This window comes from Convolutriloba macropyga, chromosome 12 (assembly GCF_964194025.1).
Source record: "Convolutriloba macropyga chromosome 12, txConMacr16.3, whole genome shotgun sequence".
Lineage (NCBI taxonomy): Eukaryota > Metazoa > Xenacoelomorpha > Acoela > Convolutidae > Convolutriloba > Convolutriloba macropyga.
Genome location: NC_134479.1, coordinates 52,251,824 through 52,323,912, shown reverse-complemented (window position 1 = coordinate 52,323,912; position 72,089 = coordinate 52,251,824). Strand labels below are relative to the sequence as shown.

Here is a 72,089-nt window from a genome sequence, read left to right as displayed (position 1 = left end):
CTAGGGTTCACAACACAAGTGGTGGCTCTTATGACTTGACCATTGAAGTGAATTTTGAGTTCTGAAGGTTTTTATTTTCGTTTGCTGTCTTTCCCTTCAATCCTCTTGGTTATTGTCTTCGTAAGTTAAAAATGAGTAAAATATGAACTCAAAAATTTTCTTGAATTGATACGTAATATAAAATAAAACAAAAATTAACTGACGCTAGTTTGCTTTGTAAAAATTCCGAAAGTTTCGTCTAAATTTGGTTTTTGTATTCGTTTTTTTTTTCAATTTTTGTTGTTTACAATTGAGCCTATCAGTTATACTAATTGATTACGTGACCAAAAGTCTGGGAGGCATCATCTGAAAATTTCCAATGTGTTCATTTAACAGCATTTCGTATCGAATTTCCTTAAAATGCTTTGCAAAAAAATTAAAGATTACGTAAGAAATAATGTTGTCCCACAATATTGTTATGTCAATTTTTGAGTTATTCCCATAAACAAGAAGTTTTTGTTTCATATTCTACCGTGTGTGCTATTTCTTAAAGCATATTTAGCTTCTGAAATTTACTTGGAGTTTGTTTCTTGTTCTCAAACATTAACGCAAATTTTGAGAGACTGGAATTTTTATCAGGATTTTTTCTGTTTTTGCAATTGTGGGTCTTTGTGATTAGATAAATAGTTTCTGAGAAAAGTAAATGATAAATGTCAAGGTCAAACCTGAATTTCTTCACTCAAATACTCCAACACACTTACATTTTTCAAATACTTCAAAACACGCATTTAAATTGAGCTAGAAAATTGTTCGAGCAATTATCAAAAGGTCAAGCAATCTGAATAAAGATGAACTTGTTAACAGAGATATTTTTCTCTTTGAACTTTAGTTTGAAAACCAGATAGATGTTGATTTCTCTACCTCATCTTTTAATGTTTGTTTAAATCAACTGTTTGTCTGATTAAATTGATTTTTTAAAACCAATTGCGTGGTTGTATATACTTTAGTTTTTTTCTGTTGTTCTATCTGTTCTAGGGTTCATTCCTGTAAAATGAAAAAAACTGATGTAACTGTGATTAACCCACTTCTTGTATACACATTTGTCACTTTTTTTCGAAATTTAACAAAATTTTAATTACAAATTTTGAGCAACTGAGTCCAGCAAACGCTACGGTCGTGTGTTATTGTTACCTATCTGTTCTCATCTAATGTGGTCTGTTGACTTTGACATTACATGTTTTAATTGAAAATTGAAAAAATTTGCATTTAAATGCCCTCTTCAATTCGTGGCTTGTCATTGAATAATGATATTTTCTGGAACATATAATTTAATTTATAGCTTTGGGGGTTTATATTGTTAGTTTTGTTTTCTAGCCTGTCGATCTTTTTTCTTTAAAATTACAAAAATGACAAATGACCATAATTGATTCTAAATATCCCCTTCAATTTGGATATTTGGAGAAATTTTCAGTTTTTTTAGTTTTGGAGAAATTTTCAGTTTTTTTTAATTTTGAGAAATTTTCAGTTTTCTTTAAACGGAGAAATTTTCAGTTTTTTTAAATTTGGTTTTCAAATTTTCTTCTTTGAAAAAAGTTTGGTTTCCCATAACTGGACTTATCGATTATTTTGGTTGCTGACCAGCGATATTGGTTTTCCTAAGAGACATATTTGAAAATTCCTAATGTGTTCATTCAACAACAAATGATTTTAAAAATTATTATAAAAATAAGAAGCTTTGGAAAAAGTTTTGCCTTTCATTAATTGTTTTGTCGACTCATAAATTCATCTTCTTGAAAAGATGTTCTAGCTTTTTCGTACACAATCTTATCTGCACATTCTTCGTGGTTCTAGTAAATTGGAATTTAATCTGAGTTTTCTCAATTAGTTCCACGATTTTTCAATGAAGTTTCATTCAGGATCTTTTCTGTTTTTTGTTTCCACATGTTTGTTTATATGAAATTACAACCAATTTTCTAGACCAACCTTTTATTTAGTTCAAAGGGCAAACATGATTCACTTCAATCTTGACTTTCTTTGTGATCCTATGGCTTGGGTACCTTCCAATTGAATTTCATTTGATTTTGGATTCCCAATTTACATTTCTGATGGAGTCCAGAGGCCAGTTTTTATTATTTCAGGGCTCATTAAAGGCCACGTTTTTTAATTGGTAAAATTCTTCAGTTGATTTAATTGCTTTTTTCTTGTGAATTTGCATTAGAGTTGTCTTCATGACTGTCACTTTGTTTGTTCGTGCGTTTCGGCTAGTGAGACATAAAAAAATTGCTCTCACCTCTGTATAGGCGTCTGTCATTTATTAAGAGTCAATCAAAATGAAAATAACAAAATAAGAACCGATTTTTTTATAAAAAAATCTATCTCTACTCCAAGTGGTTGACATATAAGGCACAATTGTGGATGACGAAGGTCATAGCATGATGTGTCATCGTACATTAGCGAGTCTTCTTGTTCATTATATATCTATAGTGTGCAGAGTTTTTTGAGAGCCCTAGCTGTGAAAATTGAATGATCAGTTTAACCAGTGTTTCCATTGTTTTAAATTTGTTGCCGTTTGTTTGTTTGGCTGTTCTGTCGAGTTCTTGGGCATAATTTGGATAGATTTTTAATATTTTACATCAATATGAGCATTTCCGTCATTGGATTTATCGGCATTAGTATAACTTCGATCGTATTTATGACACTAAAGGACTAACAGAAAGTACTTCAAAGGTTTCCACATTTTTTTTGTCAATTTAGTCTACCGACGTTTCCTTCTTCCCGTCAATTTTTGCGGAATTTCTGTTCAGATTCGTTGCGCATACGATGATTTTGAGCTATGTGTTTCTCTTTTTTCGTTTTTATTTTATCTATTCTCAGTATCCACACTGTATGGAGCTTGTGACTGCGTTTAGCGATATCCGGGAGCAAGTTATTTTCATGGTATTTTTCGTGTACTGGCCTAATTTTCTAAATTAGCTTTCCTTTATTTCATAAATATCAGAAGGGCATTTTGCTACCTTTACAATTATAATTTTATTATCGACGTTCTTCAAAAAAAAACTTTTGAAATGACAGATCAATTGTCATCCCGAAAAAAGTCTAAAGTCACAAATTAAGAACTTGACGAAACCGAATAGATCCAAATTGTTAAGAATTAATGAGTAGTAATTTTATTGTTAGTTCAATTCTCATTTATACAGGAAGAAAAATTTTAATTTAATATTTTTAGCGGATCCAATTAATATATTTTTCATCATTTTTTCACTTCTTTGTTTTCCTAGTTTTTGTTCACACTCGTTGTTTAAAATGTTTTTCCCTGCTGCCATAGTGTCTAAGCTGCACGCCAAACTATTATGTATTGCTTTTTACAGCATCGGTTACTGAATTTTCACCCAAATTTTTTATTTGTAGGTTAAATAGTAGTTGATGGAATCAGAGTTTTTTTGCAGGGATAACGTTGATACAGTTCAAAGCAATCTATGACAGTATTATCCTGCAAAAAGAGGACTTTCTCAGTCCCATTTTTTTAGGATTGAGTGGACTGAGAGGGGCATGTGTTTCTTAACCGGAAACGAAAAATTATTTTTGTCTCCTAATTCCTATAGATTCTCTAATAAGATTTTGATCTAGGTGAACCACGCGCACCCAACTAATCTCTGCTTTGCAATACCATTTAACAAGCTGGTGGATGAACGACTCTATATAATCTGATGTGATTATTTGTCTTCACAATTGTTTGAACTTTTTAAAATCACTTGTATATTTTCATCGTACGGTTGGAATCCCGGTATTATTGGCTTTGAATTGCGATTCAAAACAAAAGTTTTTAGTATCAACTGCTAACAACGGTTCCTTTTGTCCCAGATGTTGTTTGTGCCAGATAAATTAAAGTCCTCCAATTGCAGCCCATTGCAGCTCACTCTTACATCGCATTTTTGTTGGGGGTGGGGGGAGGCGGTAATTCCTCAAAAGTCCTACCATTACAGCCCATCGCAGCCCAATCTTACATCAAATTACTAGTCGGAGTTAAACATTTCAAATCTCCTCCCAATGCACCATTTTGCAAGCCACTCTTACACTTAGCTTTTTGTAACAATAAAGGTAAGGTGAAATTGAGCTAATATCAGTTTCAATTTTTTTGTTAGCTCATTTGGCATTCATTTTTTAACTGAAGATTGTTTTGGATCCAGCTATCCATATGTCATCAATTTTTCAACTGTATGAGCCGCACGCCAAATTAACATATTTTCTATGTTTTGAATTTTACAACATCGGTCACCAAATTTGCTAGTAAAACTTGTTATTGGAGTCCAAAGAATAGTTGATGGAATGTGTTATACTCAATCAATGTGAGTTGGGTCAATTGCGTCACGATTGGTATTATCCAAATAGAAAGTGGCACTTGCGTCGCGAATGGCAAATGTGCTATCTACTTTTTGTCGATTACTTGGCGATTAGGCAATCGCGTCGCGAATGGTTGATTTCTATCTAGTTAGTTCAATTGAGAAGCGTTTGACAAAGATTTAATTCAACTAAACGATAGCGCTGAAAATGAGAAGAGTGACAACTAGAATTAAATAAAATGAAGAAAAGGATTTGTTCAACATTTGATCAAACATCCGGGAAGTAAAATTAGATTTGTTTACAGTATGAAATCACTAGACAGCATGAACAGACATTACTTGCAAAGTGGGAGGAAGTTAATAAGAAGTTAGCAACAAAATGAACTAAATAAGCATTCACCCTTCAAATGGAGTAATCAGACACATATAGACTAAAGTACGAGTGTAGATACAAGAAAGGTATCTATCACCGTACGACATTTCTCCCCCCTTGGAAAGAAAATAAATTATTAATTAAAATCAGAAAATTAATAAATATTCACCGGTTAGTAAGTAGTAAAATATTAAATAATAAGTAAAATATAAGTTTGAGAGAAAAAGTTTGTTTTAACAATGTTTTTATTCGCTGTCACTTTGTCCAGCCATTTCCGCTTGTAATACGGTCATTTCTCTCGGTTGTTCTTGTCGGTCGTCAATGCTCTGGTACGAGTCTTCTACAGTTTCGATATCTTGATCGTCGACATATCCTTCAGTATTGCGAACCTTTTCAACTATTGTCTGAGATTTCTTTTTCTTTAAAGTTCGTTTACTTCTTCTGACAGAGGAAGTATCCGAATCCGATGTGTCACTTATGGTTAAATTACGTTTTGAAGTTTTCTTCAAAATTGGTGTTGGGTGTGTAGGTGTCGGTGATGTTGTTTGTGTTGCAGATGGTCCTGCTACAGTTGAATCATCCATTTGCGGCGCAATTGGACTTATGTTGAGTACTTGTACTAAATCAGGTCTGTTTTGAAAGGCTGTGTCATATTTTGGATTCCTTTTCGGAATACGCATCTTTAGTGATCGTGCGATGTTGCTTGTTGTTGAAATACAAGAACGTCCAGAAGAAACTATACTTCCGTCGTCGGCTTGTCGTTTATTCCTCTTGATTTTCTTGTCCCCGGTGTTTTTCCGAATTAAGTCCTTTTTGTGAAGATGAATTTTCTGTTCTAATGTTTTTTCTGTTATTTTCTGTGGGCGGCGATCTATGTATTCTAGTAATTTTGTTTCGCGTTCGGCTCGCGTTCCGAATTTCGCGATGTCAGAATTTCGGACTCTAACTTCCGGTTTATATGGCTCCTTTATAACGCTCGTTGTCGGGCTTATCTTGCAGACGGTACTCCCTGGCGCTAATACTTCATAGAGACCGTCTAAATTTTTTTTCTGTCGTTGGCTTTCGTGTCGCTTTCTGGCCAATTTAACTTGGATACTTCTTTCGGAGCATGGTATCTCGCGGCAAATAGCTTCGGGTTTGAGGAATCTTGTCTCTCCGTCCTTGCGTTTTTCTTGTTCCAATCGTGCGCGGGAACTTGCGGCGCAAATGACCTTTTCTATTTCGGTGTCGGAGCATAATGCAGTGTCGGCCCATTGTTCTTCCGTTAGGTACGAACGACCTGGGATTGTGTCCTCGTCTAAATAATAATTAATTATGGCATTATAGTTCAATTTTTTATTATTAGGATTAGTAGTGATATTTGATATAGGTGTATTACATTTTCTGCCAAAGTGTGCCTCAAATGGTGTAATACTTAATGTTTTTTGTTTTGATATTCTTAAGCGTTGTATTATTGCTTTCAATGAATTTTCTAAATGAAATTTTTTATTTAATTGTGATTTCATGCAAGATAATTGTCGTTTAATTGTTTGAATAATACGTTCTACTAATCCGACTGCTCTATGGTCATTTGCTGGTGCATATATAGGTGTAATATTATTTTCAGCACAAAATGTCTCAAAATTTTTTCCTGTAAAACATTTAGCTTGATCTAATCTAATAGTTCTGGGTACTCCGTGTTGGTATATATAATTATTTAAGAATTTAACTACGTTTGGGCCTGATGCATTGTTTACTATTTCTGCGGTAGGATATTTAGAGTATCTGTCTATACTTGTAATAAAATATTGTTCTATTCCTTTCTCATTTAAAATTGGTCCACCAAAATCTAGTTGTATTTCCTCATTCGGTTCACTACACTTAGGTAAAGGTGTCCATTTGCGGTGCGAAATCACTGGTTTAAGATTCTTACCTATCTCAGTGCATGCCTTGCATTCACTGGCTTTTGCCAATATATCCATGTGGATATAAGGCCACCAAATATTCTGAGCCAACGATAACATTGCAAAACTGCCCGGATGAGTTGAGTGTATGTCCTCGAGTACAGCATCCTTTATAGCTTTGGGGATTGCTATTCTTTCGTCTAGACAGACGCACCCGTTTTTTACACTCAAGTCTCTCCAATATGAATGGAGATACGGACTAATTTCCTGCAGTCTTTCAGCGTCGTCTCGTAATACACAATCTCGTACCTCTTTTAAGATTGCATCTTTCCCCGTTAATATAGCGAGGAATTTTTTGCTGAACACTTTTTGAAGTGTTTCGTTGAACATCAGGTCATCTGTTTCATCGATCATGCTACCTGTTGGAGTTTCGGTACGGCTTGTATTGTTTGATTCTGGGGTCGATGGGGTTGTATCCGAAAAGGTGACTCGTGCTTTTGCTGGTGTTGATTTTGAACGGACTGCTTTTGATTTTGACATAATTCTGAGGCTGTTTATTGTATTTTTTGATTTTAAAGGTTTATTCTCTTTATTTACGAAGTAATTGTTTGAACGCTGAATTTGGGCAAAAAGCGATTTGTTTTTTGGTGTGTGGTATTTATACTCGGATTTGGGTATTTTCGCGCTTAATTTGGTGTTATTTGGTGGATTATTTGCTTTATTGCCATTAATGGGTTGAGTTGGGACTAATTGTTCAGATTGTTCACATTCTTTACTGTCTGACATTTGCACCTCTTTTGCAATGAATTTGCTAATGGAATGTGAATTATTGACTTTATGCTGATTTGGTACGAATTGTAATTTGCTGGTTTTAAGTGGCATTTGCGGCGCAAATGGATGATCAAAATGATTATTAACATTTGAATTTCTAAGTGTTAATTGCGATGCGAATGGAGGTTTCAACTGTGAAGTTGTTAATTGCGGTGCAAATGGTAATTGAAATTTTGTCGAATTAATATTTAACTGTGTGGTTAATCGCGGTGCGAATGGAGGTTTTATTTGTTGTGGTGGCATATTTGACTTTAGTATAGTCTGAAATTTTTTAGTTGTTGTTTCTTTATTCGTTATAAGATGTTTCATTGAATCACGAATTTTAGAAATTGTTGCTACAACAAAATGTTCATCATAAGTAGATATCTTTTTAGCTCTAGCGAAGGGGTTTCTAGAAATGTAATCAACAAGTCCCATTTTTGCACCTGGCATATGTTCGATTGTGAAATTGTATGGTAACAGTCTATCTATCCAGCGAGACAAACGGCTGTTATATGATTTATTAGATCGATGTTCTTTGAGTATTGATAATAAAGCTCTGTGGTCTGTTACTACCGTGAAATTTTTTCCGTATAGATAATATTTAAAATAGTCAATTGACCACACTATCCCCAATAATTCCAATTCGTTAACACTGTAGCGTTCTTCTGTTGAGTTGAGAAATCGTGACGCGAATGCAATTGGCTTCCAACCCTCTGGTGTATTTTGTTCTAAAGCTGCCCCTAATCCTGAGCGTGAAGCGTCACATTTTACTCGAACATCTAATTTGGGATTGTAGTGACTATTTTCAGTACTATTTGCTATTTTTTCTTTAATTAGATTAAAGTGTTTTGTGTGTTCATCTGTCCAGACGAATTTTACTGATTTCTTTAGTAGTGGTCTGAGAGGGTGGCATAATTGTGCTAGGTGTGGTATAAATTTACCGATATAGTGGACTGATCCTAGAAATGATCTAAGACGTTTTAATGTTGTTGGTGGTGGTATTGTGAGAATTGCAGCCGTTTTGCTTTCTAATGGTGATATACCTGTTTGTGTAAATTTGTAACCGAGCCATTCTATTTCTGGTTTTGCAAAGTGGCATTTTTGTAAATTAATTCTCAAATTATCGTCATCTAGCTTTTGAAGACATTTGAAAACTAAAGCTAAATGGTCTGCTTCAGTGCCTGTACTAACGATTATTATATCATCCAGGAAACAGTATGTGTTCTGCAAACCTACTGGAGTATAGTCCATGGCTTTTTGAAATTCCGCTGGCATGTCTGTGAGACCATAGAAACCTGTTTTGAATCTATATGTACCAGTAGATTCACCACATATTATATTAAAATTACAATGTTTTGCTGTTTCGTGATGTAATTTTAATTGACTATATGCGTATTTAAGGTCTAATGTGGTGAAATAAGCTTGTTGACTGTTGTGTGTACTTGTTAGGTGTTGTGAGATAGTATCAATTAACATTTCAATATTTGGCATTTGATATTTGTTTTTGTGTATTGCTTTATTTAGAACTTTTGAATCTAGTGCTAGCTTTATTGACTGGTCTTTCTTTACGGTTATTACGATTGGGGATATGAAGTTTTCATCCGAACAACTAGATAATTTTTCAATATGGCCTTCTGTCTGTAGTCTTTCTAATTCATCTGTAACTCGTGGTTGTAGATTTATCGGGACACGTCGGCCTTTTTGATGCTTTGCTGTAAACTTTTGATGAAACTTTGATTTTGCTACATGTGTTTTAGATAGACCAATTCTTGATACCAAATGTGGAAATCGCGTCGCAACTGTCTCTTTAATTTTACATGCAGAATTAGTGATGTTATTAACACATTTACCAGTTTCTGGTTGTTGTTGGACAACTGCAATCCTCAGTGGGCCAAACAGATCTCTTCCAATTATGTTTTTGTGGCCGTCATCTACCACTGTCAACATTGCTGATACATCTTTCCAATGGTTGTAGGTCACTGTAGTTTCCAAATGTCCGATGACTTTGATTGGTTCGTTGGAGAACGTTTTTAGGTTCCTTTTTTCTGACAAATCTGTCCATCTTGCAGATTTAGTTGATTGTAGGATTCTATTTGCTAGACTTTTCGTTATAATACTCACAGCACTACCAGAGTCGATCATTGCCGAAGTTTGTATTTCTCCAATCTGTACTGCTACATTCAATGGTTCCAGTTGATGAACTGAATCTGAGGATATAGCTGCCACGTAGTCGTCTGAGTCACTTTCGTAGTTTGAATCGTATACTTGTTGGTACAATTGTTGGTAGCTTGTTATATAGTTTACTGATTCCTCGTCATCACTTTTTTCTGGTGATTGTTCAATTTGATTTACGTTTGCTTTTTGATTTTTCTGTGTTGAATTCTGCTGCTTCTTTGGTTTTCGGCATTTCCGAGCAAAATGACCCAAAATACCGCAATTGTGGCATTTTTTTCCATTCGCAGGGCAAATCTGTTTGTGGTTGTGACTCCAGCGAAGACCGCAATCAGTACAAATACTTGTATACTGATAGTTTGCAGGGATAGTTGGATAGCGTGTGAAGTCACGTTTTGCTGGAGGTGCATTCGCGTTGCGATTGCGAATATAGCTATTGTTGATGTAATTTACAGATGTATTACTTGTCATTAAGTTTTGGTTAATTTTCTGTTGATTTTGTGCTCCCATTTCCATTTGTATGGCAATTTCTAGTGCTTTCGGTGGTTCCACAGTTTCCTTCAACAACTCCTTTTGAGTTTCGTGATCAAGCATATTGAGTATGAAAGCATCCCGAATTAGTGTTGTTTCTTCACTTCCGAGGTTGCAATTTTCTGCCAGTTCTATGAGGCGACCATAGAAACTCTCTACTGACTCTCCCTTTTGTTGTTTGCACGAATAAAATACGAAACGATAGTAGGTTATGTTACGAACCTTTGTAAATGACTCCTCCATTGCCTGCCACAAATCTTTTAGAGGTTGTTTCTCTACTTGAAAGTGTGGGTATTTGCTCTTGAAGATACGACGCCCCTCTGTGCCAATGCTTAGATACAGCAGCGATATCGTCTTCTGCTCACAGAGTGTCCATGGTTTGTCTCCACAGAGAATTCCAATTTCATCAGCCTTCTTGCATCTGTTTTGCCAGTTCACTTTCAACTGCTGGTTCCGAACCTTACGATCTCTTTCTGTGGCCTGCGTATGATTTTCTACTGGTTCTTCATATGTAGGTTCGGGTGGATAGTTTACTGATACAGGAGGATCATCTAAGAGAGTGTCAAGTTGTATTCCTTCTTTGGCGAGAAGAGCAAGTTTCCAATTTTGTGTCCATTTGTCCCACGTTAGAGTGGGTGTTGCTGTGGGTTTCTCCCAGAAGGCTTCTATGTGCAGTGGAGTTTTCTTTGAGTCCGCTGCTGACTGCGCCATGTTATACTCAATCAATGTGAGTTGGGTCAATTGCGTCACGATTGGTATTATCCAAATAGAAAGTGGCACTTGCGTCGCGAATGGCAAATGTGCTATCTACTTTTTGTCGATTACTTGGCGATTAGGCAATCGCGTCGCGAATGGTTGATTTCTATCTAGTTAGTTCAATTGAGAAGCGTTTGACAAAGATTTAATTCAACTAAACGATAGCGCTGAAAATGAGAAGAGTGACAACTAGAATTAAATAAAATGAAGAAAAGGATTTGTTCAACATTTGATCAAACATCCGGGAAGTAAAATTAGATTTGTTTACAGTATGAAATCACTAGACAGCATGAACAGACATTACTTGCAAAGTGGGAGGAAGTTAATAAGAAGTTAGCAACAAAATGAACTAAATAAGCATTCGCCCTTCAAATGGAGTAATCAGACACATATAGACTAAAGTACGAGTGTAGATACAAGAAAGGTATCTATCACCGTACGACAGAATGAAAGCTTTATTCCAGACAAAACATTGATACAGTTCAAAACAATCGGTGCCAGTGAGGAATTCAACAAACTGAGGAACTGTTTTAAGCCCGAAATAGGTTTATTTTTGTGATTAAGTACACTGAGAGGGGTATGTGTTTCTAAGCCGGTAACGAATTGAAACAAAAAACCGCCTTAAATTGGCTTCATTTTCCTTTTGAATCAAAACAACGGTCTGTAATTTTATTCAAGTAGTTTTCTCATACAAAATATAAACAACACCTTTTTTGTGTTTATTATGTAAACAAAACAAACAAAAATTTCAATATATGACGCAAAGTCTAAATCTGTTGTTTTGTTGCTAGTATTTTTGGCAGAGTTCCACTCGTCGTTATTTTGTCGGATTATTCAACTTCTGTAAAAAAAATTTTTGTAGCTGAACCATGCGGTCCCAGCTAATAGTTGCTTAGTACAATCGTTTAGCAAGAGTTTGGATGATAAACTCCGGATAATCAGCTGGGAAAATTGTTTCGCTACTTTTTTGACAATTTTTTATTCAGTTTTATATGCGCACACAAATAAAATTGCAGTTTTATTTGTTTTGAATGGAGATTCAAAGCAAAATTTTTAGTATCAACTGCTAACAACGGTTCCCTTTGTTCCTGATATCGTTTGTGCTAGTTACATTAAAGTCATTCTATTGCAGACGTTCGCAGGCCATTCCTACATTTAGCTTTTCTGTTACATGAAAAAAGATGAAATTGAGCTCATTTTAATCAGTTTCAGCTTTAGCATTAGTTCCTTTCTTACTTAGCCCAGAGGATAAAAATTAATTAGATATTTTTATTGAATCCAGCTATACATATTTCGTCATTTTCCCCCTTTTTCTTGTTTTTTCCTAGTTTATTTTCAGTCTCGTAAACTAAAATGGTTTCCATGCTGCCACAGTCTCTAATGTGCACGCCATTATTAATGTATTTTTTATGTTAAAACATCGGTCACTGCCTTTTCTCTCAAAAAATGTTTGGTGATAAAACAGTAGTTGATGGAAACGAAGAAATATACTCCAGGCAAAACGCTGATACAGTTTAAGGCAATCTGTGGCAGAGGTATCCAGCAAAATGAGGAATTTTCTCAAGCCAGAAAATTGTGTTTTTTTTTGGGACTAAGTGGACTCAGAGGGGTATGTGTTCCTTAACCGGTAACGAAATGAAACAAAAGGTTGCCTGAAATTGGCTTCATTTTCCTTTTGCTTCAAAACAACGATCTGTAATTTAATGCAAGTAGTTTTCTCATATAAAATATAAACAACTTTTTTTGCGTTTATTATGTAAAAAACAAACGAAAATTTTAAATTATCATTTCAACCTTTATTCTATTGTTTTTGTTGTTAGCATTTTAGGCAATTTTCTACTTTCTTTGTTATTTTTTGGGGTCTTCAAAATCTGCAAAAAATTTTTGTATGTGAACTATGGGGTCCCAACTAGTGGCTGCTTTGCAATCTTGTTTACCAATATTTTGTATGATGGATTCTAGATAATCTGATATGAAGCTATTTTTTGAAACCATTTTTCTTCAAGAAACCATTTGGCTATGAATCAAGATTCAACACGCCATTGCCCCCGCATTTACATCGAAATTTTGGCCGGGGGGAATTTCTCAAAGGTCTTCCTATTGCAGCCCAATGTTGCATCTCAATTTTGGTCTGGTGGTAATTTCTCAAAAGGCCTCCCCATTGCAACCCATTGCAGCTTACTCTTACATCGCAACTTTGGTGGGGTCAATTCGTCAACAGTATTCCTATTGGGGTGTGGGGGGGGGGGGTTAAATTCACAAATTTCCTCCCATTTTAGCCCTCTCTTGCATCGCAAATTTATTAGGGTTGGGGGGGGGGGTTAAATCCTCAAAAGTCATTCCATTGCAACCCATTCCAGCCCAAACTTGCATCGCAACTTTGGACCGGGGGGGGGGCGGTAGTTCCTCAAAGGTACTCTCATTGCAGCCCCAACCTTACATCATCCCCCCTCGCCCAGACAAAATTACCACCCTCATGCTTACATCAATTTACCCCCTTCTACAAATTAACCAGCACCATTAGTAAAAAAAATGAAAGTAATTTAGGAAGGACATTCATCCCGGGTAATAAGTGGCTCTATTGGATCATTTATTTGTATAATACTGCACTATTTGTGATGAAAAAATTTTTTTCCTTGAGTGTGAAGAAATTGTCTTTATTTTTTCTTGGTCAGGATTGTCAGTGGATTTGTCTGATCATCTTTGCTGTTTTAACTGTTTCATTTTTTGGTTCAAGCCAAACCAAATAACATAAGAATACAATGAACTGAAGTCCAACAATCAAACCTGTCATTTACGTATTAGGTCAGATACGGAATAAAGATGGAGTAAGAAAAAAATAACTTGAGATTATCGTTTTAAAATATATCGAATAAGAAGTATTTTTGGCTGGACCAAATTTAGTTATATAAACGGCTATTTATCAGTTCTCTAACGTATATGCTCAGAGCAGAAGCGAATTAACAAAATTATTTTTTAAAATGATAATTTAGTAAAAGATGTAAAAAAGCAAACCTTTCCATTAGCCAGAGCGACCACGATTGCTTGTTTTTGTTGTTTGTTTTGATCACAAATCCAATATTCCACAGACCCCTCGTGCTTTCATCCCAGTTTTGGAAGGAAGTGTAGGGGTGGGCCCTCTGGAACATGGGCTGACAAGGGTGCTGAGACTGGAACCGATGCAGCAGCCAGTAGTTATCCCCGCAACCCTGGCCTCGATATGGAATGCTGGGAACCCGTCCATACAACACGAAGCAAGACTCGGAAATTTGCTCAATTTTGTGAACTTTGAATCTGTTCACGCGGTATAAGAACATGGAAAATAACCGGTCGATGCAATAAAGGAAAATAAAAGGCAGGTTGAATCTGTAACATAAGGGATGTGAATTTTTTCGGACCATATCGTACATAAAAGCAAAACCCGCAAAAGAGTGTATTGCCATGGCAACCGAATAGCTTTTGTACAACATCCAATCAGCCCGGCTTAGCGGCATTAATATACAAAAACACAAAACTGATAAACACAAACGAAATATTTCGTCATATGTGAAATAAACAACTGTTTCGTTTATGTAAGATTTAAAAGTCCGAACGCACGGATCCCAAAATTCGTTGAAATCGAACCCGTCTGTCATAAGCTTCAAAGGGGTCCCGTCGACTAAACTGGGCAAAAATATCAGGGCGCAGTGAACAACAACAACAAAACCGTTCAACCAAATTCCCGAAAATTTGTGGATTTGTAAGTTTGCATGGCGAACATCGCCGCTTACAAATCGGGGCAGCGCTTCCTCGATAAAGTTGGGAATCATCCACATTACGGTCACGAAACTCATATTCAAGGAGACAATCAAAGTCCGAGCCGTCAAAATCCAGAACCAGTTTGTTAGCCAGTCCCCCCATTTATCGTCTAGATCGGGAATGTAATTTCTGGACCCCCGTTTTAGCAACAGGTCACCGTCCGTTTCTGTAGTCCACAGTCTGTCCCCGACTGTGACAAAGAGGGAAAAAATGGAAAGAGCCCAAAATAGCCCATAATAGGAAAAACGTCTGGGAACCCAATTTCCTCTGTTCGAAAACATCCAGGTGCATGTTCTAAATGGGCTATATTTTTTGACCAACAAGTTTTTAACACCAGCCATTATTTTAAAAGTTTTAAAACTTCTTTATTTTTCTTGACGTAAGCGAAGCTAAAGTTTGAGACAAATTTTTGTATGATATACAACAATTTCTGCGGTTTGGTGGTTAAATGACCAAATTAATCAAAACTTTTGTGATGTAAAATTGCTGAAGAACAAAAAAATACTGAACCAATTCGAAAGCGGGTTGGTCTTACAGTTCGTTTTACAATATTGAGTGAAAAATAGCGGTCGAGAGAAAAATTACTGTAGCATAATGTGAGATAAAAAGCATCACAGTCTGTATATAAATACATTTTTCAAACAAAAAAGAAGTTTCTAAAGTAGTTAAATATCATATTTATCAATTTGAAGCTGTATATGCAAATAACTACTATCGACAAAACGCTATTTTTATTGACGAAAATTTAACTACGCGGTTTCAACTTTGATTAAAGCGATAGTTTTCTGTTCTGTAATTACAACGGACTGGAACGGCGCCTGGCTTTTTTCTATACAGTTTTTATTAGTCTCAGTATAATTAACAGTACTAATTAATTTTGATTACAAGCTTTAAGAATGCTGCATTGTGACGATATTTTGTTCTTTAATTAGTCATGACTTGATCACCTCAAAAATTATGCTTGAAAAACTTCAAAAAATTGTGCTTGAAAAAATTATGCTTGAAATCGCGACCCACAAATCCATGAACCATTTATGGATCCATGTAAAGAATAAGAATTGTTCCAGCACAATAATAAGAAAACAATTCCGCGCAACTTTAAAGGGTATAATATAAATTCGAAAACCCAAAAAATACATGGATTAGAATTTTACAAGAAATTACAACCAATGTCAGAAAACATAACTCACCAAACATCCTATCGTGAAAATAAAGATGTTTTTCAATAATGTGTGAAAAAAAAACTTTGAATATTTTATGGTGATATCTCAGCAGTTCAAACGATTTAAATAACATAAAATAATCAGCTGGCATTCACTAAGCTCTATCCCAGAACTTTAGTCATCTGATGTTGAAGGAAAGAGTATTTTTCGAATTTAAAAAAAAATTGATCATGTTTCTACTTCTGCTTGTTTTTTATATGTCTTACCAGCTATCTGAAGTCCTGTAAGTTAAGTATGCTGCAAATATTTGATTGACGCATTTGGTTCTGAAAACACAAGTAAGAAAGCTAGTAGAAGAATTTGAACTGGGTTTTCAATTTTTTTCAGTTCTTCCGAATGTAATTGTCATTTTAAAGCGTTTGAGTTCATAGTGCCAATAAACATTTGATTTTAGTGCTCTGTTTATGTGTTAGTTTTAACATATAAATGTTCCGACTCGGAGGAATTTGACAGTAAGAATAAGCTTTCATTTCTCGTTTTTTTTTTTTAAAAAAGTAACTTGTGGGATTGTTTTTTGATGAAATCTAGCTCTATTTTTCTCTTCTTCAAGATTTTTTGCTACGTTTATATGTTTTCACTCTCACTTCAAATCAAATTTGTTCTTTCTTCCATTCAATTTTTTCACTGAGTTAGTTTCCTTTTTTATGGGAGAATTCAGTTGCATAGATTTTGATCACAATTTTGCTGAGAATTTGAAGCGAACTGAAGATATTGTAGCCTAACTGAATTTTTGTTGAGGGTATTTTTAGAGTACATAAATCTTAATCAATACAACAAATTTACAATAACTAAATTTCCAATATGTTTTAGAGTACATATTAATTACAGAGATCAAAACATTTTTTTAAAAAAGTTTCTTTTTCAAACTGTTTTTGGTTTCTTTCTTGTTTAAATTTATGTTAGGGCACAAAAGATCTATGAAGTTATTGCCGCTTTTTTCTGGTAATGCGATACCTAAATTAAAAATTTGGATCTTTTCCGTTTGTGCCCCCCCCCCCCCAGCTTAGTGGGTGCATTTTATTTACAACCCCCCCCCCCCCCCGACGCACGTGCCATATTTTCACATAATGATTTACCATGTAATGACAAGTGCTCTGTACATGGGGGGAGTAAAACGTACTGGGGGGGGGGGGGGCACAAACGGAAAAGATCCAAAAATTTATATGCAAAGGGCGTCAATTCGTCTTGTTTATCAGATAGAGGAAGAAAAACAAAAAAAAGACGCTTGATACTCTTCTTAAAAGATTATGGTGTGATCAGCATTGAATATGAGAAATTTTTGAATCACATATTAGATGACTATATGTTGAAGTTTGGAAGTTGTTTGTGCTAAGGAGAATGTGATTAAGGCGCGGAAACTAGCCCCAGTTGTACTCCATTAGTTTTTTGTTAAGTTCGACCTCTCGATTTGGGCGTCTGACTAGACTGCCGGGTAATTGCCTTCGCGGGAACCGGGAACGGCCTATTTTTCAGGTCTCAGTTGCGGCGATTAAGTCTTGATTGTCTGTTTTTGATCAACTCTGGTCTTTCAAATAACAGTTTGACATTTTCATTACCTTCATATATCGATGGAATTTTTATATTTTTTATATTTCCCACTATTTCAGGCAGTAAATATTGCACGCATTATTTGATTCCGAAAAATCACGTGATTGTTAACAGTTGCGCATGAACAATTGTTGTTGATTATCATTGATTATCACTGTTGTTTTCTACCACATTACCGCCCTAGACGAACTCCGACGCTTACCTTGCAAGAATCTTGCAAGAGTTCGACGCTTATCTTGCAAGATTCTTACATATCCGACGGCTATCTTGCAAGATCTTGCAAGAATCTAGCAAGATCTTGCAAGATGGTGCGTAATCTTACATGACTCTTGCAAGATTCTTGCAAGATTCTTGCAACAAGATAGCCGTCGGTAATAGACTAGGGGGGGGGGGGGGGGTAGCACAACGAAAATTGGCAAGGTTTGCGGTGATTTCAGAGATTGTTTGCAAGGGTATAGTGTCCATACCTTTATGACTTATTCTAGAACACCAATAATTTCAAAACGCAGTCATTTCATAATTCAGAAAAAGACTTCTCATAACTAATGATGCTCGCGCACTGTCTTTCCGCACCACGGATTTTTCAGGAGATTATCAAGCGTCCACTTTCGTTTTTTCTCTAAATCTATCTGATGAACAAGAAAAATTGACGCTTTTACATAAAAATATAACATGGCTGTCATATGACCAGGAACGAGCTGCAATAACTGCACAGACCTCCTGTGTCGAAATACAAACGAAAAGAAGAAACCAAAAAAACCATTTTGAAAAATAAAACATTTATGCAAGCTGTTGTGACGTTTGTAAATGACATAGACTATGTACTCTGAAATTTCCCTGAGTAAAATTCACTTTAAGATATATTCAATTGACCTCAATTGCTCCGCTTAAAATTAGTAAAAATCAGTTGGAGAGAACGGAAAGGTCATTTTGAGAGTGATGTAAACAAATTGTGATCAAAAATTATTAACGCAAAATCTCCGAAAAGAAAAAAAAAGACGTCACACAGTCAACTCAGGGACAAATTTGAATTAATGGAAGAACAAAGTTGATTTGAAGTGAGCGTGAAGATTGTAACAAAAATCTTCAAAAAGAAAAAGAATCAGAGCTGGATTTTAGCTGAAACAAACCAACCGATTGAATGGAACATTAAATGACGCTGAATCTGTCATGTAGAACAACAAAACATTACGAACCAACCAGACAAACATATTTTCACAAATCAAGAGCAAAAACACAAAAAGAAGTTGATCGGCGTGTTAAATATGCCACTTCTGGCATCCGCATGTTAACTACCAAGTTTTTTTAAACCAAAAGTAATTATGCACAAACAAAAAACTTGGTATATAAAAAACCTGCTTAACACATAGCAGCCAAGCAAAAGCGGGCAAGACAACAAAAACATTGAAACACGAGAAATTAGAGATGAAGGCTGAGTATTTGCTAAATCTTCTTGATATAAAAATCCTCTGAACCCGAGTCGAGGTCTCAGATTATGTCCAGACAACAGCTCTGGTCACAGGACTGCTAGGTCTGATCATGAGACTGGAATTCGTCTGGACAAAAGTATGGCAAATCTGGCCATAGTTCATCAACTTGTCTGCGAATAAGTATGATAAGTCTGATCATGAGTCCGGAGACTGTCTGGATATCAGTCTAAAAAGTCTGGTCATAGTTCTGCAATTTGTCTGCGAATAAGTCTGATAAGTCTGATCATGAGTCCCGAGACTTATACATGAGTTCTGAACATTAGTCTAGAATCTGTCTGGACTATCTGTGCCCTAGATAAAAACTGTTTTGAAGCGGAAAAATTTATTACTTTAGTAAAGTTTTTACGGAACACAAATTTTAGTTTAAAAGATACGAAAAATGAACAGCATTTAAACCAAGCAATTTAGAAACAGTCGTAAATAGAGCAATCCTAGATTTTAACAGCAATTGAAGATCACAAATCAATCATGCTCAAAATCTTTTTGGAAGTGTTATCAAATGCATTTTCTCAACGAAAATTAGACAAAACAATTTGTTCACAACAGAATCGATTTGAAAACTCATAGATTGCTATTTGGGAGGCACAAAAATAGCGCCTAAAAAGCGGTTTGGTTGCTGAAAACACAACTCAGTCATTAAAATTTGAGAAAAGATAAGATTTTCAGCATTCAGTCTTGAATAACTTTCCCACAAATATTTTCAGAACTTAAACTAACAATTTCATAGAAGACCGGCTTGCGTGAGAAAGAATGCGCTATTAGTCACTAATTTTATTTCCCAATTGAAAGAAAAAAAATGAAAAACTGCAAAACATTCAGATCCTGTTTGAATAATTGAAGAATTTGCCTAAACATACCTTACCACTGTTTTAAAACAACCGTTCATCATGGTCTTGGTACGATGATATTGTGACTCATATTAACCGGTTATCAACACAAACAATCTGATTAAACAAAATTTATAGATCAAGCAGTGAGCATGGTGTCATTTTCGGAGGTTTAGGGTCGAAAATCGTTAATAACTTCTAAAATAATGAACCAATCAAAACGAAACATAGCTCAATAGATCGCACATAAAACGCGCATAAAACTATATAAACCATGACTGGTTTCCTTTAAGTACTTAGGAAATCAAAGCCGATGATCATTCAGCCAATATGCTCTTTTTTCAATTGGTACCAAACGCTCGTTCGGTTATAGTTTCCCGAAGGGTGCATCAAAAGCATTCACCACAGTCTTAAAATTTTGGTGTAATAATTTCGCAAATCATATTAACCGCTATCAACATAAACACTCTGATTAAAGAAAAATTAAAGATCAAGCGTGAGCGTGTGGTCATTTTCAGAGGTTTGGGGTTGAAAATTGTTAATAACTTCTCAAATACTAAACCAATTAAGACAAAAAATAGCTCATTAGATTGAACGTAAAACGGGCATTAAAATCGTATACACCATGACCTGATTTTGTTAAGTACTTAGGAAATCAAAGCCACCATGGCCACCGAGCATTAAGTCACCATGGCCTCTTTTCAATAGTTACGAAGCGCTCTTTCGGTTACAATTTCCCGAAGAGCACACCAAAAACTGTAACTTGTTGACTGAGCTGACAAGATTGTCTGGGTTGTCTGGACAAAACGACTTGTTGAATGAATTGGCTGGATTGTCTGTGTTGTCTGCGTTGTAATGACATTTTGAGCTGAAAAAAACATGAAAGTGACAATAAAATCGGAAGACCTGAAAAATATTTCAAATTTAAAACACTAAGCGGACAAATATACCGCAGTTTATTCATCAGCTAGTGTAACGAAGGTCTATCCGTGGTCGGACCGTATTTTACCGCATCTGGCCATATGCCTCGCGGGCCATGGCCATGCCTCAGCGGTGTACCGAAGTGTGCTACACTCAGTAACACTATTTGATAATCTTAGTGCTATTTTGAGAATTTACGTTATAGTGCGTGAAGCACAAACTTGATTTGGACAAAGTCCATTTTAACGTGTGAACAAATTATTAAGTAGTTTTGAATAAGCTACTATTTTAAGACCACTAACTCAAACTAAAACTACCATGACGTGATATTGTCACGCCACGTATAAAACCCAACTTAACCTTGGTAGCTCTGTCGACACTGTTATCTCTATCCAATAGGATACTAGATAACCACGTGTCCGCAAGTATAAAAGAAGCTCGCACGCTCAACCACTACGCACACTCTCTCTTCACTTCAACACTCTTTGGCCCCTGTTAACTTCTGATTTAAACCAAACTCCCGTATTGCTCCCTTGCTAAATCTCAGCTTACTTGAGATATTTTTCTAACTTAGAATAATTTGTGACTTGTTCTTAACTAAGAACTTTCTATGTTAGAAAATATTAACTTAGCACGATTTTGGATATCAGGTAAGTTTAACTTAACTTCTCTAAGTTATAATTTAACATCTCTTAAACTCTATCTAATTTACAAGTTAACTTAGAATAATTCAACCTGTGCTATCTAGTGCTATCTCAACCTTAATAACTTTAACTATTCTGTCCCTTAATGCTCGGTTCATCTTTGATGCTGTTTAACATAACTTATTAATTCATATTTGCATTTAACTTTCTCTAGTACTTAACTATATACCAAGAGTAGAACTAGGGGTTGAACTCTCAAGTTATACATGTGGTCCCGCAATTAACCCCGTCGTTTTAGTATCTAATGTACGGACCAACAGTATAAATGGTGGTACCAGAGAGGCTACTTCAATTTAACATGTTTATTTAAACTATCAGAGAAGTCTGCCGAAATTTAACTTGTTCACTTATTATAGAGAAGCCATTAAATTAACTTGTGTAATTTATCTATTCAAAGGGCTTCTAACTTAAATTCTTATTTGGATTAGAATTAAACTATTCCTCTGTCATAAGTAGTTTTAATACAATAACTTCAGTCCTTTAAACAATGACCAGTCCTGGTGGTAGTACTCCTCCACCTGCCGTTACTCCCCCACCTGAAACTCCCATAACATATCCAAATTTTTCACTTGTATCTTTTTCAGGCAATGATCCTAATCAGGATGCCACTTCTTTTTGGAACTCTGTAGAAAACAAAATACTCTTTTCACTAGGAACTAGGCCTACAGCACCCGCTGCACAAACTAGCTATGATAAAAGGCAACAATCCTTATTCGGCTAACTTTTAACTGATACAGCACTAGAATGGTTGGAAAGTGAAGTCACAGATGCTACAGATTGGAATACTTTAAAAGATGAACTTATAAAAAGATTCACAGACTGTAGAGACCAATTTAGATTTAGACTTGAGGTTGAGAACACATTCAGGCAGGAAGGAGAATTAATAAAAAACTATCTACATAGAATAAAGAGTGGAGCTGATAAAGGTTGGCCAGAAAAGATACCAACAAGTATTGAAGGTGATGACAATATAAGAAGGGAGAAAGAAATCCAACAAAGACAACGAAGTCAGAAATACATAGATTTTGATATAAGAGGACTAAGACCACAAGGTTTAAAACGCAAAGCGCACGAGAAACTCATTGAGAATCCTTCAATAACTTGGACACAGTTTGTTGATCACTTAGTCGTAAAAGACTTAACATTTTCTGTAACAACAGAGTCTAGTGGAACTACAGGAATAGATAAACTTGAAACACTCGAGAGCAAAATTAATGATTTAACCAGTCTTTTCAAAAGCAACGAAGTGAATGCTATAGATACTTCTAGGCCTAGAGACCCAAACATAAAAGGCAGACCTAACAGTACTAGATTCTGTGATTATTGCAGAAGCAATGGTCATTCCATCTCTAGATGCACAAATAAACAGATAGATGATAGCATAACAAATTGAGAAAGAACTTGTTGAACCAAGAAGGCCAAATATAACATTCTCTAATGATTATAGAAAAAATAACCGAGACAATACAAGATTCAATGGTCCCAGAAACCAAGGCTAACAACCAAGAGGTGGCTAATCAAACTATAATCCGGTTCAACAAGCCTAACTATCAACAACAAAATACATCTTTTAACAGTTATGGCTGAATCACTAAACCATACGAACAAACCTTCCCTCAGCAAAACACATATAGAGATAATGAACCAACTCTTGAACAACAATCACCATCACCACAACAACAGCAACAGCCACAACATATTGCTAGCTTCTATACACCAAGTAGAAATAACAATCTACAACAAAGACAATCAAGACCTAACAATATTCAGCAACAACCAAATCGTATAAGTTTCGTTGAAGGTGACGATGACTACGTAAATGCTATAGCAGACTTCTTTCCTGTAAACTTTTGAAGTCTCCGAACGCTACTAAAGAAAGTAGTACTAAGTCAAGATTTTGTCTCAACTTATATCACTTTGCCACCGGAGATTAAAAATAATAGTGGTTTAGAAGTAGAGTTCATGATTGACCCAGGATCAACTTGCACTATCATCAATCATCCTACATACCTTGCTCTAGTAAACCTTGGACAAAATTTGCATTTACAAAATACAAATTGTGATTCAAAAACATATAGTGGTTCATCAATCAGAATGCTTGGCTACACAACTATTCAATCTAGCTTTGAAACTGACAGAAAATATACAGTCCCCCATAAAGTGTCCGTTACTAAAAAGCAGAGACAGAACATAATAGGTATTGATTTCTGTCATTTGTTTTTAAAAGCACTTCACTTCGATATCCCCGCAGTAGAATTAAAAACTGAAAGGAATTTAATTTGCTACGGCTCACTCAACAATGAGAAAGATTATCCATACATAACTAAAATGACTGCTTTAAACATAGCTCAACCGATCTTTCTGCAACAGAAAAGTACACAACTGTACAAGCAAAAGCACCCCAGTCAAGCCTTATTTCCACCAGGAACATATTTCATGCCTCATATTATCATATTAATGTTGCAAAATCTGACCTAGTCTTTGTGAACACACTTTGTCCACAACCTGAAGAATTTCTACCCATATTCATGGAGAATCAAAAAAATCACCCAATACAGATAAATAGAGGAATAATAGGTTATGCTATGTGTGATATAACCGACAAACCTATACAAAGATACAATATCAAAAACTGTGCCGAATTTACAAGTACAATACTAAACGAAAGTGAGGACTATAACAGTTGCATCATACTGAACACAGTAGTAAACAATTTACAAGAAGGACTGGAAATTCAAACTAATTCTTGCATTAGATATGTAGATTTTCGTACTCAATCTATATTTGACTCTAATATGCCTATAGCGCACACGATATCCTCAGATGCAGAAAAGAGAAAAGGTTTTGCTAACACAATCTCCAAAAGAAAACCCCTATTAAAGGACTACTGTAAAAGTAGAAACTGTGATATAGGTGACATAATAACTTTCAGAGCAGATCATAACTTAGTATATAATCTCATCACTAAGGCTAATCATTATGAGAAGCCAACAATTGATACAATCAAAACAACGCTACTTGCTATGAGAGATCATGCACTAGGACTAAATTTACGCTGTATATCGATGCCAAAAATAGCTTGTGGTTTAGACGGAATGGGTTGGAGAGAGATATCTTCTCTAATTGAACAAACATTTAATAATTCAGGAATAACTATCAATGTGTATACAAGCAAAGATGATATTGATAAACTACAAAAGTAGAAACTAATACACTTGAACAGGAAGAGGTGCTCGAGATTATTGAAATCGAGTTAATAAAAAAATGCAAAGAAGATGAAAAAGAATTAGCTACAGACTTCTCTACCGAAGCCAAAGAATTATGTAGACCTAGAGTCAATGACCAGTTTCCTAAGTTTAAAGATAAACTACAAAGCAGCCGAATCATAAATAAAGCAGTTAGTGATTTTGTAATTAAGCAAAATAGAAATACAGGTCAAGACAGAGAGTATCTAGAAAAGTTCTTAGATAATTTTGATTTCACGCAAAGTGATTTGACTGATGATGGATTGTTTGAGTTGATAGAAATACAAGTTCAGGATAATGATGTCTATTCACATCATAAGTATGATATTGGCAGAACTAAGCATAAGTTCCATTTACCCCTAAAGAAAGACGCAACCTTTAAAAGCAACGACCAAGCAAAATACCCATTCATCTCAGAGATAAATTAGAAAAACTAATGGATGAATTAATTCAAGCAGGGATAATCAGAGAGCTCAATTAGAACGATGATATGAATAGTTGGTTTGTCAATCCCGTTATCATATTACCTAAGAAGGATTATGTAAAACTAGCCATTGATGCTAGATACCTAAAATCTATTACTGATACAAGTAATTCTAATTGGCCACTCGAACCACTAAACGTTCTAATGACAAGAATAACCGGAACTATATTTAGAAGTAGTGATTTATCATCGGCTTATAATCAAGTACCACTAACTGAAGATACACAAAATGTAGCAAGTTTTATTGTAGGAGGCAGACAGTACACCTATCAAGTAGGATTTTATGGTCTTAAGACATTACCCAGTTTCTTTAGCAAACTAATGCGTTATGCATTTGGACCTCTTATAAAACGTAAACAAGCCATAACATATATAAACGATACTTTATTACAAGCTAAAGATAAACAAGAAATGTTCACTATAGTAAAAGAGTATCACTTTTTGCTTCGAAAGGCAAACCTTAAAGCAGCCCCCGATAAAACAATGTTTTTCTTACGAAAAGTGAGATTTCTAGGACATGTTATATCTAAAGACGGACTATCGCCTATTGCTTCGCGCATAGATGAACATTCACATAGATGCAAAACCTCTATATGACTTAACTAAAGATACAACGTTATTCAATTGGTTACCAGAACACGAAAAGGTATTCATTAGACCTTAAACAAAGATTCTGTCACGACATTTTTAACGCACTTCCTTCTAATGACTATCCCTTTCATATACATGCTGATTCATCTAATTGAAGAACAGGTTGTGTTCTTATACAAGATTTTCCTGATAGAAAACGTATGATTTCAGCAAACTTGAGAGTATTTGATAAAGCTGAACAAAAGATGTCCCCTCAACATAGAGAACTATGCGGAATAATATCTGCATTACAAACATATGAACTTTATGTTATTGGATCCCCTTTTCCAATTTACCTATATTGTGATCACAGACCAATTCTATTTCTTTGGTCACGACAAGGACAAATGTCACATCGTTTCATTAAGTATCAAGTTGTAATACTTAAGTTCAAAAACTTGCAAATTATATACACTGAAGGCAAAAACTTAGCGTTCCCCGACATTCTTAGCCGAAGCGTTTCTTTAGCAGATGCTAAACTTTATCAACTAGAACACAAAGTAATACCTAAGGATATAAAGTTTCATATTAACGGAAAAGAAGTTAACTATTCTGTATTGCATCAAGACGATAAGGACGCAACAGCTAACGACTGTTATCCAATTATTGCTCAAGTCAAAGCCGAAAGAAAGAAACTTATTAATATAAATGATGAAGGTGACTTTAGCGTAGATGATGCACCAGACTACATAAATGAACACTGTAATGCTATACACAGTTTCTCTGATTGTTTTCACTACGGCACACAAATAAATCAAATAAAGAAATTAACTTCAGAACTATCTAGCGAGTATGATAATCACTACTATTCCGAGATAGAAGAAATAGCTGAAATAAGTGATGACCGAGAAGGTTATGATGACCAAGATTGGTTAGATCTAGTAGAAGGAAATATTGAAAATTCACTTATTGAACAATTAGAATCTGCTAAAGCCGACTACATCAGACGGACAAAAATTAAGAAACTTATTGAACCAAAAGCTTTTCAAAACATCTCAGAAAAGGATGTCCACACAGATACATTAGATTTTATAGCTGAGTTTACAGATTTTGCAAAAAACGCTAATCTTGACACTGATAAAATTCTTGAAGAACAAGTAAACGACTCCGTGATAGACAAAGTTAGAGATTGGTTAAAAGTAGGCAAAGCTCCAAAAAAGGACTACATTATTAAACAATCTAAAGCACTACAAACCTACAGAAATAATTTCAACTTGTTGTTTTTAGAGATTCAATATGATTTACTCTGTTAATCCGAACCTTGTGAAGACGGCTCTTTTGACATTAGGATATGTGCACCACTTTCACTATTTACAAAAATATTCGAATTCGCACATACGCATGAACTTAGTGGTCATAGAGCAGAAAGCACAACTTACAATAGAGTTAAGCGATATTTCTATTGGCCCGGTATGTTTAAATGGATTGAAATGTTAATGTTAGATTGCTTAAGTTGCCAAACTAATAAGTTAGCACGCAAAGATTTGAACGAAGCACCCTTAGAACCATGGGGACAATTGGAAGCTATACCCCTACATACACTTCATATTGATCATAAAGGTCAACTACGACCACTTAGTAAAGGAAATAGATTTTGTCATGTAATAGTCGACGCTTTCTCTAGATTCATACAAGTATACCCTAGCAAGAATGCCGAAGCTTTTGAAACGGTAAATCAACTAGAGAAATTTATAACTACATTTGGTATACCGCAACAAATAGTACATGATAACGGCAATGCTTTTATTAGTTATGATTTCGTTCACTACACAAGCGAAATGAGAATTACACTGTGCCCTCCCCCCGAACCGCATATTCACAGTGGACTAACAGCAGAGTAGAAGTACAAAATAAACATTAGACTAATTACCTAAGACATTTTATTAGTAAAAGTGGATCTAATTGGTCCGAGTACACTTGTAAATTTGCATTTTGACACAATACTGCAGTAAACTACAGTACGGGATATACCCATTATGAAATACTATTCAGAACAAAACCGCAAATACCCTTATCACTAAAGTTAGGACTACAACGAGATAATCAAAAGAAATGCACATCAGAGTATTGTAGTAATCTACCAGCACACTCGCATAGTGAAGAAACCTGTAATAACAAAAAGATAGAGAAATTGTTACAAAACAGATTATCTAACGAAATGTTAAAACGAGAAAATTTATTTAAAACTATATAATCGAATACCTACACTAAATGTAGACAAACTACGAATAAAGCACACAAGTATAGAAATAGATTTAAAATCGGAAAGCCTATACCTGAAGGTAGAAAAGTACTACTATAAAATCACTCTAAAGGACTACTAAAGTCCAAAAAGCTACAAGAGCTACGCTCAGGCCCTTACACTGTGCAACGAATGCTAACTAAAACTACATATGAAATACAACATGATAAAACAAATGGGACGAAAACCGTGCATTGAAATCATATAGTACCTTATTACCCGAAAGAAGAAAAAATACAAGAGTTAGTTGAGAACTATGTAGTTCCAGACGACACGGATGATTACTATACTCAATATAATGAGCATAATATATCCAAATCTAATGCTTATAGAGGCGCACAACATATTGCTATTTCGCAGTGGCCTTTAGTAGAAACACAATATACTATTAATCCTAGTACAACGCTACAACCAACATTTAACGTTGAGGCTACCCCAACAAAAGATTCAGGCTTTTCTAATTTTCTACCCCCACGCATTTCAACCCCCTACTCTATGCAAAATATGTATTCAACTAACAGCCCACAGCAAGAATATATTTCTACCCCATCTGATAATACTAAAAAATTTAAAGCTACACGCAAATTATTACCCCAAGCATCGCATAATAGCTCCACATCATCACCTCATAATTCTACAACTACAGCTTCACCTAATGTTTCTAATCTACCAGACGCAAATGAAGTATTGAGCAGACCTCAGCGTAATAGAAAAGCACCTACATTCTTTGGTGAACCTATTCCTTCTAACCTGATACATAAACTCAAAAAGAAATAAGACATAAAATCTCCTTTATATGAATAATTTTAGAAGAAAAGCGTACCGTTTAACGCACAAAATACAAACAAAAATAGTATATACAAAACAAAAAGTTACAAAAAAATTATAACTCTCACAAGTCTAAGCACTCACTACTCTTGCTCTGGCATATGTGCCGCGATTAGACTCTTTACCGCCTTTGCCATGAGGGTCTGCGTTTTAAAACACACACACTCCTTGAAATTCCAACTCATCAGACTTAGATAGCTTTCTTGCAATTTGGGTCCAGTGCTGGGGGACCACCATGCAAGACCCAGCGCGAAGAGTTGATTCTCCAGCTCGTTTTATTCCTCCCAATACTGATCCAGATCACCACGCGGCCTCTTATATTGTCTTTGATAGAACAAAAATAGCAAAAGTGCATTCTTTTTTGGATTATTCAATTTTTATTTCTATCTTCCATCTCCCTTCATTTTCTTAAACCTTCTTGCTCCTTTTGCACTACACAAACCCTTATTTAACACATATATTTTGTTCCCAAATTGCCCCGATGGAGGCTTGTACAAGCAGTTAGATAAAAGTCAAAACACTGAAACAAACTTTACTTACATCATTCCCCAAGAAGAATTCGATGATGGCACTTGTAGTTCTTTTTAGCTCCCACGGATAATAACTTCCCCGAGCTCCCAGAAATCCTTGCACATCATCATCAGTTAACACAAGACTATCCGCCTTATAACTGGTGGAGAAAAAGAAAAAAAACTCTTCCGCACCTAACCCAGAAGTGTCTAGGTATATAAAACCTAGATACTGCTGCCTCCTCTTTCTCTCTAAGGCACCAGTAACTGGCTCCCGATTGAAGCCATTAACATTCAGTTTCCACTTAGCAGCGTCTAACTGATCTCGGACTTCTTCAGTCTCCCGCAGATAATTCACCGTGTACCAGTTCATGATAAATAATAAGATTGAATGAAGTAGAAAGAAAAAGGAAATTTAGAAAATTAAAAATATAAACAGAAATGGAATCAAAGAAAAATCAAAAAGATTAAAGAAAGAAAGTTAGAGATGAAGAATCAGAAGGTTAGAGAAATCAGAGAAGATTTAAAGATTTGAGTAAGAGACCAACTGTATAGTATGAACGTTTAAGGCAAAAAGCAAATAGCCCACTCAACACAAATCCTACATAAAGTACGCATTTAATCACTATTGCAAGCTGTTACATACACATAACCTCTATACATGCTCAACACTCATACACTTTCAACCTTTACGCATACCTTTTATTGCAAACTAACGCTGAAAACACATGTTACCCAAAGCAAAGCTAAGTAGAAGTTATTCTCCCATGAGCAAATACCTTATCTAAGTTAATTACCTTGAGTACAGGAATTCGACCCTTGCAAACCATTTAGTCCACGCTAAATCGCATTTAGTCAGGAACACACACTTTAAGCAACCTACATAGTCAACAAATAGATCTAACTTTACTAGCTTAAGGACCCAAAGAATGTTTAAAATAAACATTAGAGCACTTATGAACAAATAACTAACCGCAAATTTAAATCCCCCACGTAAGAATTATGTCACCTAAGCGCAAACCTTACTCAACTGTTAGAAAGAGCTATAGCTTGATGAATTTTCCCGCTCGACATCCCATGCACAACTAGTTCAAACCTTTCTTTAAGTTTAAACTGAAACACCAGAGTAACCCAATTTTCGCATCCGTAAAAAAAAAGAAAATTACAAAACCCCAAGCGAACCGCGATTCGCAGTGCAGTAATTTTGGCACCATTCGAACCGCGACTATTTGTTTTGTGTTTTAAACTGCTTTCCGGGCCAATCGTGACAGCTCCAGTCAAGGCTAGTGATCATCCAATCAGATTTTGAGCAAACAAATCAGAGCACACAAAATTTGGTAACTTAACCCTAAGAAACACTATATAAGAACCTCACCCAAAGTCAAATTCACTTTTCTCAGTTACTTCTTTCGCTCTCGAACTCAACTAAAAACTTAACCCTCTCTCTCCCTCTCTCTCTCCTTCACTCTCTGTCCCAATTTCTATCTTTCTCATTTTGCCCCTTTCAACTAATAAACTTAGAAAACTTAGCAAAGTTTTCAAGCCTTCCAAATTGTGACTACCAGCAAATACTTGTCACAACACATCTCCACAACACATATATCAGGTATCTCACTTCAACATTAATTCTCAAATTCAATTCTCAGTCAGTAACTAGAAAAGGAGTTCATAACCCTTCAGATTGAACATAGTACAGGACTGACAAGTCAGGAAGTTTCTAGATTCTAGCAAATACTACTCATATTGAACACCTTCATCACCAGTTAACCCCCTTAAAGCTAATCAATCCTAATTTATGACCGAAGTCTCATTCGACAAAAACGATACACTTGTGAAAGTTTCTATTAAGGCAAATCAAAAGTTGAAATTCAATAGTGAACTTAACACCTTAACTAGTCGTCAAATTTCTAACGAAGTAAGAACTATAGTGTTCTTTGCTACTAAATCTAACGAAGACCCTATTGCTGTCTTCTGGGGAAAAAATAACCCTCAACAACTTAACAGTTTATTAATCCAAATTCATTCTTCAAGTTTAGTTGATTTAGATATTTCAAATGTCCCTTGTTTGGTTTTAGAACCACCAACTGATCAATGAATACTCCGCTGAACGATTATTGGATTATAGCTTCAAGAACAACCTTCTCAACTTCTTACAGTCCTTATAATATCCCGCAAAAAATCCTAAAATATAACAATAAGTTAGCCACAAATGATCGATCGTATATTTCATATAAAGAAAACATTGTTATTTTCTTCGTTAAAGACCAGTTTGTAAACTTAGAAGTAATTGTTTGTTGGACCCCTAACAAACCAGAACATATTGAAAGCTTTCATTTCCAATTAAACAACAGAGACGATATAGACCTTGATATCATCGAAGCTCCCTTTACTGTAGACCCTTAATCTATGTTACCACTTTCCCTTGAGGCACAAGTTCTTACTGCTCTTGCATACGACCCGCTATCGTATATTAGAATATTCCTCCCATAGAAAATATTGAAATTCGGAAATAAAACTGTAACACTTGACAAGTGTTTTGTTTCTAATCAACAGAGAATAGTTGCATTCTTCGTAACATCAGAGAATAACGCAAAATTTGTCATATTTTGGGTACCATATAATCCCGCTCACGTTCACGACCTAAAATATCAGATGACCTTCACGGATAATATTAACTTGAGTTTGTTAGATGCACTTTATACTGTCTTCGTTTATTAAATGGAAGACGGAGAAATAAAAAAGTCTCCAGCATTAGACGAAGTAATACACCTAAGTTACAAAATGTTTCTTTTCATATTACTTTGCTTAACTCTATTCCTACCTGTAGCAACTGATATTGAGTCTGAAATTGTTCAACTTATTGCAAATTTGGAAATACTCTTCGAATATAACGATTCTCACCCACACTTCATAAAATGTGTCGTAAATAGAAATAATTGTCTACCTGAAGAAATTCCGCTAGAGCCTCCTGAAAAGGTATTAATTTGGTCAAAACGCAACGTCCATATGCCACTATCACTGAATAAAGACCAGTTCTTTAAAGAAAAACTTACTGATAAGAAAGCGCTTTTTTCAAAAGTAGAACATTTTATAACTTACATAAGAAAACCAAATTCGTTCTGTTCAGTTTCTTAAACTTATTGCTATAATACCTCTTGCACTTCTCTGTGTTATAACTGCTTGCTATGCAAAATATATGATCTTTATTATATTTCTTGCTTTATTACTCTTAACGTCTTTCACTGACGACAGACCAATTGAAAAGATGAGTATCTATGAAAACACAGCTCCTAACCTTCATGTTAACCACTTTGACTGCTCAAAAATGATCTCAAACCAGATGTATTCTCTCAACAAAGTAGCACCCTGCGAAATTCGCCCTGATAAAATTAGCACTAATCAAGCACGAGTCACTCTCTACCAAAGAAATTATTTTAAGCTAGAAGCAACTATGTGTAAAGCAACCCAACAGCAATTACGTTGGTTTTGCGATTCTTTTGACTCTAGCGGCATAGATGCCAGACATAATACTATTACTACTTCAGTTACGCTTGATACTCAGAAATGCAAACTTGCAAAGGAAAGAAAAAAGATAAAGTTTCCCCTTCTTCTAATTCAGTAGAATTCGATTTTGACAAATCTTTGTTCTCAAACTTAAACTCAGGCGATGTTGGAACTGGAAACAAAGAATGTAACTCCCGAGGTTGGATTACACATTACACTTATGAAACATATATGCAAAATGTTAGCTTGAATGTAAACCTTAGAGATGGCACAGTTAATAACTGGCAAATTATACTTCTACCTTGTCCTTTATCAGCAGGAGACTGCGATTCTACATCTACTGATCCATTTGCATACACTTGGGACGAACCCAATAATTGTCTTTTCACTATGATTCGCACTTTTGACGCTCAAATGATTGAAGCTAATGACAAATACTACATAGTAAAGGATCCTAAACTTACTTCAGCTCAGTCAGATTTCGACTTACAAAGCTTTATGTTCCAAGTTTTTAATAACCCACAGTCTTTATGTAGTCATCCAAAAATAGTATATCCTACGCCATATGATTCTCTATATATTAGTCTTCGTGACGGTTTCGATATGAATACTGGAGAACCCATTCACAGATACAACTCTGATACCGGTGCTATCACGCTTAAAAACAAATATTATTCCAGTGACAACAAAACAGTTGATACAAAGCATTTTCAAATCTATGAGAATATTGATTTCGAAGCCCATCTTGGAACAAAAATTGACTATTTGCACTTTAATAATCTTTGGCAACTTCAAACTTCTACTCTAGAGTTATTAAGAAATGACTGTGAATTAGAGCGCTCAACTATTCTCAATACTTTAATGATTTCTCATGAAAATCCGCGTTTAGCTGGATATACCTCAACAAGAAACAGATATGTTTATCAAAACAAACGGCAATGTCGCCTGGCTATATAATCGTCCTGAGTTTCATTCAACCTTACAAATTCTTAGTAAGTGCTATAACCGAATACCAATTCTCTATGAAGATGAAATACATTTCGTTGATCCGATTTCTAGACAAACTTTCACCAAAGCCGGAGAACAATTGTGCTCTGATAAATCTTCAAACTTATTTCAACTAGATGTTGACGATGACAATTCATGGGTTGAACTAACCCCACAAATAACAAAAGTAAGAGGACCTGCACTCTTTAAACCACACAGAGTCATTCAGCAAATTGCAAATATAATTACTGCAAGCATTCAGGCTTCTATCTACACATATAAAGAAATGATGGCTTTCTGGAATTCAATAAATTTCAACTCCAATATGAAAGGAGTTCTCAAACACTTTACTAAGTCATTGTTAAATAGCAGAGAATCATTTTCAAATATTTCAGGCACGAATTATTATAACTCTAGAACTATTTATCTAGTTTCATTCTTTTCACTGGACTTCTTTAATAATCAATTTGTTGACACCTTTGGTAAAATACAATATATAATCGAGTGATGCGGAATATTTTTTGCCGCTTTCTGATTCATTAAGCTACTCATCGACATAGTCTTATGCTTAATTCGAGCAATGCAAATTAACAAAATTACAGATGCATCTATTCATTTTGGTAAAGCACTCTTTGCCGCTACATTTGATCTAATGTCAGTTCCAATTCTGACTTCTATCTATCAAGCAATTAATTCAGAGAATGATAACACTGATGAAAATAGAGAACCAACAATGCAAGTTCCAAAATCTGATAATGCTATTACTAGAGAACGAATTATCCAAATTCCATCTTATACAGAGAATACAGGCTTACAAGCTATAGGATTTGAGAATAAAAGTGTTTATCCAAACCTAAATGATGAGAATAATCGAGACGAAATTAGAAACGATGATAACGTTCCTACGTCTCCGGTATAGGATTAGTTCCTCTATCACTCTAATATCATCAAACTATATGATGATCATACAATACAGACTGACTTCATATTTACTACTGATTTACTTTAAAAGAGAACACAAAAAAATAGGAAAAAGAGAAAACTTGCAAAATAACTTCAAAAAATATACTCTTAGAATAGAATAGGAGTAGAGAATACTTGATATTTCAGGAACTTTCTTCAATTCCTAACGAATTGATACCAGTCTTTCAGAAGGAACTTTCAAGTGGTTGGCCCGAATACAATACACAATCATTCTTCTGAACCTCAATCTGGAGTTAAACAACTTGACCGCCTAGTACAACCTACAACTCACGTTACCCCATCTACAACTTTTCTCTCAGCTATCAAGATTTCAGCACTTCAAACTCATGCAACTAATGCAAATACATCAACCACGGTTACATCATCCAAAAAGAGAACTAAAACTGCAGATACCATTGCAACGAAACAACCACGTAAACAATTCATTAGAGAGACATTCAGCCCAGCGACATCGCTAGAAGTAAATATACCCAAGACAAACAGTACGGTACCCAACGTCTTAGCAAACACTACAACTACTTCATCGTCACGACCAAACTTTCTTAATCTTCATCATTACACAACTACCCCCTGCAAGACCGCCTACAAAAACAACACCAAGCTGAGATACAAGCTAAAACCCCCGTTTTTAGTGGACACCCGAACTACGATACGAATTTAATCTACCAGTTGCAACCCAACAACAATAGATTCAATCTCATTGGTTATTTGTCAAATAAAAATTCTTATCTACTAACTAATCACAACCTACATGGACAAACAATACAAGTCCCGTTTGATAATATTACAGCAAATCTCACTCCTCAGCTTGGTACCTTTACTTATCAGGTACAGCAAAACTTTCTGACACAAAGACAACGCTCTCAACGGCTCGAACAACGGATTACTGAGCTCCAACTGGAGATCGCAAATCTGAAGCATCACCTCCACATCCTCCGCTCATCACGTTGAGCACTCACGGAATGGAATAGTTAAATTCGTGGTTGTTGATGTTCAGTCCTTCCTTCATTACTTCTTCTTCTTTCTCCGGCGGTGAGGAAAATTATTCGTTTAATAAATTAGTTTAAACGCCTAATTATTAGTCATTTTGATTACCTTACTCTCTTTGATTCCATTACTTACATCAAGTAAAGTAATCCGCATTTCTTCTATCTTCATTGAAACTATCTTCAATGATTACACTCAGCGCAATTTATGGTGAACAAGGAGTCCGTTTTTATCTTTAGATTACAGATTTGATTTGTTCTCGCTTCTCTAATAAAATCTATTCTTTAATCTTTACCAATTTACCGCGCCTATAACTTAGTTAATAGAGAAGCATATTATCAACATTCAATTGTTCCATCGAATTCAATAATTTATTTAATGTCTTACAAACTTTCAGTAGACGTTAAATATTTCAAAACATATTGTGATCTCGCTGAATTTATTCAATCGCAAGTTATTGAAACTTCGAAAACATTCTTAGTTGGAAATAAATTCTATACCCCATTGTCAGTTCATTGGACATTTTAGTTACAAGAGATTATCTTATTCTTGCAAGATAACAATTCCAATGAAATTGTAGTTTATTTTCATCAAATTCCTGAGTACGACTTATTTGAAACTCTAAAGCTTTTTCATACCGAAGAAATCCTTAACATCAATAATCTAAACTTTCGACCGCTCACTTATTTCAGTTAATATGTTAGTCTTCAATTTTTTGGTAACCACGGATCTAGAACTCTTTACATATAATGTTACAACATTTCGCTAAAAGATTATTCTGATTTCCATCCGCCACCTATAGTTTCAGTACTATTTGAATTTCTCCTTAAATTCCTTTCAAAGATTAATTGGTCCTCCATTCTCCCCATTGATATTGACACAAAAATTGAAATACTACATTATTCAAAATGAACACATATTTTGAAGGAGGTGTTGATATCGAATGGTTTAAAGATTATTGTCAATTCTCTGATCATGTTGAACACGCTTGGGTTAACTTTTCTAACCAGATTAATTTTAACGATAAAGTTTTCAGAATCTCTGACCTATATTATTCTGAATTCCATATGAAGTTATTTTATTCCTTGAAGACAAAAAGAAATTGTTATTTATTTTGAACTAATGACAGAAAGCAAAAAAAATTATTTCATGAAGCTAATTCATAATGATCAACTAAGTCTAAATATTAATTCCTTAAACTATGGCTACAAAGCTTACTTCGATTGATTTAGTCTTCAACAATAATCAAATAAAGATGAATTACGAAACGGAACTCTTTATTTGGGGAGTCATTTCAGCAACACTGGCCTTTATGGTGTTGTGCTCAGTCATTTCAATCTCTTTATTTATTTACTTTGCTTGTCATTATAGACCATTAAATTAACCAGTATATTCTTTGACTTGTATTATCTTATTATTCCACTTCGGATGTATTAACAGCACAACAGTACAACTTTTGTAGAAAACTACAATAGGTCTACCACAACGGCCACCCAAAAAAATTGGAAATTTTATTTTGTACAGCCTTGTATCTTAGGACATCGTCAACTCTCTTTAGGAGAGAACTCAGAAACAAGAAGCTACGATGAAATTTAGAATTTTAACCAAGTAATCTACCTCATAAACTTTAATTGCTTAATTATTATAAAATTAAGCTAAATAAATTATTCGATTATGTAAAATTTGATGTTTTGATTTAATACCTATGGACCGGGATGGGATGTACCGAAGTGTACTACACTCAGTAACACTATTTGATAATCTTAGTGCTATTTTGAGAATTTACGTTATAGTGCGTGAAGCACAAACTTGATTTGGACAAAGTCCATTTTACGTGTGAACAAATTATTAATTAATTTTGAATAAGCTACTATTTTAAGCTCACTAACTCAAACTAAAACTACCATGACGTGATATTGTCACGCCACGTAGAAAACCCAACTTAACCTTGGTAGCTCTGTCGACACTGTTATCTCTATCCAATAGGATACTAGATAACCACGTGTCCGCAAGTATAAATGGAGCTCGCACGCTCAACCACTACGCACACTCTCTCTTCACTTCAACACTCTTTGGCCCCTGTTAACTTCTGATTTAAACCAAACTCCCGTATTGCTCCCTTGCTCAATCTCAGCTTACTTGAGTTATTTTTCTAACTTAGAATATTTTGTGACTTGTTCTTAACTAAGAACTTTCTATGTTAGAAAATATTAACTTAGCACGATTTTGGAAATCAGGTAAGTTTAACTTAACTTCTCTAAGTTATAATTTAACATCTCTTAAACTCTATCTAAGTTACAAGTTAACTTAGAATAATTCAACCTGTGCTATCTAGTGCTATCTCAACCTTAATAACTTTAACTTTTCTGTCCCTTATTGCTCGGTTCATATTTGATGCTGTTTAACATAACTTATTAATTCATATTTGCATTTAACTTTCTTTAGTACTTAACTATATACCAAGAGTAGAACTAGGGGTTGAACTCTCAAGTTATACATGTGGTCACGCGATTAGCCGCGTAGTTTAAGTATCTAATGTACGGACCAGCAGTATAGCGGCCCGTGGGTCTTGATATGAATCCATCACATCCGAACTACTGAGACTTTTATGGATCAATTTATGGACCAATGAGACTTTTATGACCAATAATGACAAATCCGTCGGCTAAATTTCTCATTTCTTCCTTGTCGGCTAAACGCCATTTTGGCCAATTTTCCTAGCACCAACAGAAACACAGTCGGACAAGTCATGAAAAACAAACCAAAGATTTTAAATTTAAGAGTTCCTAAAGCAGACAAGCAGACAAATTGAACATTTTGACCCAAACAAAGAAACATTGTTTCATAAAACTAGAGAAAAATGAAAAACAAAAGCAGTTTAAATTGATGATACTTATGAGTTCCGCGTTGCGAATCAAAAGGTCTTCATTCAAACACAAGTGTTCAAACAGAAAACTTGGCATCTTCGAGAAAATTCACATGTCATATAAGAACTGAGCAGAGGCCGCAAAATCAATAAATAATTTTAAAAAAGAAATTAGATTTAGATTGGCCTGAGCTATTTGGTTTTAATGTCTTCCGAACCAGGTTTCAAAGTCTTCCGAATATACATTTGAATACAGAATCAAACGCGAAAAGTTTTATCGATGAATTTGACTTGGAGAACAGAAAAGACAGAAAAAAAATATTTTTGAAATTGCAGAAGACGTTGCAGATCTTTCCAATCTTTTATCTTTGTGACCTCAAAACCATTGTCTCAAATCTCTACAGAGTAGCTATTATCAGCATGCAGTATAGCAAAAATGTAGCATGGACATATAAGAGACAAACAGAGGTGAAAAGGTATAAAACTTTTCAATTTCCGAAAAAAAAGTCAACTTAGTAAAAAAAAATTTAAAGTGAACGTTACGAAGTTTATGTCCTCAAATCAAACTTTGACTAAAATAAAAACAAATTGAATCGAATTACGAAAAGTCTACAGTTTAACTCCAGCACTTAAAACAGTTCATTGGCCCTGTCTTACATGAACAACGATAATTATTTTAGTGCAGTAAAATTAATATGATGTAGTACTTTAGTTCAAAATAAATTGCCTTTATTTTGGATTTTATTTACTTTTCATATTGCTATGAGTTATATCTGTTCATCCATGTTTTACTTCGTGCCTCGCAATCAAATGTTTTGTTCACATATATGGTTTGTTGACAAGTACTCAAAACTTTCATTCGTCTGCGATCCCCATTTCAAACTTAGTTTATTAATTCCTCTCTTTACTTCAAGCCGCAAAGATCAGGCCCAAATTAATTTTTTATTTCGCTTAGCGAATTGATTCTTGTAAGGAACCCGTCATCTCGCCAGCGAAGACTGCACGAATTTTAAAAAAGTACGACATGGCGCAGTCAGCAAAGAAACAAACCCCTCTGGGGATTGACTCATTTCAGGGCAAACCAACTCCAGGCCCACCTATCTGTTGGGAAGTATGTAGAGTTCAAACAAGCTAGCTCCGTTAGCAAATGAAAACTTCATTTTGGACACCCACTCGTGCCCAAAGACAAAATAGTGGTTTTGCCATTGGAGCCAATCTATAAGGAGACAAATTTAGGTTCGCCGGCCCAAATTGAACAAAAACGAAACGCCCAGAATGCACAGCAGAAGATGAACCAGCAAACAAATGCCAACGCTTGATAGATTGACATCATGAGCGGTGACAAACTTTGGCAACTCGCGGACCTAAAGATCGTCTTTCTTCAGTACTTGAGTATTGGAATGGAGGACTGGCGGATATTTAACAGCAAGTACCCGCAAGTCATGTTAGATACACTGTATACAGAATAATTCTGAACTCTGGTGGAAGAAGCGTTCATCAGGCCACTGTTAAATATTCGTCGAGTGGATGGTTGACAGATTTTTAAAAGCGAGAACACGCATCTCATGTTAGATACATTGTAAACAGCAGAATTCTGGACTCTGGTGGAAGAAGTGTTCATCAGACCACTTTTAAATGTTCGTCAGACCCCGAAACATAACATTCGACAGACAGGTTTTTCTAATATTGAAACAACTGAGAGGCGAAACATTGGAACATTTCTACGGGAAACTTAGCAAAATGGTGGAAAACCGAGACTTTAAAAACAAAGAAGAGACACTAATCAGAGATGTTTTTTTAACTAATCTAATAGATCCCGAAAATCAAAAACAATTGCTAAAAGAAACGGTAGAAACCAGAAAAGCTCTTGAACTAGCAATCGACATGGAACTGGGTATTGGAAATCAACACCAAATCTTAGCTCATAATAAAACACTGGTCCTGGCAAACCTGAACGTGATTCAATACCCAAAAAGCACTCGCTCCGCAGATTGGTCAACTACGAACTGCATCTCAAAACAAGCCACCCGACATCCAGCGTTGCACTGCCAAAACTGCGGATCGGTATGGACTCCAGGTCAAGAAGGTAAAAGCGTTGCACGTGGTAAAACATGCAGTAACTGTAATTAATTGAATCGTTTTGCAAAAGCTTGAAGACAACTGCGCAAACAAAGAAATGTTCCGAATCAAAAGAATAAATGCGTTAGAAGAAAAAATACTCGATGAAATATATTCAATTGTCAGCATGTAACACACTGTACGAATCAGACTGCATGAGGGGGGATGACAACATGGTGGCTACAATCGACAATGGTTTTAGAAAATTGAACCACTTAACATGCCAATCCAATTTGTGAATATTTTCTTTACCCCACTAGTTGATTCAGGAAGCGCACGCAGCCATTTGGGCAAATCACTCGAAACGCGATGGGGATAGAGTAATTCACAATCAATCTTCATGAGCGAAATGAACAAGCCTTATATGCGCTCGTTCACCAATGAAACATTTCAGACTAAAAGAAACTTCCGGAATCCGGAGACATGCAATGGTTGGCACATCAGCTGCAGAATTTGCAGTAGTAACAGACGGTCTCAAGCCAATAATCGGCTGCCACCTCTTTTTATTATTTTGTACTTGCAGTTACGCAACTTCCACCTATAAAAGTAATCGAGTAAGCAATTTTGCAAGTCACTTTGCAATCAAAGAAAAAGTTGCGACAGGGTTTTTCAAACCAATTACTCGCATTGGGATATCAATAAATCATGTAGTTAAATCGAAGTTTCATGAACACTTTCATCCAAGACAACAAAAGGAAGATGCATTCCAATCAACTAACGAGATAAAATAAACCTAGAACTTACAAAATTACCTGATGAGAAATATATCAAACAATTAGCCAGTTGTCCAGACTTGTATTTTATTTCCCCTATTGTAGTCACAATTGAAAAACTTAATGAAGCTATTCACAGCCTATTGAAGCTATGAAGCTATCCCGCACCACAAAGCAGTACCTATTCTTCAACACTAGATCCAAAATTAGCCAAAATTAGCAGAAAGCCACTTTTGCAATCCAAATCTGCTAAGCACTGTAATTTCAACAAACTAGAAGGCGATTTGACAGGCACATATCCATTCAAAGTGAATTCTTTGGCCTTACTGGTACGCCAGAGGAATTCCAAAAAATCAATGGATTATACATTAATCAAGCTAAGGAAAATTCCTGCTTCATAGATGGCATTTTATTGATTAGTAAAAGTACAGAAGACGAGCACAAAGAAATCTTTGGTTTTCTCTAATAGATTTGGAATTAAGAATTAATTCCACCAATTTAAAAGACATTCCTATCATATTTGTTAGAGTCAAACAGCAAAATAAACTCAGTGCTTTTTGCCCAATTCACTAGAGAAAATCAGTTGCCTTCCTCTAGTTCTAAAGCAAGTTTGGTTAACAAAGTTGCCATGACTTTGAAACCTAAAAATAAACCAACCACATATGTCAGATTTTTGAAGCATCCGATAAAGCAAACCCTACATCAATCCCTCCATTGAACGTTTGCCGGCCGCAATGTCTGATGTAAGTACACCGCCAACCAACAGCTTCCAGTTTCCAACAATCGGCAATGTAGTGGAGCCCTTTTTAGTAAGAGCTTAATGGATTCACTTAGATGCAAAATTGCAGTGTTAAAAATGATGCGCGATTGCTTTCTAAACAACAACATAGAGCCATCGTAAGTAATCAATCCTTATATACATTCGTGCTGGCAAGACCCTCAAGTACAATCTGGATGCTTCTGAAGGAAAAAGCATTGCGAGAGGCAATGGTAGAGGCCTCTCAAACCTCTCGTGAAAGGCCATTATTGATGAAATCCACGCTAGCCACCTGGTAATTGGGGAATAATATGTATGGCTACACATTGCTGGTGGCCATACATGAATAGAGAATTGATTGTTAAATTAACAGAAAATAAACATTGCACAGCAGTTGGTAAGAACCTTAAATCGGTAACTCCCGAAAAACAATTTAGTTCATACATACCATGTGCTGAACAAAACTAAGAAATACAAAGTGAATTTAGGGACCTATTTTTGACGAAAAGACCCTTTTTTTAAATATCCTACAAAATGTATCTTCGAAAAAGCAAACGGCCCAAATGTAGCTAATTTTTTGTACACGTATCTATACATTGTACACGACATGCATTTTGGAAAATTATGGAGTACCACGTACAATCCCATTAGATCAAGCGAAATGTCTTGTGGGAAACCAGGTAAAAAGTTTTGTAACAAAAGCAATATAGATAGCATTGAAGCAGCAGTTAATACCCTAGGGCAATTGGACTGGTGGAGAGACTAATACAGACCACTAAAAAAGAATTGCATGTATCAAAAAAAATTGGCTGCAAACTTATGATTAAAAAAATTTTTATTATTGTTTTTATTATTGATATTATTATTATTTTAATATTATTCTTATTATTATTATTATTATTATTATTTTTATTAGTATTATTATTTTTATTCTTATTATTATTATTATTATTATTATTATTTTATTTTTTTTATTATTACTATTAAAATTTTTATTTATTATTACTATGATTATTATTATTATTATTATTATTATTATTATTATTATTATTTCTATTGTTATTATTATTATTATTATTATTATTATTATTATTATTATTATTTTTATTATTATTATTATTATTATTATTATTATTATTATTATCATTATTTTTATTATTATTATTATTGTAATTATTATAAATATTATCATTATTATTATTGTTATTATTGGAAGAAAATCAGTCAAGTCATTTAAAAACAATTTCGATTGTTACCTCAGCTCTAAAACTCTTTTTTTTTAGTATCTAGAATGAATTAATTAGGAGTCATAGCTGATAAAAAACTTGAAGTATAAGTATCATATCAACAGTTTACAGTGTTCTATATCCAAGTTGGTTGGTTTGACTCATTCGTTGAGAAAGTTTCTAAATAAACAGGACTTGATAAAATTCTACAAAGTATACATCAAGCCTAAGATGCAGCAGGGAATATTGGTGTACGGTTGTACTTCAAAATCGGAACTGAATGTGCTGAAGCGTTTGCAAAATTATTATATGCGACTTGTTTGTTTTTGCAAATTCGATAGTGTTGATCATCTTTTCGGGTTGCATAGAACCTTGCCTATTTATAAACTGTAAATAATGATTTGCTTAAGATTGCTTTAAGATCGTATATTAATCTTCTTGACGATGATTATTTTACAACCTCATTTGCCATCGTCAGTATTCCAGGAATTTACGCTCGACAAGCGTTCACATAATATCAACTCACAAAGTGAAAGGGCATTTATCCAAGTTATCTATTGCATTCTTATTCCATTCAACAATTGGGCTTAAAAGATTTGGACTGTTCCTGAGACAATTGGATACAGCATTTTGTTCATTACTCCAGGGACAATGTCCTATTATACGACAATGAAAAAGTAGGTATTGTTTTTGATTAATTTTGTTTTTGAGCATTAGATCCTTGCATATCCTGCCTAGAGGGAAACCCTCTCCGTTAGTTAGTCACTGCCTGTTTTAGCCCTGTCTACCTTTAGGTAGATTACTGGGGCTAATTCAGTGCATACTGCTGTGAGGAGGGGCAGAAACAGGAAAGAAAAAAGATGTAAAAATTTAGTTAAGTTTTAGCGGTCTCTTTGTTCTCTTTTCGAGTGGTGCCAAAAAAGCATGAACTTGCTTATTTACCGTCCACCTAGGTGCTTTTTATTTCATTGATTTATAAAAAAAATGTTATTTATTTAGCATTGAGGAAATTAAATTATATATTATTATTATTATAAACATCAGTGAAGATTTACAACTGTGTTCTCACGTAAACTTGAAGCACCTCACTCTTTCCACGTTAACGAAGAGGGTTTTAGGCTTATAGAGTCATCCAGCCACAGTAGGAACAAATATAAAAAACACATATGCCCATATTCCAATTTTCCCAATTCTCAACTGTTGTAATACCCATACCAAACTTAGTGTCCATTCCCACTCTCCACTCAAATTTGCAACAGGTAGACAGACCCTCGTCTTTTAGAAACTTTATCAGCTTCCAATTTTTCTGGAGAAATTGGAAATCCATTACGAGCCAGCACGCCAACCAATAGGTTTTGTTTTCCATTCTGCTCAATTTTAGATTTTTGAGACAAAGTTATTGCAAAATATAAAATCAAATATAATGTTTCATAATAGTCTTACTTACTCTAATCTAATTTTTTAAGTCTATACATATCGTTCCTTAATAGTCTTACTTACTATAATCTAATTTTTTGAAGTCTATAAATATTAATAGATTCGTTCATTTGTCACCATATCCCACCCTTTAAGCATTAAAGAGGAAAAAAGACCAAATGAGCCACTTTATAATTGGTAGGGTCACAGGCGCGTAATGTCAAACGCAGAATCGTTTCCATAGGGTTCTGTGAAGATATTTGCTCAGCATAATAACGCCCTTCTTGAGAAGACCGCGAATAAATGTAAATTAAAATTAGCGAGAAATTTTTGTAATATTTTGCTCAAATGTAGAAAGAGCTTGGCAGCTTGGTTCTGTTTTAAATGTAAGAACTCTTCGATATATTCGGTTTTAAATGCTGAAAAAAACCGACTGGTTTTGTTTTAATAGTCAGAAATATTTGATATGCCGTGTCTTAAGTGTAGAAAACTTTAGTTGGTTCTATTTTAAACGCTAGAAAATTTTGATATGCTGTTTTGTATGCAAAAAAGCTACAATGTGTTTGTTTTGAAAAGTAAGAAATCTGTGATATGTTTTGTATGTTCAATGATTTATTATGCTCGGTTTCAAAACGAAAGACGAAACTTCTGCTATTTTTAGATTAAAACTGAAGAAATCAGCGCGGTTTGTTTGGTTATGAAAATTCAGAAAAAATGTTACTTGCCTATAATTAAAATCTCAGTTACGACAAATAAGCAGTTTGAATTTTTCGCAGAGTATAACAGAGAAGAAAGACTTCAACTCACAGCTTATATTTTGAAAACAACACAGAAATATTGCTGTCGTATTGTTGGGCACACATTTTTGTGTTGTCTTTTTCCCGAAAACAAACCAAACATAATGCATAGAACAAGGTAAACGCAAGGAAAGATGAATAAAAAATAACCCTCTCGCAAGTTTTTGGTTCACTAGATCTGTTTTTCAAAATTCGGCTTGCTTGAAGATCGGCTGGTTAAACATCCACAGTCAAACAAAGTCTTGTATGCACTCGGTAATTACCGCTAACCTAATCAAGTAGACACAATTGTAAGGGTGAACGCAAAGTAAGCCGAAGTAAAAGTAAGCCGAAAAAAAGCCTTGATAGGAAATTAGAAAAACATTTGATAGGTAGTAGAAAAATCTAATTCGTCAGCAACAGGAGGAATTAGAAGAGTGAATTAGGAGGAATTCGTTAATTAACAGGAAAATTTTCAGTTATGATTATTTTGTGTTAATAGTGAGCTCTGTTTCAATTTCCGTAATGTCACTTTCAGCACTGTTCAGTCACTTTCAACAGCCACTGAGTGGCGATTCTGATGGTAAAGATTTCCGATTGTGATTGTGTTCCCTGGTGATGGGCGGATTCAAATCATGCAAGAATCTTGCAAGATGACTCAAAACTTGCAAGATTCTTTCAAGAATCTTGCAAGATATAATACCTGGCAAAAAAATAAATCGTGGAACCAATGTTTTAGATATGACCTTTGAAGCAAATAAATGTTTATTAAACAAGTTACAAAACTGAAATCCATGGAAAAATGCATCCCTTCGAAGCGAGGATTTCTGAGGGCGACTCTTGCGATTAAGGTACTTTCCACCTTGTTCGGCATCGCTGTCAGTCGAAATGTACAGTTCTGAGGTTGTGAACACAGAAAAAGTTGGGGGGCTGGACGCAACTCTCAGCCTTGAAAATGCTATCTGAACCAACACTGAAAATGTTTGAAACTGTTATCTAGAATGTCAAATAAAGAACCAATCACAACTGAGGCTCACAGCAAGTGTTGTTGGTTCTTTTAGAACACACCCACTCCCTCCCCTCTCTAAGATTTCACACTTTAATATATTGTATATTCTGCTTTTAGCAATAAACGCTATTTTCATGCTTCGTGCTCAAAATTTCAAAATCGAGTTCGAAATTTTCCTTTTTCCTGATTTTATAAAGAAAAGAATAGAACACAAAATCAGAATGTCCATTGTAATTTCAGGAAAAAATGAAGACTGGATTTCAACTGAACATAATGCACAATCCAGATCCCTTCGACCACCATGAATCACTAATGAATCTCCCACCTACTGTTGAGACAAGTAGTATACATAGCTGTGTAGTGACTACTACGGGGGGGGGGACATTTCGACTTTGTGACCGAAAAATCACTTTTCCGAAAACTTTGTGGAATTGTTTTAGGGTTTATGGGAGGAGAAAAAACTTTTTTCCGAGGATAACAAATTTTTCCACTTTTATCCCAGTCGAACCATTGAGCAAAATTTTGGCCAAATTCGGCTAACAGAACGTTCGGCTAACAATCATCTGACTCAGTCGTTACTTGTCTGAAAAGTATTTGTCCCATTTAGTCTACGCTTACAATATCAGACTATTTGGCTTGGGTTGTTAAATGGGAAGAATTGTTAAGTATCGCTTATACCGCTCATACTATTTCCGAGATAAAAGCAGAATATACAATTACACAATACTGTTCAAACATTAGTTGGCACTATTTGCAAAACAGCTTTCCTTTACATATTTATCTGTAGATTAATTTTGGTTCAGTTTGTCTAGTTTATCCGAAGCGGTCGTGTCTGTTTCTACCGAGAGTGTATCAAGGTAATTTATACTGACTAGTCGAGACGAGAATGACTAATTGTATGTTCAGTAACTGAGTTAAACCTCATTAATTTGTCAAGACAATATATCATAAAGTTGTCTCGTACTGAGCAAATCACTTACCACAATGTTGATCTGTTTTCTAGATCTCTTGTTCCATTCAGTTTTAAGATGGATATAGGCTGCTTACCTGCAAAAGTTCGCTTTAAAATGCAGGTAAATTATTGTATTTTTTGTTTTCCTCACTGAATATTTAATACGTTTTAGTTCTAATCTTTTTGAGACGGAGTTCTGATATAAAAGATTGAGTAACCTTTTGGAAACCCTATTGAGGGGGGCTTATTATGGGTCTATTATGTGGACTTTTTTATCAGTAAAAATGGAGTAAACAAATGTCTATTTAAGAAAACAGCCACAGGAAGGAAGTTGGGATGCTACTGGAGAGTCCTGCAGCACGTACACCTGATGATGTGAATGATTCAGAGGGGGAAAACAAACGATATGAGCATTTCGCCGAGGAGGCCGGACGAGAACTCATCTTTGTGTTGGATTCCCCCTTCCACTAGTGACCCTGGTCGACAAGTGAATGAGTGAACTGAGAATGTCTCAAGGCAACCCTTGCGGGTGGTGAGGGCATCACCGTCAACTCCATTGGTCAAGGCTAACGATAAGTCAAAGAGGGTCTGCAAAAAGTGCAAAAGCTATGAGAAAGCCAAACAACTGCGGGACCAAGCCAAACTCTTTTACGACGCCATGGTTCGTAAAATAGAAGAAAAGGAAAACGTTGCTGGGCACAAAGAAAAAGGAAAACTCTACATCGATCAATCTGAAAGCCTTTTGGCCACTTACTCCAACCGAACAACGGCTCTGAAAGCTAATATCATTTTGAAATCTCAAAGAGCGAACAAGGCAATTTGAACTGATTGTTATGGATAATCGCAATATTGGTTGTATCGCTTTGAGTTTTTAGTCTTAACAGTTGTACACCTTTTTGGGTTAAAGTATATCTGTATAACAGATTACACTCTTGAAACAAGTTTTGATTGATGAATCAAAGACAGATAAAAGCGAGGTAGCCTAGCAAGACAAGCAAAATTGTTATGTTTTTATGCCTAAGCTACATGCTAGTTACCTGAGGGAATTTTAAATTTTAAATAATACATACAAAGGGCATTGGTAAAAAAATAACTTGTATATTGGATCCTAATCTACCTGCTGGTTACCTAAGCGAGTTTTAACTTGTACTGGTGAAAAATAACGTGTGTATTGGATCCTAAGCTGCCTAGGGGTTACGTAGGCGAGTTTTAACTTGTACATATGAAGAGTTTTGGTGAAAAATAACTTCTGAATTGGATCCTAAGCTACCTAGGGGTTACCTAAGCGAGTTTTAACTTGTACATATGAAGAGTAGTGGTGAAAAATAACTTGTGTATTGGATCCTAAGCTACCTGCTGGTTACCTAAGCGAGTTTTAGCTTGAACATATAAAAAATATTGATGAGAAATAACTTGTGTATTGGATACTAAGCTACCTAGGGGTTACCTAAGCGAGTTTTAACTTGTTCATATAAAGAGTTTTGGAAAGAAAGTAATTTGTGTATTGGATCCTAAGCTACCTACTGTTTACCTTAGCGAGTTTTAATTTGTACATATAAGGAGTACTGGTGAAAAATAACTTGTGTATTGGATCCTAATCTACCTGCTGGTTACCTAAGCGAGTTTTAGCTTGTACTTATGAAGAGTATTGGTGAAAGATTACTTGTGTATTGGATCCTAATCTACCTGCTGGTTACCTAAGCGAGTTTTAAATTGTACTTATGAAGAGTATTGGTGAAAGATAACTTGTGTATTGGATCTTAAGCTACCTAGGGGTTAACTAAGCGAGTTTTAACTTGTATATATGAAGCGTATTGTTGAAAAATAACTTGTGTATTGGATCCTAAGCTACTTAGGGGTTACCTAAGCGAGTTTTAACTGGTACATTTGAGGACTATTGTTGAAAAATAACTTGTGTATTGGATCCTAAGCTACCTAGGGGTTACGTAACCGAGTCTTAACTTGTACATATGAAGAGTTTTGGTGAAAAACAAATTGTGAATTGGATCCTAAGCTACCTAGGGGTTACCTAAGCGAGTTTTAACTTGAATATATAAAGAATATTGTTGAGAAATAATTTGTATATTGGATCCTAAGTTACCTAGGGGTTACCTAAGCGAGTTTTAACTTGTTCATATAAAGAGTTTTGGAAAGAAAATAATTTGTGTATTGGATCCTAAGCTACCTACTGTTTACCTAAGCGAGTTTTAACTTGTACATATAAAGACTATTGGTGACAAATAACTTGTGTATTGGGTCCTAGCTACCTACTGGTTACCTTAGCGAGTTTTCACTTGTACATATAGAGAGTATTGGTGAAAAATAACTTGTAAATTGGATCCTAAGCTAGCTACCGTTTACCTCAACGAGTTTTAACTTGTACATATAAGGAGTATTGGTTAAAAATAACTTGTGTATTGGATCCTAAGCTACCTGCTGGTTTCCTAAGCGAAGTTTAACTTGTACATATAAAGACTATTGGTGAAAAATAACTTGTGTATTGGGTCCTAGCTACCTACTGGTTACCTTAGCGAGTTTTCATTTGTAAATATAGAGAGTATTGGTAAAAAATAACTTGTAAATTGGATCCTAAGCTACCTACCGTTTACCTCAACGAGTTTCAAATTGTACATATGAGGAGTACTGGTCAAAAAAATCTTGTTTATTGGATCCTAAGCTACCTGCTGAATACCTAAGCGAGTTTCAACTTGTACATATGAGGAGTACTGGTCAAAAATAACTTGTTTAGTGAATCCTAAGGTACCTGATGGTTACCCAAGCGAGTTTTAACTTGTACTTATGAAGCGTTTTGGTGAAATATAACTTGTAAATTAGATCCTAAGCTACCTGCTGGATACCTAAGCGAGTTTTAAATTGTACATATGAAGTTTATTGGTGAAAAATAACTTGTTTATTGGATCCTAAGCTACCTGCTGGTTACCTAAGCGAGTTTTAAATTGAACATAAAGGGTATTGGCGAAAAATATCTTGTGTACTGGGTCTTAAGCTACGTCCTATAGCAGTGTGGCCGCAGAAGGGTAAGCGAAGTGGAGAGCAATCCAGGGGCTGCATGACGGAGAGCGGGGAGGGAGCAGGGCGGTGGATCAAAGCTGAAGAGAGGGTAGTGCAGAACAGAGATCACAGCTGAGAGCAAGTACGGAGCAGGATGGGTATGGGAGCAGAAGCTGGGAGCAAGTGGGAAAAGAAAACGATGCTATGGTTAGTTCTGTTAAATTTTTCTATCTTTTTCACGGCAACATTTTTTCTAAAACTGTTTCCAATCTCCTCGGAAGGAATTATTCTTTCCCCTTCATTAGATGCTGCTCTTATTTGTACAATTAATTGTTCATGATTTCCATATTTTGAGGAATTTATTATAAAGTCTTGTCTGGAGAAACAAGTATTGAGATAAACAGTCTAAAGAGTAGCAGGAACTGTACGCCAGTAAACTCTTTGCCTTCTTGACTTTGGCAACCCCAATGATCAGGAAGCGGACCTTGCTGGTTTAGAGAAACCCTATTGCGAAAATTAGACGACACCAGTTCACAAACTTTTAACAGGCACCAACATTCACAAACACTCACTGAGCTCACTTAGACACTTAGATCAGTTGTAGGGTAGATTATGACAGATTGCTACAATCAACACAGATGATCTACGGAGTTAACTATGAACTTTTCGCGTCTCTATTGATGTGTTTTTCGCGTCTCTATTGATGTGCTTTTCGCGAGATGTGCTTTTCGCGTCTCTATACCATGAGAACGAAGAAAAAACGCTTTTCTCCTGATTCTCAACGTGCTTTTTTTTCGCGCTTATCTTTTACGGTGTAAAACTTATCCATCCATTCCCCTGCAGACTACCTAATTGATACTTAGTGTTTCTCAAAAGGGGTATAGGGGGTAAAAAAAACTTAATCATTCATACCTGGTCCCCCCTGCAACCTACCTATTCGATAATTAGCATTTCTCAAAAAAAGATACAGGGGGTTAAAAAGCTTATTCTTTCATACCTGCTCCCCGCTGCAGCCTACCTAATCGATACTTAGCATTTCTCAAAAGGGGTAAAGGGGGTAAAAAAACTTAATCATTCATACCTGGTCCCCCCTGCAGCCTACCTAATTGATACTTAGTGTTTCTCAAAAGGGGTACAGGGGGTAAAAAACTTAATCATTCATACCTGCTCCCCCCTGCAGCCTACCTAATCGATACTTAGCATTTCTCAAAAGGGGTATAGGGTAAAAAACTTAATCATTCATACCTGCTCCCCCCTGCAGCCTAGCTAATCGATATTTAGCATTTCTCAAAAGGGGTATAGGGGGTAAAAAAATTTAATCATTCATACCTGGTCCCCCCTGCAGTCAAACTAAGCGATACTTAGCATTTCTCAAAAGGGGTATAGGGAGAAAAATTAATCATTAATACCTGGTCCCCCCTGCAGCCTACCTAATCGATACATAGCATTTCTCAAAAAGGGTATAGGGGGCAAAAAAACTTATTCTTTCATACCTGCTCCCCCCCTGCAGCCTACCTAATCGATACTTAGCATTTTTCAAAAGGGGTATAGGGGGTAAAAAAACTTAATCATTCATACCTGGTCCCCGCTGCAGCCAAACTAATCGATACTTAGCATTTCTCAAAAGGGGTATAGGGGGAAAAAAACTCAATCATTCATACCTGGTCCCCCCTGCAGCCTACCTAATCGATACATTGCAATTCTCAAAAAGGGTATAGGGGGTAAAAAAACATATTCTTTCATACCTGCTCCCCCCCTGCAGCCTACCTAATCGATAATTAGCATTTTTCAAAAGGGGTATAGGGGTAAAAAAACTTAGTCATTCATACCTGGTCCCCCCTGCAGCCAAACTAATCGATACTTAGCATTTCTCAAAAGGGGTATAGGGGGTAAAAAAAACTTAATCATTCATACCTTGTCCCCCCTGCAGCCTACCTATTCGATACTTAGCATTTCTCAAAAAAAGGTACAGGGGGTAAAAAAACTTATTCTTTCATACTTGTTCCCCCCTGCAGCCAACCTAATCGATACTTAGCATTTCTCAAAAGGGGGAATAGGGGTAAAAAAACTTAATCATTCATACCTGGTCCCCCTGCAGCCTACCTAATTGATACTTAGTGTTTCTCAAAAGGGGTACAGGGGGTAAAAAACTTAATCATTCATACCTGCTCCCCCCTGCAGCCTACCTAATCTATACTTAGCATTTCTCAAAAGGGGTATAGGGGAAAAAATTAATCATTCATACCTGGTCCCCCCTGCAGCCTACTTAATCGATACATAGCATTTCTCAAAAAGGGTATAGGGGGTAAAAAAACTTATTCTTTCATACCTGCTCCCCCCTGCAGCCTACCTAATCGATACTTAGCATTTTTCAAAAGGGGTATAGGGGGTAAAAAAAACTTAATCATTCATACCTGGTCCCCCCTGCAGCCAAACTAAGCGATACTTAGCATTTCTCAAAAGGGGTATGGGGAGAAAAATTAATCATTAATACCTGGTCCCCCCTGCAGCCTACCTAATCGATACATAGCATTTCTCAAAAAGGGTGTAGGGGGCAAAAAAACTTATTCTTTCATACCTGCTCCCCCACTGCAGCCTACCTAATCGATACTTAGCATTTTTCAAAGGGGTATAGGGGGTAAAAAAACTTAATCATTCATACCTGGTCCCCCCTGCAGCCAAACTAATCGATACTTAGCATTTCTCAAAAGGGGTATAGGGGAAAAAACTCAATCATTCATACCTGGTCCCCCCTGCAGCCTACCTAATCGATACATTGCATTTCTCAAAAAGGGTATAGGGGGTAAAAAAAACATATTCTTTCATACCTGCTCCCCCCCTGCAGCCTACCTAATCGATACTTAGCATTTTTCAAAAGGGGTATAGGGGGTAAAAAAACTTAGTCATTCATACCTGGTCCCCCCTGCAGCCAAACTAATCGATACTTAGCATTTCTCAAAAGGGGTATAGGGGGTAAAAAAAACTTAATCATTCATACCTTGTCCCCCCTGCAGCCTACCTATTCGATACTTAGCATTTCTCAAAAAAAGGTACAGAGGGTAAAAAAAACTTATTCTTTCATACCTGTTCCCCCCTGCAGCCAACCTAATCGATACTTAGCATTTCTCAAAAGGGGGAATAGGGTTAAAAAAACTTAATCATTCATACCTGGTCCCCCCTGCAGCCTACCTAATCGATACTTAGCATTTCTCAAAAGGGGTAAAGGGGGTAAAAAAAACTTAATCATTCATACCTGGTCCCCCCTGCAGCCTACCTAATCGATACTTAGCATTTTTCAAAAGGGGTATAGGGCGTAAAAAAAACTTAGTCATTCATACCTGGTCCCCCCTGCAGCCAAACTAATCGATACTTAGCATTTCTCAAAAGGGGTATAGGGGGTAAAAAAAACTTAATCATTCATACCTTGTCACCCCTGCAGCCTACCTATTCGATACTTAGCATTTCTCAAAAAAAGGTACAGGGGGTAAAAAAACTTATTCTTTCATACCTGCTCCCCCACTGCAGCCTACCTAATCGATACTTAGCATTTTTCAAAGGGGTATAGGGGGTAAAAAAACTTAATCATTCATACCTGGTCCCCCCTGCAGCCAAACTAATCGATACTTAGCATTTCTCAAAAGGGGTATAGGGGAAAAAACTCAATCATTCATACCTGGTCCCCCCTGCAGCCAAACTAAGCGATACTTAGCATTTCTCAAAAGGGGTATGGGGAGAAAAATTAATCATTAATACCTGGTCCCCCCTGCAGCCTACCTAATCGATACATAGCATTTCTCAAAAAGGGTGTAGGGGGCAAAAAAACTTATTCTTTCATACCTGCTCCCCCACTGCAGCCTACCTAATCGATACTTAGCATTTTTCAAAGGGGTATAGGGGGTAAAAAAACTTAATCATTCATACCTGGTCCCCCCTGCAGCCAAACTAATCGATACTTAGCATTTCTCAAAAGGGGTATAGGGGAAAAAACTCAATCATTCATACCTGGTCCCCCCTGCAGCCTACCTAATCGATACATTGCATTTCTCAAAAAGGGTATAGGGGGTAAAAAAAACATATTCTTTCATACCTGCTCCCCCCCCCTGCAGCCTACCTAATCGATACTTAGCATTTTTCAAAAGGGGTATAGGGGGTAAAAAAACTTAGTCATTCATACCTGGTCCCCCCTGCAGCCAAACTAATCGATACTTAGCATTTCTCAAAAGGGGTATAGGGGGTAAAAAAAACTTAATCATTCATACCTTGTCCCCCCTGCAGCCTACCTATTCGATACTTAGCATTTCTCAAAAAAAGGTACAGAGGGTAAAAAAACTTATTCTTTCATACCTGTTCCCCCCTGCAGCCAACCTAATCGATACTTAGCATTTCTCAAAAGGGGGAATAGGGTTAAAAAAACTTAATCATTCATACCTGGTCCCCCCTGCAGCCTACCTAATCGATACTTAGCATTTCTCAAAAGGGGTAAAGGGGGTAAAAAAACTTAATCATTCATACCTGGTCCCCCCTGCAGCCTACCTAATCGATACTTAGCATTTTTCAAAAGGGGTATAGGGCGTAAAAAAAACTTAGTCATTCATACCTGGTCCCCCCTGCAGCCAAACTAATCGATACTTAGCATTTCTCAAAAGGGGTATAGGGGGTAAAAAAAACTTAATCATTCATACCTTGTCACCCCTGCAGCCTACCTATTCGATACTTAGCATTTCTCAAAAAAAGGTACAGGGGGTAAAAAAACTTATTCTTTCATACCTGCTCCCCCCCCTGCAGCCTACCTAATCGATACTTAGCATTTTTCAAAAGGGGTATAGGGGGTAAAAAAACTTAATCATTCATATCTGGTCCCCCCTGCAGCCAAACTAAGCGATACATAGCATTTCTCAAAAAGGGTATAAGGGGCAAAAAAACTTATTCTTTCATACCTGCTCCCCCCCCCCTGCAGCCTACCTAATCGATACTTAGCATTTTTCAAAAGGGGTATAGGGTGTAAAAAAACTTAATCATTCATACCTGGTCCCCCCTGCAGCCAAACTAATCGATACTTAGCATTTCTCAAAAGGGGTATAGGGGGAAAAAAACTCAATCATTCATAACTGGTCCCCCCTGCAGCCTACCTAATCGATACCTTGCATTTCTCAAAAAGGGTATAGGGGGTAAAAAAACATATTCTTTCATATCTGCTCGCCCCCCCCCCCTGCAGCCTACCTAATCGATACTTAGCATTTTTCAAAAGGGGTATAGGGGGTAAAAAAACTTATTCATTCATACCTGGTCCCCCCTGCAGCCAAACTAATAGATACTTAGCATTTTTCAAAAGGGGTCTAGGGGGTAAAAAAACTTAATCATTCATACCTGGTCCCCCCTGCAGCCAAACTAATCGATACTTAGCATTTCTCAAAAGGGGTATAGGGGGAAAAAAACTCAATCATTCATACCTGGTCCCCCCTGCAGCCAAACTAATCGATACTTAGCATTTCTCAAAAGGGGTATAGGGGGTAAAAAAAACTTAATCATTCATACCTTGTCCCCCCTGCAGCCTACCTATTCGATACTTAGCATTTCTCAAAAAAAGGTACAGGGGGTAAAAAAACTTAGTCATTCATACCTGGTCCCCCCTGCAGCCAAACTAATCGATACTTAGCATTTCTCAAAAGGGGTATAGGGGGTAAAAAAAACTTAATCATTCATACCTTGTCCCCCCTGCAGCCTACCTATTCGATACTTAGCATTTCTCAAAAGAAGTTACAGGGGGTAAAAAAACTTATTCTTTCATACCTGTTCCCCCCTGCAGCCAACCTAATTGATACTTAGCATTTCTCAAAAGGGGGAATAGGGTTAAAAAAACTTACTCATTCATACCTGGTCCCCCCTGCAGCCTACCTAATCGATACTTAGCATTTCTCAAAAGGGGTAAAGGGGGTAAAAAAAAACTCAATCATTCATACCTGGTCCCCCCTGCAGCCTACCTAATCGATACATTGCATTTCTCAAAAAGGGTATAGGGGGTAAAAAAACATATTCTTTCATACCTGCTCCCCCCCTGCAGCCTACCTAATCGATACTTAGCATTTTTCAAAAGGGGTATAGGGGGTAAAAAAACTGAATCATTCATACCTGGTCCCCCCTGCAGCCAAACTAATCGATACTTAGCATTTCTCAAAAGGGGTATAGGGGGAAAAAACTCAATCATTCATACCTGGTCCCCCCTGCAGCCAAACTAATCGATACTTAGCATTTCTCAAAAGGGGTATAGGGGGTAAAAAAACTTAATCATTCATACCTTGTCCCCCCCTGCAGCCTACCTATTCGATACTTAGCATTTCTCAAAAAAAGTTACAGGGGGTAAAAAAACTTATTCTTTCATACCTGTTCCCCCCCTGCAGCCTACCTAATCGATACTTAGCATTTTTCAAAAGGGGTATAGGGGGTAAAAAAACTTAGTCATTCATACCTGGTCCCCCCTGCAGCCAAACTAATCGATACTTAGCGTTTCTCAAAAGGGGTATAGGGGGTAAAAAAAACTTAATCATTCATACCTTGTCCCCCCTGCAGCCTACCTATTCGATACTTAGCATTTCTCAAAAGGGGTAAAGGGGGTAAAAAAAAACTCAATCATTCATACCTGGTCCCCCCTGCAGCCTACCTAATCGATACATTGCATTTCTCAAAAAGGGTATAGGGGGTAAAAAAACATATTCTTTCATACCTGCTCCCCCCCTGCAGCCTACCTAATCGATACTTAGCATTTCTCAAAAGGGGTATAGGGGGTAAAAAAAACTTAATCATTCATACCTTGTCCCCCCTGCAGCCTACCTATTCGATACTTAGCATTTCTCAAAAAAAGTTACAGGGGGTAAAAAAACTTATTCTTTCATACCTGTTCCCCCCCTGCAGCCTACCTAATCGATACTTAGCATTTTTCAAAAGGGGTATAGCGGGTAAAAAAACTGAATCATTCATACCTGGTCCCCCCTGCAGCCAAACTAATCGATACTTAGCATTTTTCAAAAGGGGTATAGGGGGTAAAAAAACTTAGTCATTCATACCTGGTCCCCCCTGCAGCCAAACTAATCGATACTTAGCATTTCTCAAAAGGGGTATAGGGGGAAAAAACTCAATCATTCATACCTGGTCCCCCCTGCAGCCAAACTAATCGATACTTAGCATTTCTCAAAAGGGGTATAGGGGGTAAAAAAACTTAATCATTCATACCTTGTCCCCCCTGCAGCCTACCTATTCGATACTTAGCATTTCTCAAAAAAAGTTACAGGGGGTAAAAAAACTTATTCTTTCATACCTGTTCCCCCCTGCAGCCAACCTAATCGATACTTAGCATTTCTCAAAAGGGGGAATAGGGTTAAAAAAACTTACTCATTCATACCTTGTCCCCCCTGCAGCCTACCTAATCGATACTTAGCATTTCTCAAAAGGGGTAAAGGGGGTAAAAAAAACTTAATCATTCATACCTGGTCCCCCCTGCAGCCTACCTAATCGATACTTAGCATTTTTCAAAAGGGGTATAGGGGGTAAAAAAACTTAGTCATTCATACCTGGTCCCCCCTGCAGCCAAACTAATCGATACTTAGCATTTCTCAAAAGGAGTATAGGGGGTAAAAAAAACTTAATCATTCATACCTTGTCCCCCCTGCAGCCTACCTATTCGATACTTAGCATTTCTCAAAAAAAGGTACAGGGGGTAAAAAAACTTATTCTTTCATACCTGCTCCCCCCCTGCAGCCTACCTAATCGATACTTAGCATTTTTCAAAAGGGGTATAGGGGGTAAAAGAACTTAATCATTCATACCTGGTCCCCCCTGCAGCCAAACTAAGCGATACTTAGCATTTCTCAAAAGGGGTATAGGGAGAAAAATTAATCATTAATACCCGGTCCCCCCTGCAGCCTACCTAATCGATACATAGCATTTCTCAAAAAGGGTATAGGGGGCAAAAAGCTTATTCTTTCATACCTGCTCCCCCCTGCAGCCTACCTAATCGATACTTAGCATTTTTCAAAAGGGGTATAGGGGGTAAAAAAACTTAATCATTCATACCTGGTCCCCCCTGCAGCCAAACTAATCGATACTTAGCATTTCTCAAAAGGGGTATAGGGGGAAAAAACTCAATCATTCATACCTGGTCCCCCCTGCAGCCTACCTAATCGATACATTGCATTTCTCAAAAAGGGTATAGGGTGTAAAAAAACATATTCTTTCATACCTGCTCCCCCCTGCAGCCTACCTAATCAATACTTAGCATTTTTCAAAAGGGGTATAGGGGTAAAAAAAACTTAGTCATTCATACCTGGTCCCCCCTGCAGCCAAACTAATCGATACTTAGCATTTCTCAAAAGGGGTATAGGGGTAAAAAAAACTTAATCATTCATACCTTGTCCCCCCTGCAGCCTACCTATTCGATACTTAGCATTTCTCAAAAAAAGGTACAGGGGTAAAAAAACTTATTCTTTCATACCTGCTCCCCCCTGCATCCAACCTAATCGATACTTAGCATTTCTCAAAAGGGGGAATAGGGGTAAAAAAACTTAATCATTCATACCTGGTCCCCCCTGCAGCCTACCTAATCGATACTTAGCATTTCTCAAAAGGGGTAAAGGGGGTAAAAAAACTTAATCATTCATACCTGGTCCCCCCTGCATTCTACCTAATTGATACTTAGTGTTTCTCAAAAGGGGTACAGGGGGTAAAAAAACTTAATCATTCATACCTGCTCCCCCCTGCAGCCTACCTAATCGATACTTAGCATTTCTCAAAAGGGGTATAGGGGAAAAAAATTAATCATTCATACCTGGTCCCCCCTGCAGCCTAGTTAATCGATACATAGCATTTCTCAAAAACGGTTTAGGGGGTAAAAAAACTTTTTCTTTCATACCTGCTCCCCCCCCCCCCTGCAGCCTACCTAATCGATACTTAGCATTTTTCAAAAGGGGTATAGGGGGTAAAAAAACTTAATCATTCATACCTGGTCCCCCCTGCAGCCAAACTAAGCGATGCTTAGCATTTCTCAAAAGGGGTATAGGGGAAAAAATTAATCATTCATACCTGGTCCCCCCTGCAGCCTACCTAATCGATACATAGCATTTCTCAAAAAGGGTATAGGGGGTAAAAAAACTTATTCTTTCATACCTGCTCCCCCCCCTGCAGCCTACGTAATCGATACTTAGCATTTTTCAAAAGGGGTATAGGAGGTAAAAAAACTTAATCATTCATACCTGGTCCCCCCTGCAGCCAAACTAATCGATACTTAGCATTTCTCAAAAGGGGTATAGGGGTAAAAAAACTTAATCATTCATACCTGGTCCCCCTGCAGCCTACCTAATCGATACATTGCATTTCTCAAAAAGGGTATAGGGGGTAAAAAACTTATTCTTTCATACCTGCTCCCCCCCTGCAGCCTACCTAATCGATACTTAGCATTTTTCAAAATGGGTATAGGGGGTAAAAAAACTTAATCATTCATACCTGGTCCCCCTGCAGCCAAACTAATCGATACTTAGCATTTCTCAAAAGGGGTATAGGGGGTAAAAAAAATTTAATCATTCATACCTGGTCCCCCTGCAGCCTACCTATTCGATACTTAGCATTTCTCAAAAAAAGGTACAGGGGATAAAAAAACTTAATCATTCATACCTGGTCCCCCCTGCAGCCAAACTAATCGACACTTAGCATTTCTCAAAAGGGGTATAGGGGGTAAAAAAAACTTAATCATTCATACCTGGTCCCCCTGCAGCCTACCTATTCGATACTTAGCATTTCTCAAAAAAAGGTACAGGGGATAAAAAAACTTATTCTTTCATACCTGCTCCCCCCTGCGGCCAACCTAATCGATACTTAGCATTTCTCAAAAGGGGGAATAGGGGGTAAAAAAACTTAATCATTCATACCTGGTCCCCCCTGCAGCCTACCTAATCGATACTTAGCATTTCTCAAAAGGGTAAAGGGGGTAAAAAAACTTAATCATTCATACCTGGTCCCCCCTGCAGCCTACCTAATTGATACTTAGTGTTTCTCAAAAGGGGTATAGGGGTTAAAAAAACTTAATCATTCATACCTGGTCCCCCCTGCAGCCAAACTAAGCGATGCTTAGCATTTCTCAAAAGGGGTATAGGGGAAAAAAATTAATCATTCATACCTGGTCCCCCCTGCAGCCTACCTAATCGATACATAGCATTTCTCAAAAAGGGTATAGGGGGTAAAAAAACTTATTCTTTCATACCTGCTCCCCCCTGCAGCCTACCTAATCGATACTTAGCATTTTTCAAAAGGGGTATAGGGGGTAAAAAAACTTAATCATTCATACCTGGTCCCCCCTGCAGCCAAACTAATCGATACTTAGCATTTCTCAAAAGGGGTATAGGGGGTAAAAAAACTTAATCATTCATACCTGGTCCCCCCTGCAGCCTACCTAATCGATACATTGCATTTCTCAAAAAGGGTATAGGAGGTAAAAAAACTTATTCTTTCATTACTGCTCTCCCCCTGCAGCCTACCTAATCGATACTTAGCATTTTTCAAAATGGGTATAGGGGGTAAAAAACTTAATCATTCATACCTGGTCCCCCCTGCAGCCAAACTAATCGATACTTAGCATTTCTCAAAAGGGGTATAGGGGTAAAAAAAACTTAATCATTCATACCTGGTCCCCCTGCAGCCTACATATTCGATACTTAGCATTTCTCAAAAAAAGGTACAGGGGATAAAAAAACTTATTCTTTCATACCTGCTCCCCCCTGCGGCCAACCTAATCGATACTTAGCATTTCACAAAAGGGGGCACAGGGGGTAAAGAAACTTAATCATTCATTACTGGTCCCCCCTGCAGCCTACATAATCGATACTTAGCATTTCTCAAATGGGGTAAAGGGGGTAAAAAACTTAATCATTCATACCTGGTCCCCCCTGCAGCCTACCTAATTGATACTTAGTGTTTCTCAAAAGGGGTACAGGGGGTAAAAAAACTTAATCATTCATACCTGCTCCCCCCTGCAGCCTACCTAATCGATACTTTGCATTTCTCAAAAGGGGTATAGGGGAAAAAAAATTAATCATTCATACCTGGTCCCCCCTGCAGCCTACTTAATCGATACATAGCATTTCTCAAAAAGGGTATAGGGGGTAAAAAAACTTATTCTTTCATACCTGCTCCCCCCCCCCCCCTGCAGCCTACCTAATCGATACTTAGCATTTCTCAAAAGGGGGCATAGGGGGTAAAAAAACTTAATCATTCATACCTGGTCCCCCCTGCAGCCTACCTAATCGATACTTAGCATTTCTCAAAAGGGGTAAAGGGGGTAAAAAAACTTAATCATTCATACCTGGTCCCCCCTGCAGCCTACCTAATTGATACTTAGTGTTTCTCAAAAGGGGTATAGGGGTTAAAAAAACTAATCATTCATACCTGGTCCCCCCTGCAGCCAAACTAAGCGATGCTTAGCATTTCTCAAAAGGGGTATAGGGGAAAAAAATTAATCATTCATACCTGGTCCCCCCTGCAGCCTACTTAATCGATACATAGCATTTCTCAAAAAGAGTATAGGGGGTAAAAAAACTTATTCTTTCATACCTGCTCCCCCCCCCCCTGCAGCCTACCTAATCGATACTTAGCATTTCTCAAAAGGGGGCATAGGGGGTAAAAAAACATAATCATTCATACCTGGTCCCCCCTGCAGCCTACCTAATCGATACTTAGCATTTCTCAAAAGGGGTAAAGGGGGTAAAAAAACTTAATCATTCATACCTGGTCCCCCCTGCAGCCTACCTAATTGATACTTAGTGTTTCTCAAAAGGGGTATAGGGGTTGAAAAAACTAATCATTCATACCTGGTCCCCCCTGCAGCCAAACTAAGCGATGCTTAGCATTTCTCAAAAGGGATATAGGGGAAAAAAATTAATCATTCATACCTGGTCCCCCCTGCAGCCTACCTAATCGATACATAGCATTTCTCAAAAAGGGTATAGGGGGTAAAAAAATTTATTCTTTCATACCTGCTCCCCCCCTGCAGCCTACCTAATCGATACTTAGCATTTTTCAAAACGGGTATAGGGGGTAAAAAAACTTAATCATTCATACCTGGTCCCCCCTGCAGCCAAACTAATCGATACTTAGCATTTCTCAAAAGGGGTATAGGGGTAAAAAAAACTTAATCATTCATACCTGGTCCCCCCTGCAGCCTACCTAATCGATACTTAGCATTTCTCAAAAGGGGTAAAGGGGGTAAAAAACTTAATCATTCATACCTGGTCCCCCCTGCAGCCTACCTAATTGATACTTAGTGTTTCTCAAAAGGGGTACAGGGGGTAAAAAATTTTAATCATTCATACCTGCACCCCCTGCAGCCTACCTAATCGATACTTAGCATTTCTCAAAAGGGGTATAGGGGAAAAAAATTAATCATTCATACCTGGTCCCCCCTGCAGCCTACTTAATCGATACATAGCCTTTCTCAAAAAGGGTATAGGGGGTAAAAAAACTTATTCATTCATACCTGCTGCCCCCCCTGCAGCCTACCTAATCGATACTTAGCATTTTTCAAAAGGGGTATAGGGGGTAAAAAAACTTAATCATTCATACCTGGTCCCCCCTGCAGCCAAACTAATCGATACTTAGCATTTCTCAAAAGGGGTATAGGGGAAAAAAATTAATCATTCATACCTGGTCCCCCCTGCAGCCTACCTAATCGATACACAGTAATTCTCAAAAGGGTATAGGGGGTAAAAAAACTTATTCTTTCATACCTGCTCCCCCCCCTGCAGCCTACCTAATCGATACTTAGCATTTCTCAAAAGGGGTAAAGGGGGTAAAAAAACTTAATCATTCATACCTGGTCCCCCCTGCAGCCTACCTAATTGATACTTAGTGTTTCTCAAAAGGGGTATAGGGGTTAAAAAAACTAATCATTCATACCTGGTCCCCCCTGCAGCCAAACTAAGCGATGCTTAGCATTTCTCAAAAGGGGTATAGGGGAAAAAAATTAATCATTCATACCTGGTCCCCCTGCAGCCTACTTAATCGATACATAGCATTTCTCAAAAAGGGTATAGGGGGTAAAAAAACTTATTCTTTCATACCTGCTCCCCCCCCCCTGCAGCCTACCTAATCGATACTTAGCATTTCTCAAAAGGGGGCATAGGGGGTAAAAAAACATAATCATTCATACCTGGTCCCACCTGCAGCCTACCTAATCGATACTTAGCATTTCTCAAAAGGGGTAAAGGGGGTAAAAAAACTTAATCATTCATACCTGGTCCCCCCTGCAGCCTACCTAATTGATACTTAGTGTTTCTCAAAAGGGGTATAGGGGTTAAAAAAACTAATCATTCATACCTGGTCCCCCCTGCAGCCAAACTAAGCGATGCTTAGCATTTCTCAAAAGGGGTATAGGGGAAAAAAATTAATCATTCCTACCTGGTACCCCCTGCAGCCTACCTAATCGATACATAGCATTTCTCAAAAAGGGTATAGGGGGTAAAAAAACTTATTCTTTCATACCTGCTCCCCCCCTGCAGCCTACCTAATCGATACTTAGCATTTTTCAAAACGGGTATAGGGGGTAAAAAAACTTAATCATTCATACCTGGTCCCCCTGCAGCCAAACTAATCGATACTTAGCATTTCTCAAAAGGGGTATAGGGGTAAAAAAAACTTAATCATTCATACCTGGTCCCCCCTGCAGCCTACCTAATCGATACTTAGCATTTCTCAAAAGGGGTAAAAGGGGTAAAAAACTTAATCATTCATACCTGGTCCCCCCTGCAGCCTACCTAATTGATACTTAGTGTTTCTCAAAAGGGGTACAGGGGGTAAAAAATTTTAATCATTCATACCTGCTCCCCCTGCAGCCTACCTAATCGATACTTAGCATTTCTCAAAAGGGGTATAGGGGAAAAAAATTAATCATTCATACCTGGTCCCCCCTGCAGCCTACTTAATCGATACATAGCCTTTCTCAAAAAGGGTATAGGGGGTAAAAAAACTTATTCTTTCATACCTGCTCCCCCCCCCTGCAGCCTACCTAATCGATACTTAGCATTTTTCAAAAGGGGTATAGGGGGTAAAAAAATTAATCATTCATACCTGGTCCCCCCTGCAGCCAAACTAATCGATACTTAGCATTTCTCAAAAGGGGTATAGGGGAAAAAAATTAGTCATTCATACCTGGTCCCCCCTGCAGCCTACCTAATCGATACACAGCAATTCTCAAAAGGGTATAGGGGGTAAAAAAACTTATTCTTTCATACCTGCTCCCCCCCCTGCAGCCTACCTAATCGATACTTAGCATTTTTCAAAAGGCGTATAGGGGGTTAAAAAACTTAATCATTCATACCTGGTCCCCCCTGCAGCCAAACTAATCGATACTTAGCATTTCTCAAAAGGGGTATAGGGGGTAAAAAAACTTAATCATTCATACCTGGTCCCCCCTGCAGCCTACCTAATCGATACATTGCATTTCTCAAAAAGGGTATAGGGGGTAAAAAAACTTATTATTTCATACCTGCTCCCCCCCCCCCCTGCAGCCTACCTAATCGATACTTAGCATTTCTCAAACGGGGTATAGGGAGTAAAAAAACTTAATCATTCATATCCTACTTTGTAATGATTTGGATAGTGTGTTTTGTTGTCGAAAAATTTTTGTCTTCACGGGGAGGTGAAGTGAAAACTTTTTTTATTTACGTTATGTAGGCTCAACCCGAAGGGAGACAACCACATTACCACATATTTGATTGTCATAAACGATAGATAGAGTCATGAGTTTATAGTGGGCCAGCATTATCAAAGTCTAGTTAAATTACTGACGTCTTCTTGATTTTCTGAAGAATATCACTGTCGTCGTCGGAAACAATTTCAAACTGTTTTGGGCTTGTGAGATTTACTTTTGGTGTATTATTAAGAACGCTGTTCTCATCTAGATTTGAGCCTGACCTGCACTTTTGTTTTTTTCTTGGCGCATCAGGAGGGTTTTCGAGGGAAAACACTTCTGAAGTAGAGCAAATGTCGAGAAAACTTTCACTTCGATCTGATTCCTTGGCTTCATCGTCTATAAATAAGCACCTTTCGTGGTCAAAATCATCTCGCTCGCTCAACAGCTCAAAGTCAATCAGGTCGTCTTCAAGTTCATCATCGCTGTATGATCGTTGGTTGAGACCCGGGTCGGGAGGAGACCAGAACCCCTGCAGCTCTGTTTGTGGAGTGTACTGAGTAGGCGGTGGGCTCTGTTCAATGGAAGACTCAGCCAGGACTTCGTTGTCACTCTCATCGCTTGAACCCGACTCTGGATTGCAACTAATCTGTCGGGCAAACATTTCATCTAGCAATTGCTTATGTCCGAATGGTATCGTTGTTAATTTGTCCTGGCAAATATAACGCTTGTCGTCGTATTCAGATAACGATTTTTTATTGGTGACAATTGTCATCAACTGGTGTTTGCTTGACGCAATTCTTGTATTTAGCAGGCGTACTGTTTCTCCACCTAAGAAAACCTGCTTGTACAATTCATGAGTCATTATCTGCCGCGCGTCTCTGGTGACCCCTTTAGCTGACTGCTTCGTACCACCTGTGAAAGTTTTTAACATAGACTGAACACCTGATTTCACCTGTAGCCACTAGAACACAGAAACTGACTTTAGAAAAAGTTTGAACCATCGATTACGTATTCTCACGTCTTCTCTTCGTAATACATACAAAAGAAAAACCGGTGATTATATAAAGAAATATTTACCTTCGGAAAACTTGATCGAGTAGAGCTTGGGCTTGAGACCTACAAATTCAGAAACTGTGCGACCAGCCATTTCATCCTTGAACTTGAGCGTCACTTTTGCATTGCTTCCATCGTATTGTGGATGGTTCCTTGGGAAGTTGGAGAAGTCAAAGAGCTGTGTCAATTGTTTTGATTCTATATCTGCAAAAAAGTCCTCTGTTTGCACCTCATAAACAAAGCTGTCATTGTCAGAATAAAGCAGTTTGCAGTCAAAGTTCTGTTTCATGGTTTTGTAGTGGAACTCATACACAAATTTTTTTGAGAGGTCTAGGATACACGCTCCAACAATTGTAGGTTTTTCCCATAAAAATTCGGTCTGGTTGAGACTTACTGTAGCCAAATCATCAGCAAGGATTTTCAGCTCAGGTCTACTAGTCCATTTTAAGGCTTCTTGTTCATCACATACCATCTTGACTTTAATCCGATTGCGTTTTCCTCCACATGTTTTCCCAAAAGCGCTGTTTACCATTAGCTTATAGAAATTATCTTCAAATTTGTTCTGAACTTCCTTGCGCTTTTGAGTGTTCAGCTGAACGTATGGCGCCAGCCATTTGGACTGTTCGAATGCAAGTGCTCGATGAACTTTGTTTACTTTCAGCACTAGCTCAACGTACAACTTGACTGTCTGATAATGCAGAGTATATTTCGTTTTTGGGAATAGAGTTTGAATAAGTTTTTTATTCGAAGGAGGCGCGTTCACTTGCATCTGCTCAAGGAGTTCCCGTTGGTAGTCACTCAGCCAGTATGCATCAATTGTCCTTTGTTGGTGCTAATGGGAAGTCAGAGTGTAGATTGTGAAGATTGTCGGGATAGTCCAGGTCTACTTCTACGATTTAGCCAACATCACTGTCATCTGCAGTCTCTAGAACTTTGTTGATTAGTTCAGTTTCAATTTCTGAATCCCATACCTGATATAAATAATCAAAATCGTTAAGTGGTAAGCAAAACTTTTCCATCACTCCACCATAAAGAATGTTTGCGTCGATCATTATAATGAATGTTGACGGATTCTCTGCATCAAAATTATCAAGATATTTATTGTTGGCTACTGCCAATCTTTTACTGTAAACGGAACTGATCCCTCCGCGGATCAGATTTTTTACCATGTCTAGGTGCTCGCGCAGGATTAGCAACTCTATGGGGGCTTTGCAAGTTTTCAGCATTGCATCGCCTGATAGATTCGACGCAGTATAGTATTGGCAGCAGTCCAAACCATATGTTTCGTAACAAACCTTTCGGAAGCGGACTACAATTGCCGCTAACAGAAAAACCTCTGTTTGCAGATAAATGTCGTAGTATTCACCGACAGTACTACATTCAAAAATTTTAAATACTTCTACTGCGTGCTCGTATTCTTCTTGTGTTACGTTAACTTCAAACTGATGTAAACTGTTGGTCCACAGAGAACGCGGAGGCAGCTTGGACCCCTCCAGTTTGTTGAAGTTGTCAATATAGCTGTAAGGGAAGAAGCTTTTTTGCTTCAACTTGTCGACAACACTTTCTGGGCATTCACTGAAGTGCTGCACCAGCAACTTCAAAGCTTCGGCTGGCAGATTTTTAGCCAGTGAGTCAAGAGATGAAGGCATGAACCGAAAAGAGTCCAGCAATCTTATGTTTTCATATACTGGTCGTTCATTTTTGTTTTTGTCTAACCGCATTTTTATGAAAACTCCAATTTCGAATGCTATATAATTTTCATCTGTGGTTGGGACTATTGTAACTAGTCTTAGTTTGGAAGATTGTGCGCAAATACTGGCGTGAAGTTCAAAAGTTTCCGGTTGATGTTACATTCATTATGAGCCCAGCCAAGAAACTCAGCCGTGAAGTGACAATGGTCTAGCACTGTTGGGTTTTCGATCGATTGATCTAATGGAGATTCGCAAATCCAACAGTTCTCAACGTTCGTTCTTGCGATTGTCGGTATGCCATCAAAGTATCTGTTTTGTTGTTTCTTGACAAATATTGTCTTGGCCATCTTCTCGAGCGACACCACAAATTGCTGCATTACACCAGGACCTCATTCACCTTCAAAATGAAATGGTTCTTCTTGACCTTGTGCAATGAACAGCAAGGCATAGCTGCATGGTTTATGTATTTCAATAGCTCTTGAATCGGAGAACTGTGGGTCGTTTCTACAAGTCGTGACCGGCTCAATGGTTGACTCGAGATCAGAAAAGCCAACCACTGGAGCAAACCAGCGAGCTTGTAGTTTTCTAAAGGTGAAGGAGTTTTTGTTCTCAGCTGGCATTCGCACAATAGCTGGCTTCTTCTCTTGACAACAAGATATATGTTTTTCGTATCTTGCTTTTGAACTACAGACATGAAAACAGTTCCTGCACAGATGATTATCAATGTGTAGAACTCTTTTCCTCACTTTGTGAACTAAGCTCTTCAAGTTTCTGATCAAGACGTAGTGATGCATGGTTCCATCGCTTAGAAGAAGTAAATCGGGATTGAATTCACAGACACGGAAGGGGATCACTTTTTCGTCTGAGTACCTAAAGTTGAAAGCGTGTTTTAGTTTCCAATCAAAAGAGGAGTGAGAGCGGGGATATATATATATATATATATATATATATATATATATATAACCAATGAAAACTTTCATATAATGCTATTATTTCAAATATAATAAAGCATAACTTACCGAAACACGTCTACACGCACTTTGTTCAGCTCCTCAAATCGACTCATCTGGTGAAATCCCATGGGCAAGTTATACTGTCTAATTGGCTGCTTGGCATTTTTAGTTTCGGGCCCATATGTATGAGGGCTAGAAAATTGTCGTCCTGAGGTTCCTTTTGGCACAAGTCGTGGCCCATACTTCAAATGATATGGCGCTCTGAAGCAATATAAAAAGCAGTTTTCATCTTCCCTGTTTCTGATGTTAAGAAGAGCTGACGTTTGCGAGAGCTTATGTGGTAACGCTAAAAAAATGAGCCCGCGATTGGCTTCGATTTCACTGTGCAATTTTCAATTTTTATTATCTGATCCAAAGTCCAACCGCTACCATGAGATGCAAAGCTGTTAGGTGACAAGAGCATCTGTTGAACCATTTGGTGAAAACTTTCGTCTGCAATGCCTCCGAAGTCAACTCGTTCCATTTTTGACTGTACATGAATTGTCATCTTGTGTGATTCCTCAGACAGCTCTTCTGAGTCTTCAACTGGTTTTTTTTAGCTGTATCACAGCTCCAAATTGTTTTTTCTGAGGACTCTGCTGCACACTTATTCTGACAATGCTCTTGATCTCTTCACTTTTAACCTGCATAGCGTGTAACAGGTCAATCTCGCGGACACCCACTTTCACTTCGTACTCCCTCATGCTGTTTCCGAAAGCTTTTTCAACTGGTAGTAGTCCGTTTTCAGAGATCGTGTCTGCGTCAACATTCCATGTTGGTAAACCATGGACGTTATTCATATGTTCCATGTAGTCAAGGTCTCTGCTGAACATTTTGTTACAGTAAAGACAGTATCGAGGATTAGTCTGTCCGTGTTGAACCGTCACATGGCCTCTCATTTCATATAAGCTATGGGTCTCATAGCCACAGTCATGACATTCGAACGAGTTGCGGGGGGCGTAAATTTTATGAATTGTTTTTCTGTGTCGTCGGAGGCTTCTTTTATCAGAAATTTTTTTTTCGACAAATGTCGCAAACTATTGGGTTCATTTTTTGTTGAACAAAACTTCAGCTCATAGCGCTAAAAACCCGCAGCTGTGAAGAGAACAGGACTGAAAGCAGTAAAATTGGAGTTTAAAAGTAAGAGCAGAAAGATTTTAGTCAACTGATCAGTAGAAAGAAAGGCAAAAACCAATGAGTGAAAGACTGCTTCCTGTAATCAAAGTAATCCGGGTATCTTTAGCCAATCAGCTAAAAGCAAATTTTATTTATTTGTTTTAAGCAAGCTTTAATCAAAATACGCGTCAACAAAATTTTATGTCCTCGGGGGGACTTATTGACATTGTGTAAGATCTCGCTTGGCGGCTGTCCTCTGAAAAAATTCAACTATCTAGAGCTGCTTAGGCTTATGTTTATCTGAAGACTATAAAATCAACATATCTGGGGGCAGTCTGTATGTAAAATTTAGAGATTTCAGACATAGTTCATTTGCCTTTCTCAGAGATTAAAATGTTTATTAGAAATGAACATTGAACCGCTATTTTAAATTTTTTGCTTTGCAGTTTTTTGGATTCTCAGAACCATATATCTAATGAACTTTCAGAATTTTTTTGGAGAAATTTTATTTCATATGTTTGACAAATGACAGCAACTGCATCTCATTTACATCAGGAATATAGGGAAAGTAATCAGTCATAAGATAGTGAGCAATATATATGCAAAAAAGTCCACACAGATGCGAGTTCGCGCATTGCAAGGGTTTTCCGGTTTCTCGTCTATCTTCCATAAGATCCACATATATAGTGTCCGCACTGATACCCTTTAGGTGATCGCAAATATGCTTATACGAATAAATTGGTAAAAGCAAAGGGTCTGCAAATTAGATAATTGGAGACGCATATTTTTTGGGTATCACAACCCAATGTGTACCAATTGATGCAGCAGGTGAAGCGTTGACAATAGTAAAAAAAATGGCGACATTTTCAGGGGGAAGTTGTCTGCGGCATAGACACCGTTGAATTTATGTTTCAAGTGTTTGCATTGCTGTATCAATTTGAATATCTGATCTTCATACATTAGCATATAGGCAGAGAGTTTTTGGAAACGTTTCTTGCAGAATCGATGTATACTGTTGAACATTTTTCTCCCAAGCATAATTTTTCAATGTTGTTTGCTGCACCGAACTTCAGTTCGACTGATAATGATGAGTTTGTTAATTCGGGGTGAATGAAATCATGTGTGGCTCTTGTGTACTCGTAAGATCAAACACCATTATATAATGACGTGGGAAATCAGCCAATGAAATACCGTGACCATTTTCAATGAAAGCCAAGGCTCCCATTGAATTGAAGTATAGTATTTTGTCGTCTCTGGTCGACATTGGCGCACCAGCAGTTGCAAATCCATCGCGGTAAACAGTTATCTCATTTAGACCAAACTTTCGATATGATAATGGATTTTCAGTGTTGATTCCAATGAAAGCGGCACTTGCAGACATTGCAATAATAAGTCTTCGAATGGGTTCTTTTGTGAAAATATCTTCTTGTTTCCAGCTTGGTTGCCCAGCTGTTGCGAGAAAGTCTTTCGAAATAACTTCGTTGTATCGATACATGGCTGGGGTTTTCAGAAGGGTTTTTTCAATTGCTCCCACCACATTATCCGATACTGTCATTTCGCGAACGAACAACTTAGCTTAATCAATTTTTATTTTATAATGCTTTGCACCGTCTTCAGTCATTATCACAAAGTCATCTTGTGATCTTCGGAAAAAGATTCGCATTGTGACACGACTTATTAAGTGCTTCTCACATGAGAAAAAGTCTGCAGCAACTTTACCGTATAGTGTAAGTTGGATGGATCTTCGAACAAGTAGTTCCCGTTGGGCAATAGCAGCGTTTGGAATTGTGTTGGGATCAGATTCGTATTCGTATCTTGACAATTCAGCCATGTACTTTTTGCGTCTGAGCCATGAGAAAATTCAGTTTCAATGAAACATTTGTGCGCGTAGTGTCCATTAGCTGATGAAATTTTGTTACCGTTAGCTGACACTATACACTCAGCGAATAAAGAGTGTAAGATATTA

At 36.9% G+C, this 72,089-nt stretch overlaps 1 protein-coding gene across 1 annotated transcript; it reads right to left on the bottom strand.

Annotated features, from left to right (window-relative positions):
• Positions 1 to 13,337: 13,337 nt before the first annotated feature.
• Positions 13,338 to 45,411, bottom strand: LOC142350538 (uncharacterized). Its single transcript, XM_075402387.1, has 4 exons — positions 45,081 to 45,411; positions 44,654 to 44,744; positions 13,863 to 14,835; positions 13,338 to 13,347 (listed from the first exon to the last, which is right to left on the bottom strand). Exons 1-4 carry the CDS (start codon positions 45,123 to 45,125, stop codon positions 13,338 to 13,340), a joined length of 1,119 nt encoding a protein of 372 aa, XP_075258502.1. The 5' UTR covers positions 45,126 to 45,411.
• Positions 45,412 to 72,089: the final 26,678 nt, after the last annotated feature.

Excerpts from the sequence above, each read along its gene's own strand:
- LOC142350538 (XM_075402387.1), bottom strand. The coding sequence starts at position 45,125 with ATGCTGAGCAAATATCTTCACAGAACCCTATGGAAACGATTCTGC. Across the intron at positions 44,745-45,080 it reads CCCTATGGAAACGATTCTGC|AAAAATTGGAAGCTGATAAA; the intron begins GTTTGACATTAC and ends CAATTTCTCCAG. Across the intron at positions 14,836-44,653 it reads GGGAATGGACACTAAGTTTG|TCGGGGACAGACTGTGGACT; the intron begins GTATGGGTATTA and ends TCTTTGTCACAG.